Source organism: Callithrix jacchus, chromosome 4, assembly GCF_049354715.1.
Source record: "Callithrix jacchus isolate 240 chromosome 4, calJac240_pri, whole genome shotgun sequence".
Taxonomy (NCBI): domain Eukaryota; kingdom Metazoa; phylum Chordata; class Mammalia; order Primates; family Cebidae; genus Callithrix; species Callithrix jacchus.
The window spans coordinates 174,326,152-174,396,896 of NC_133505.1; the positions used below are offsets into that span (position 1 = coordinate 174,326,152).

The 70,745-nt window shown below is 51.8% G+C and overlaps 1 protein-coding gene and 1 long non-coding RNA gene across 4 annotated transcripts; one reads left to right on the top strand and one right to left on the bottom strand.

Moving 5' to 3' along the window:
* Window positions 1-9,168: 9,168 nt before the first annotated feature.
* Window positions 9,169-39,259, bottom strand: LOC118153048 (uncharacterized). 3 transcript variants are annotated; one of them, XR_013534973.1, is made up of 12 exons: window positions 35,319-39,259; window positions 31,956-32,177; window positions 29,629-29,845; window positions 28,285-29,250; window positions 18,126-26,029; window positions 17,898-18,051; window positions 16,325-16,436; window positions 16,086-16,197; window positions 12,374-15,169; window positions 12,011-12,151; window positions 11,308-11,379; window positions 9,169-10,864 (listed from the first exon to the last, which is right to left on the bottom strand). XR_013534973.1 is itself a non-coding variant. In XM_078370868.1 (11 exons), the coding sequence occupies exons 4-7, from the start codon at window positions 18,269-18,271 to the stop codon at window positions 16,181-16,183; spliced, it is 429 nt and encodes a 142-aa protein (XP_078226994.1). In that variant the 5' UTR covers window positions 18,272-26,029; window positions 28,285-29,250; window positions 29,629-29,845; window positions 31,956-39,259; the 3' UTR covers window positions 9,169-10,864; window positions 11,308-11,379; window positions 12,011-12,151; window positions 12,374-15,169; window positions 16,086-16,180. The 3 variants fall into 3 exon arrangements, 1 of the variants encoding a protein (XP_078226994.1); XR_013534972.1 differs by having other exon boundaries at window positions 18,126-19,273; window positions 19,494-26,029; window positions 31,956-39,259; XM_078370868.1 differs by having other exon boundaries at window positions 31,956-39,259.
* Window positions 35,532-50,750, top strand: LOC128931866 (uncharacterized). The gene is made up of 2 exons (XR_013534974.1): window positions 35,532-36,355; window positions 39,207-50,750. It is a non-coding gene; the product is annotated as an uncharacterized LOC128931866 (long non-coding RNA).
* Window positions 50,751-70,745: the final 19,995 nt, after the last annotated feature.

Consider the following 70,745-nt stretch of genomic DNA (forward strand, 5'->3'; position numbering starts at 1 on the left):
GGCCCTGAGGGCAGGGGTAGCCCAGCATGGGTGGTCCCCATCCCGTCTCCATTGATGTCAGTCAACCAGCGCGATGGCGGGGAGGGGAGAACCCTCTGTTGGCAGAGGTCTGACATCCACAGGGCCACACTTCCCCTGCCAGGCAGCGGTCCTCCCCACAACTCAGTACCCTGGGATGGCGTCCAGAACCTGTCCTCCCACCCCGCCTAGAGGCCTTGCCTCCAGCCCTCTCTCTGCAGCAACCAGGTTTAGGGTGCAGGCCATAGGCTATCCAAGCATTGGGTGGCCTGCAGGGCCATTCAACGTGGAGCCTGCTCTGCGGAACCAGCTCTTCCTGCAAGCAGCCCTGAGGCCTAGAGCGGGGAGACTGTTCACAGCCCCGGCCTGGCTGCTGTCTAGGCTCCAGATCAGAGCGACAGCAAGGTCCCACGCTGGAGGCTGTGCAGCGCTGGGTGAAAGGGTCACGCTGGGGTCTGTCCCGCACACTGGGGGCTCTGCCACACTTAGGCTGTGCAGCGCTGGGTGAAAGGCCCGCCCCGGGGTCTGTCCCGCACACTGGGGGCTCTGCCACACTTAGGCTGTGTGGGGCTGGGTGAAAGGCCCACCCTGGGGTCTGCCCCGCACACTGGGGGCTCTGCCACACTTAGGCTGTGCAGCGCTTGGCAGAAAGGCCCACCCCGGGGTCTGTCCCGCACACTGGGGGCTCTGCCACACTTAGGCTGTGTGGGGCTGGGTGAAAGGCCCACCCTGGGGTCTGTCCCGCACACTGGGGGCTCTGCCACACTTAGGCTGTGCAGCGCTGGGTGAAAGGCCCACCCTGGGGTCTGTCCCACATGCTGGGGGCTCTGCCACACTTAGGCTGTGCAGCGCTGGGTGAAAGGCCCACCCTGGGGTCTGTCCCACATGCTGGGGGCTCTGCCACACTTAGGCTGTGTGGCGCTGGGTGAAAGGCCCACCCTGGGGTCTGTCCCACATGCTGGGGGCTCTGCCACCCTTAGGCTGTGCAGCGCTTGGCAGAAAGGCCCACCCTGGGGTCTGTCCCACATGCTGGGGGCTCTGCCACCCTTAGGCTGTGCAGCGCTTGGCAGAAAGGCCCACCCTGGGGTCTGTCCCACATGCTGGGGGCTCTGCCACCCTTAGGCTGTGCGGTGCTGGGTGAAAGGCCCACCCTGGGGTCTGTCCCGCATGCTGGGGGCTCTGCCACACTTGCCCTGGTAGTAGCGTGGGGTCCCCAGTCTCCGGCTCATTTTCTCTCTGCTTTCCCAACTATAACACAGGCTAAGGGGATGTGAGAAGTCTGCCCCGGCTCCAGCCAAAGGGACCGCTTCTTCCCACTGACAGAACTAAGACTGCGCTGAAATTCCTACCCATCCCCGCACCCTCTTATCTTGTGGGGTTTCCTTCGCCAACGGCAAGAAGGCCAGCTGGATTAGCCTGACCACTGGTCCACAACCTGGCGTGCATCAGAAACAGCTGTGGGCCTGGCTCCACCGCACTGGCAGTGCTGGGACCCACCCGGGTCCTGCGGGGCTGGGGCCGTGGTTCCGACCTGCTATGCTCTGGCAGGATCACAGCCGCATGGTTCAGTGCCTGGCAGTGACTCCTCTGAGGAAGGCGCAGGGTCCTGGGTGAGGATGGGCTCACATCGGCCCAGTCAGGCTAGAGAGAAGGACTCGGGTTCCCATGGCTGGGGTGAGTCCCGTCTCTGGCACCACCCAAAGCTTCTTCCCTGGTCTGACCCCAGGAGCCAGCCTGGGGACAAAGCTGGGCCTGGGACAGCAAGGGCGGGACAGCAGCCCAGCCTGATGCCAAGCTAAGTCCTGGCTCACCCCTCCCACGGTGACACCCACCCTGTGCTTCCTGCTTCCTGCTCTGTGAGCTAAGACATTTCCTCTTTTCTTTTAAAACCGGCTTGAGTCAGAGTTTCTGTTTCTTGTAGCTGAAAGCACCACCTATTTCCTTTCACGGCTAAAATCCATTTACCCACAGTACTGGGAGGGTAAAATCCAGCACACGACCGCTGGAGGAAACGAGTCAGCCGCAGAGCACACGACCGCTGGAGGAAACGAGTCAGCCGCAGACCCGACTCCGTGACTCACGGTGGAGGGGACCCTGGATGGGGGCTGCCCCAGGGAACTTGCAGGAGCCTGTGTCATCGGGGACAGAAAGCCACTCAGGGTCCTCAGCCCTCATGCCTTTGTCTTAAGATGTCCTTCAGAACCATTAGCACCCAGAAATGTTATTTTCAAGGCCTAATAGGAGATTGGGGGGAAATACTGTATTTTATTTATTTATTTATTTTTTTAAATTTTTTATTGGATTATAGGTTTTGGGGTACATGAGCAGAGCATGCAAGACAGTTGCGTAGGTACACACATGGCAGTGTGCTTTGCTTTTCTTCTCCCCTTCACCCACATTTGGCATTTCTCCCCAGGCTATCCCTCCCCACCTCCCCCTCCCACTGGCCCTCCCCTTTTCCCCCCAATAGACCCCAGTGTTTAGTACTCCCCTCCCTGTGTCCATGTGTTCTCATTTTTCATCACCCACCTATGAGTGAGAATATGCGGTGTTTCATTTTCTGTTCTTGTGTCAGTTTGCTGAGGATGATGTTTTCCAGATTCATCCATGTCCCTACAAACGACACGAATTCATCATTTCTGATTGCTGCATAATATTCCATGGTGTATATGTGCCACATTTTTCCAATCCAGTCTATTATCAATGGGCATTTGGGTTGATTCCAGGTCTTTGCTATTGTAAACAGTGCTGCAATGAACATTCGTGTACATGTGTCCTTATAGTAGAACGATTTATAGTCTTTTGGATATATACCCAGTAATGGGATTGCTGGGTCAAATGGAATTTCTATTTCTAAGGCCTTGAGGAATCGCCACACTGTCTTCCACAATGGTTGAACTAATTTACACTCCCACCAACAGTGTAAAAGTGTTCCTTTTTCTCCACATCCTCTCCAGCATCTGTTGTCTCCAGATTTTTTAATGATCGCCATTCTAACTGGCGTGAGATGGTATCTCAATGTGGTTTTGATTTGCATCTCTCTGATGACCAGTGACGATGAGCATTTTTTCATATGATTGTTGGCCTCATATATGTCTTCTTTCGTAAAGTATCTGTTCATATCCTTTGCCCACTTTTGAATGGGCTTGTTTGTTTTTTTCCTGTAAATCTGCTTGAGTTGTTTGTAAATTCTGGATATCAGCCCTTTGTCAGATGGGTAGACTGCGAAAATTTTTTCCCATTCTGTTGGTTGCCGATCCACTCTAGTGACTGTTTCTTTTGCCGTGCAGAAGCTGTGGAGTTTCATTAGGTCCCATTTGTCTATTTTGGCTTTTGTTGCCAATGCTCTTGGTGTTTTGTTCATGAAGTCCTTGCCTACTCCTATGTCCTGGATAGTTTTGCCTAGATTTCCTTCTAGGGTTTTTATGGTGCCAGGTCTTATGTTTAAGTCTTTAATCCATCTGGAGTTAATTTTAGTGTAAGGTGTCAGGAAGGGGTCCAGTTTCTGCTTTCTGCACATGGCTAGCCAGTTTTCCCAACACCATTTGTTAAACATGGAATCCTTGCCCCATTGCTTGTTTTTGTCAGGTTTATCAAAGATTGTATAGTTGTATGTATGTTGTGTTGCCTCCGGTGCCTCTGTTTTGTTCCATTGGTCTATATCTCTGTTTTGGTACCAGTACCATGCTGTTTTGATTACTGTAGCCTTGTAGTATAGTTTGAAATCCGGTAGTGTGATGCCCCCTGCTGTGTTCTTTTTGCTTAGAATTGACTTGGCTATGCGGGCTCTCTTTTGGTTCCATATGAAGTTCATGGTGGTTAATACTGTATTTTAAAAGAAAGTACTGCAGACCCGTGATCTGGTAGTTATTTTCGCTGAAGAAAGAACGTTATACTGAGTTTTCAAGTTGAAAAGTGAGTCAACTTAAAAAAGTAGAAGATAAATAATGCTGTATATGTTAAGAAAATATGGCTGAAATTATGGTGATGGAAGAAGTGAGTGAAGTTGGAGAGCTACAGAGCATGAATCACACATCCTAGATGATCGTGTGTCCCCTGTGGGTGTGAAACTCGGAGCTCACCGTAGGGGCTGTGGATGGTACCCCACTGCACCTCGACGCGCCTGTACCTATCCCAGCATCGGCGTGAGGGAGCAACTCGGCACAGTCCTGTCGGCACTCGGGAGAAAAGCATTACGCACAAGACGTGCAAGTGAAGGCGGCCTCGGATTTCCACCGCGCAGCGCGGGGCACCGGAGCCTGAGGAACGGCACAGGCCAGGGAGGAGGGGAAGCGTGGCCCTCGGAGCCCAGGCCAATCCCGCTGCGTAGACAGGCTTGTTATGTTTCACGTCGCATTCCCGCCTGCTGTCAGTGAAGAGAACTGAACCAAAAGCAGTAGGAATTCTGTCGAAGGTGTGAGAGTGTACAGAGTGTCCACCTTCCTGGGAAAATGAACCACAAAAAGCAAAGATTAGCTCAAAAATGTAAAAGACCCACTACACAAATGCTGACCAAGTCCACCAAGGCTGGTTAAAATAAGTGGTATCAGAAACTTCTAAACATAAAGAATTAGCCGGGCGTGGTGGCAGGCACCTGTAATCCCAGCTACTCAGGAGGCTGAGGCAGGAGAATAGCTTGGGAGGCTGAGGTTGTAGTGAGCTGAGATCGTGCCACTGCACTCCAGCCTGGGCAACAGAGCAAGACTCCATCTCAAAAAAAAAAAAAAAAGAAAGAAAGAAAGAAAAGAAAAGAAACTTCTAAACCTGTTTATGAGACTCAGTTCCTATAAAATCTACAAAATAAAAATTTGACTAAAGAAACGATCAGGCAGAGGAACCCCAGGTTAGATGACGGGAGCGTGAGGAGAGGAGGCGTTCTTCCCCTGAAACCCACGCGCACACCACGTCTCACGGAGCGATACTTCACAAATATGGTAGCTCATTATTTTGAAAAGCTTATACATATACAGTCGTAAAACTTAAAATCAGATGCGTGACCTTGTAAAACGACAGAGGTAGCGACAGCAGGGAACACAGTCCTTCACAACTGCCAGGGTGAGATATGTCACCTGGTACCGCAAAGAAAAAAGACCAGAAAAAAGATGCACGACGTGAAAAATGAGCTCCGTGGTTAGAGAGCAGTTTGCTCGCGCTCGCCAGTTCTGAAACCTATAATTGTTCCTGTCACCGCACTTTTAACCGTGTTTTCTCCCACACACAGCATTATTTGTCTTATACATTTTTTTAAGTTGACTCATTTTTCAACTTGAAAACTCAGCAAAGCATTTTTCTTAAGTAAAAATAATTGCCAAAGCATGGGCCTGCAGCACTTTCTTTAAAAATATAGTACTTTTTCCCCTAATATCCATTAAAATCAAACTATTCGGTCTGCATGACCTGAAATGATTTCTCAAAACAGCAGTGATATGCCTTCCACACCTGGGAAACACTTGGCAGCTACTTAATTAATAATATTTGGTAAGTGTAACTTATTCGCTTTCTATTTATCATAGATTGAAAAGAACAAGGGCCTGGCATGGCGGCTCACACCTGTAATCCCAGCACTTTGGGAGGCCGACGCTGGTCGATCATTTGAGGTCAGGAGTTCAAGACTAGCGTGGCCAACGTGGTGAAACCCCATCTCCACTAAAAATACAAACATTAGCTGGGCGGTAGTGCCACACCCCTGTAATCCCAGCTACTCAGGAGGCTGAGGCAGGAGAATTGCTGGAGCCTGGGAGGCAGAGGGTTGCAGTGAGCCTAGATTGCGCCACTCCACTCCAGTCTGGGTGACAGAGTGAGACTCCGTCTGAAAAAAAAAAATTCGATGGTTTTAGCAATTATGTGGCTTTTGAAATGTAAAACTTTAAAATCAGAATGACAATCAACCATTAAGAAGTGTGACAAGCCAAAAGTGTACACAAAAGCACTTCCACTGCAACAGTCAGGTTTCACCTAATGAACCTAATGATGGGCACATCCTGAGGAATGCATCATTAGCAGTGTGCCGACACACACCTGGGTGAGCAGCCGGCTACACGCCCGGGCTGCACGGTGGAGCCTGCTGCCCTAGGGCTGCAAACCCGTGCCCTGTGTGACTGGCCGGAGTACTGCCAGCAACTGCAATGCAATGGTCAGTGTGTGCCTATCTAAACATAACAAAGGTGCAATAAAAAATACAGCTGCACCGGAGTGGGGCACCTACCATGACTGGAGCTTTCGGGCTGGATGCCGCCCTGGGCGAGTCCGTGAGTGAGCGGAGAGCGAACGTGAGGGCCGGCACGTGACCGTAGCTGCTGTGGACTCAACAGTGCACACTCACGACAGACCACATTCATGCAAAACAGTTTTCTCCCTTAAATGATAGGTTGACCTTGGGTTACTGTAACATTTTTAGGTTATAAACTTTCAACTTTTTTTTGACTTTTTGACTCTTTTATAACGCTTTGCTTAAAACACAAACACATTCCACACCTGTCCCAAATTACTTTCTTCATATTCTCATTCTATCAGCTTTTCTCTATTTTTAAATTTAACTTTTAAAATGTTTTTGTTAAAAACAAAGACATAAACGCACGTTATCACTGTCTTCCAGCTCCACATCTGGTCCCACTGCATGGTCTTCAGGGGCAAAGACACACACAGAGCAGTCGCCTCCTGTGATGGCAACGCCTTCCTCTGGACACCTCCCGCACGACCTGCCTGCGGCTGCTTCACAGCTGACTTTTTCTCTACTGCATGGGGGGAGCACACTCTCAAATAACAGTAAAATATCTAGTATAGTACATCATCATATCAAGCACAATGTGCTGTCCACACTGTGCGAGCCACACATTTACACAACCGGTAACGCGGTGGGATTGCTTCCACCAGCACCACTGCAGACGCATGAGGAATGTCGTTCGTGACACACCAGGCAACAGAAGGCTTCCAGCTCCTGATCATCCCAAAGGCCCAGCACTCGCGATGCCAGCCGTCACGGACAGAGGCTTTTAAGATGCTCACGGCTGCACAAGGAATGAGAGTCTCACTGCTTGCTCCTGTGGCCTGCTGGACCCCCCAGGGAGTGTGTAGTCACGGGCCCACTCCACAGTGTGTATAGAGACATCACTACACGGTGTGTGTGTTGTCACGGACCCGCCCTGAGGAATGCAGGTGTTCATGGACGCACTCCACAGTGTGTGGTCACAGACGCCCCGCAGTGTGTGTGGTCACGGAGACGCCCCGCAGTTGTGTGTGGTCACATATGCCCCGCAGTTGTGTGTGGTCACATATGCCCCGCAGTGTGTGTGGTCACGGAGACGCCCCGCAGTGTGTGTGGTCATGGAGATGCTCCACAGTGTGCATGTGGTCACAGATGCCCCACAGTGTGTGTGGTCACAGAAACACTCCACAGTGTGCGTGTGATCACAGACGCCCCGCAGTGTGTGTGGTCACATATGCCCCGCAGTTGTGTGTGGTCACGGAGACGCCCCGCGGTGTGTGTGGTCACGGAGACGCCCCGTGGTGTGTGCGTGATCACGGAGACGCCCCGCGGTGTGTGCGTGATCACAGAGACGCCCCGCGGTGTGTGCCTGGTCACAGAGGCACCCCGCAGTGTGTGTGATCACGGAGACACCCCGTGGTGTGTGTGTGTCACGGAGACGCCCCGCCGTGTGTGTGTGTCACAGAGACGCCCCGCAGTGTGTGTGGTCACGGAGACGCCCCGCGGTGTGTGCATGATCACGGAGACGCCCCGCGGTGTGTGCCTGGTCACGGAGACACCCCGCGGTGTGTGTGATCACAGAGACACCCCATGGTGTGTGTGTGTCACGGAGACGCCCCGCCGTGTGTGTGTGTCACAGAGACGCCCCGCGGTGTGTGTGGTCACGGAGACGCCCCGCGGTGTGTGCATGATCACGGAGACGCCCCGCGGTGTGTGCCTGGTCACGGAGACACCCCGCGGTGTGTGTGATCACGGAGACACCCCGTGGTGTGTGTGTGTCACGGAGACGCCCCGCGGTGTGTGTGGTCACGGAGATGCCCCGCGATGTGTGTGTGGTCATGGAGACGCTCCACAGGGCCTATATTTCCAATGAGGAAGGCAGGCACGTTCATGGCAGAGCTCAGCTCCAGAAGGCCTGGGCCTGGCTGTCAAGGAACCGGGCTCAGACACACTTGGCCTGTGGAGGGCTGACCCTCGGCTCCCGGCCTCACACTCCCTCGTGCCCCACTGTCAGCAGCCTTTTAAGACATTTCGGGCCCCAAACCTGCTGCTCTCCCAGGCCTGTCCCAGCCACACCAGCCTCCGTTTCCGAGCAAGCCAGGCCCTGAGTGTTCCACGCTGTCGGTAGCTGCCCCCGCCCCCACGATTCCTCCCTCCTAGGATGGTTTCAAGCAGGTGTCTCCATCTCCCACAGAGCCCAAATGCCCAGGGAAGGCAGAGCCTCTCTCAGTGGACGGAGCTCGCCTCTGGAAGGCAGCCCCAGTTCCTAGCCCCGACACTGACTCAACCCTGGGAGTGGAGGGGAAAGGAGGGGTTTCAGAGAGACACCTCCAGTTCTGGAGAGACTCCTCCTGGTTCCACAGAGACTCCCCTCAGCTTTGGAGAGACTCCTCCCAGTTCCAGAGAGACTCCTCCCAGCTCCAGGAATGCATCCGACTGTGGCTGGCTTGTTTTCCTCTGGCCACTTTTAGGCCCCTGGGTGAGGGTTCCCCCAGCAGTTGAAGCCACAGCACCGCAGCCCCAGCAGACCCCAGGGTCGGCCCAGAGCCCCTGCTGGGGTCAGCCTGAGGCCCGCCCACCCCTGGCAGCTGTCGCAGGTCCTGTTGCTTCAGACCACTGTACACCAAACTGCTGGTTTTACCGCCATATGCACAGCACCCAGACAGCTTGAAATACTCTCACTGGTCTTGACAAGAGGCTTCAGGAAGCTTCCAGAAGAGTGAATTCCTTCTGTCTCTTCACACGGTAGGTCCGACGTTTCCTCTTCAGAGGGGCCTTCTCTGAACCCCTTGCAGGGAAAGCCCAGTTTGTTTTGTGTCTCCACCACCCACACAGAGAAGGGAGGCCTCGAGGGGTGCTGGGTTGTCCTCTCCGACCACAGAATCCTCACAGCCCTGAACTAGCACGGCCCAGGAAGGACCACACCAGAAATCGACTTTCTCTTCTTGGTTATTTCTTTCTTTAATATGAATTGCAAACAAATTTGTAATTACAAGAGTACTAACAAATCTTTTTATTAAGAGGCACGTACACACTTTGCAGCTTCCAGGTGACTGAGTTTGTTGGTTCCATTTTTCAGAAGGCCGTCGCACGACACTGGAGAGCAGCCCGCAGCTGCCGAGCAGCAGGAGGAGGAGTGCCAGGCCACAGTATAGAGCATGGGATGCGCCAGCCACAGAGAACACACACGGGAGGAGTGCCAGGCCACAGCAGGGCGCATGAGGCACCAGCCACGGAGAACATACACAGGAGGAGTGCTGGGCCACAGCACCATGCACAGGACGCGCCAGCCATGGAGAACACACATGGGAGGAGTGCTGGGCCACAGCACAGCACGCATGAGGCACCAGCCACGGAGAAACACACGGGAGGAGTGACGGGCCACAGCACAGCACGCATGAGGCACCAGCCACGGAGAAACACACGGGAGGAGTGCCAGGCCACAGCAGGGCGCATCAGGCGCCAGCCACGGAGAACATACACGGGAGGAGTGCTGGGCCACAGCACCATGCACAGGACGCGCCAGCCATGGAGAACACACACAGGAGGAATGCCGGGCCACAGCACAGCACGCATGAGGCACCAGCCACGGAGAAACACACGGGAGGAGTGCCAGGCCACAGCAGGGCGCACGAGGTGCCAGCCACGGAGAACATACACGGGAGGAGTGCTGGGCCACAGCACCATGCACAGGATGCGCCAGCCATGGAGAACACACATGGGAGGAGTGCCGGGCCACAGCACAGCACGCATGAGGCACCAGCCATGGAGGAACACACAGGAGGAGTGTCAGGTCACAGCACGGCGCACGGGAGGACCAGCCACGGAGGACACACACGGGAGGAATGCCAGGCCACAGCACAGCATGCATGAGGCACCAGCCACGGAGAACACACACGGGTGGAGTGCCAGGCCACAGCATGGTGCAGGAGGCACCAGCCACGGAGAACACACACGGGAGGAGTGCCAGGCCACAGCACGGCATGTGGGAGGTCCCAGCCATGGAGAACACACACGGGAGGAGTGCCAGGCCACAGCATGGTGCACAGGAGGTGCCAGCCATGGAGAACACACAAGCACACGGCTGGTGGCGGGAGCAGCACGTGGTGCATTGCCTTCAAGAACAGAAGTGCAGACCCAGCAGGGCACGCTCAGGCTTGGTTATTCAGAGGCTCTGAACAGCTCAGGCAGCCAGGCCTCTGGGTGGAGAGAGACTGCGACGGTCCCTTGGCCACATTCAGATCTGACCTTGGCCAGTGGAAGAGGAAGGGATGGGTCCTCTTGGGCTGTTTTCTCAGGGACCAGCAAACCTCGCCTGGGCCCTGTCCACATATGTCCCCATGAATATCAACACCAGAATTGGGCCCCCCGAGCCCCCCAGGCTGGTGCCTGCAGCTGGAGGAGACAGACACCCACCACAGCACGTGAACTCCATGCAACCGGAGTCAAAATGAAAACCCGTTTCTTCCACAGCCACGGAGGAAGCATTTCACATGATGAAGCTTTGTGCCGCTGCTGATGAGTGAAGCAGAATTCTCCGTCCGTGGGACCAGCCCAGCTTCTAGAAGGCAGCTGGGTAGGTACAGGGCGGGGAAGCTGCCACCCGCTTTGACCCAGGGCCTCCAGCTCTAAGAACACATCCTGAGGAAAGAGGTAAAGTGCACATAAACAAAAATATTATGTATCGACATGTTTATCACACTAGTATTTTAAAAAGTCAAATATCAGAAATTGGAATGCTTATACAAATTTTCAGCTACACAAATAACCAGTATTCATACGTTATTACACTGACATTTAAGAAGTGTTTATTAAAATGAAAAGCATACCCTTAAATGAAAACACTTATGTACTGCGTAATGTCTATGCTTGAAAAAGGAGTATATAGAAAAATAAAGGCACAAAACATGCCTGCCAAGAGTTAACGACACTTTTCTCTGCAGGGCAGACTTCTGGGTGATTTTCTGCACTTCACACGTTTTAATGCGTTGGAATATTCCATGCTGAGGGTATCTGTAGTTGCTGCTGTTTCTATTATCGGTTATCTATTGCCACAGTGGTAACCCCACGACATGACCACAAACCTCTGAGCCTGTAACCGCAGCCGCTGGCTCTGCTCCCGTCTAGGTGGTGTTGGGACAGGGCTGCAGTCTGAGCTGGCGCGGAAGAGAATAAACGTGTCTGCTCGGCCGGGTTGGCTGGGTGACCCTGCGGAGCTTTGCTGAGCCCCCTCACACCCCAGCTGGGCCCCACGGAGACTCAGGGCCACAGGCAGGTGCCCGTGACAGTACAGGGCTTTGTGGGAACTGCGAGACTCACACAGCTGAGGCCTTGGCTGGGCAAAACCCCCCATCCTACTGGCCAAAGCAAGTCAGTCAGAGGCCGCCCGGCCTCCAGGGGCAGAGAAAGAGCCCCTGTTGGTGAGAAGAGCTGCTGTTTGCTGCAGGGATGGGGCGGCAGGATGAGGGGCCGCAGCCAGGTTTACATCAGTTCATGATTTGGACCTGGGTGCCACTCTCTACAACTGTTCCCACCATAGCCTGAAAACCCAGATATTTGCTGCCTCGGTTTCCCTGGCAGTAGGGTAGTCACGTGGCCATCTCTGGCCAAGGAGATCAAGGATGAGTCCAGATGGGTGAGAATCTGGGAATCACTCTTCCTCCACTTAAAAAAAAGGAAGACACGAGACACCCCCAGCCCCCACCACAGCCGCCTCCCTGTGCTCAGCCTTCTCACATGGCCCTGTGAGGGAGGCCATGAGGCCCCAACGCAGGTGGGGACGCGCACCTGGAGGAGCCAGGAGAACAGTCCGGAGAGTGTCCTCCAGAGCTTTAGGGGAGAAATCGACGCCCATGGCTGAAGCCGTGGTGAGGCCTCGGTGCCTCTCAAGACACAGCACAGCCTGCATGTCCGTCCAGGAAGGCATAACTAAAGACGAAAGCATTTCAATTCGAAACGGATAAGTCAAAAGTCTTATAAAAATGGGAAGCTCTAACTTATCACAACATAACGCAGAAGCTGCTTGACAGTTTAAAAGTTGCTCCCCAGACAGCAGCATACTCAGCTGAAGGGTACGCCGGCTGACACGCTGCCCTGACCGTTTCATGCTCTAAGTCTGCAGAAAGTGACTACATGGTGCAAACATCTTACACAGCTCCTCGCCCACGGAGATTCCCGTGAAGACACAGGCAGGCTGGCATCGGGGCAGACAGGGAAAGTCGGTGGCAGGGAAGGGGCTTCACGTTTTTCTCTCATAGGAAAAAAGGAGCAAAACTACTCTCTGAAACGGAAACGAACACGGTGCCTTAAGGTTGCTTTATTTTCAAGTAGAAAATGGTCTCAAGAATTGCAAAGGGAAAGAAAGGCAGGGTTTGCTGAGCGGGGTATCACATCAAGGACCCCAGTCATCCGGGGAAAGTTGGCCCTGCCCAATTCCCACGTAACCTGTCGCTGCAGAGATGGTGTGATGAGTGAACTCCGGTGTACCTGAGGCCTGGGAAGCTGGCTCAGAAGCAGCAGCTCAAATGCCACACATGTGCCAGCTGCAGCATTTTGCTAAATATGCTATCAAGATGCCCCATGGCAAAAAGAAAAGAGCTTAGCCTGTGATGGGGAGGGTGGAAGAGCCCCCACAATGCCCAGGGGGAGGCTGAGCCTCTGCAGACTTCTTGACAGGCAGGGCCAGGGTCTGCGTTTGTGTCCTGACAAAGCAGGAGGAGGGTGCCGAGGTTGGCCAGATGGGCAGGTTTCACCTGAAACAGAATCCACAGGGTGGAGTTGCTTGGCACTGGGCTCCTTCCTGAATACCCTCCAGGCGAGAGGTCTAGGGCCGCTGGGCACCCCTAGTGATCCCAGCAAGGCAGCAGGAGCACCAGCAGGACTCAGCACCGACTTCCCGGATTCAGAAACCACCAAGAATCATGAAACATCTACGTATTCACCGAGGACGCAAACGGGGTTGCATCCCCCTCCGGGAAGCTCCCGGAAATCTTCCTGCAGCCTAGAAAATGTTACCTGAACCGCCGCAGGAAGATCCCGGGGCCAAGGCAGGATTCCCGCTCCATGGAGCCCCCAGACCCCCAGGCTCCCACCCACACTGCCCTAGGCTGCCCTGGACCCATGGAGGGCCCGGGTACATTCCACAGCGCAGTGCTGCATCCAGGGAGGGCCATCCCAGGCCCAGCATCCTCGGGTGGCACCTGTTGAATTTCATTTTGATGATGCTTTCCTTCCAGGGCAGTAACTTCCATACGTTTTCCGTGGCGTGTTTCCGTGGCCCAGGTCCAGGAATAGACTAAGCAGGGGGGTGTCTGGCGTCCACCCAGCAGCCTGTGAACGACTTACACCTCCCCCGTCCCACAGGAACCTTGCACCTCTGCAGGATGCAGGCCCACGGGAGTGGGGGCAAGGAGAAGGGCAGGAGAGGCACAGAAGGGAAGGCCCACTACCCTCCAACCCACCCCAAGGCAATTTCCATTGTCAGTTTCAGGCTGGGAAGGGAGGGAGAGGGGACAAGGAAGGGGTCCCAAGAGGAACAGCCACAGGGGAGAAAGGAAAGGAGGCAACACTTCCAGCAGAATTGCTCAGTAGGGGAAAGACCCCTTTCCTCACCCGTCCTAGGTTCACGGCTGAGGCTTCTATCACGAGAGACAGATGGACAAGAGGAAACTGCACATTTTACTTCATTTAAATTTTATGCGATGCAGGAGCCTTCATACGGAAATGCCAACCCAAAGAAACAGGCGAGCCTGAGTGTGTTTCATAGGAGGTTTGGCGAAAACGGGGCGGTGGTGAGAAAACCCGAGTGTGTGTCACGGGAGGTTTGGTGAAAATGGGGTGAGAAAGAATGAATGACGCGGTGTGATCTGTTGGCAGCAAACCGGGAGGCCCTTCAGCTTTCGAGCTAAGGACACTCCGCTCCTCCAGACAGGGTGGCCACCTCTCACAGGCAGGGGGCTCCTAGACCAGCTTCCGGGGAGAGCCACAGTCCTGCCTGGCTCTTATGACCTAAATCATGAGAGGAGGCAGGAAGGTGAGTGTGGCTTCCCGCTTCTGCACTTTTCTCAAATTCCTTAGCTGAAAATATCAGGGTGGGGTGTCCTGTCCTGAACCTCATCACGCATCATACCGCACAGCCTATGAACCAGCTGGGCAGCTGCCATACAGCACAGCTCAGAGGCCAGGGCGGCCGCTCCCATCCATGTGGAGAGACAGCGCTCATGGGAACCAGTGGGCAGGGCTCCTGGGCCAGCCCCAGCTCCTGACAAGGCTCCAGCTGGGGGGCAGCTCTCAGGTCCAGGGTGCCGCTGGGTGCCTGGCACAGAGCTAAGCCCTAGATATTCGTCATCCTGACCCAAAGCTCTCCAACCTCCACATAACCTCCCAGATGCACTAGTGAAGGTCCTGCGGAGAGGGGAGGGGTTATTTTTAAAAAGAAAAGGAAAAACACAAGCAGGAACACTGAGGGCAATGTCACCATCAAATGTTTCCCTGGGGCTCCAGCCAGCTGTGTGGACTCCTGTACGGGGGTCACGTGGCAACTTCAGGTTCTTCCGTATTCCTGTCTCCTCTCACGGAAGCTTATCACAGAGACAGCGCGGGCGAGCAATGACCTCCTCCTAATTGCCATCACATCTTGGCACCTTCCATGCAGCTGGAGTCACATAAATGTGCACCAAAGATCTTCGCAATGCACACTTTTTATGAATAATGAATGGGAGTCATGGACACGAGTGCTTGCCAGGCACAGACACTAGAAGTTTCCATTCCCCACTCAGGCGTGATGGCAACCCCAGCTTCTTCGCTGGGTCTTTCCTGGTGCATTCTGCAGGCATGCAGCCTGCGCCGTAGGTGAGTGTGCACGCAGCTCCCACACCCGAGAGCCAGCTCCTTCTCCGTGTTTCAAGGAGACCCTGCCAAGGAAATGAAGTCCTCACCACCTGAAATCTGCATGAAAGGAAAGAAGAAAACTAAAATGCTAGAAAGTCGGTTGGAAATTTAAGTATAATGATGGGTTTCAGGGGAGTTAGATATCGTTCTGAACTTTTACAATTCTCAATATGACGACATGATTATACACTAGGGGAACAATCAATGTGACAAAACCAGAACTAATCAGAAATGTCAGGTGTTGATGTGCAAAATGAATAATGTGCACGAAGAAGTCATGTAATTAGAATTTCTCAATAAAAGGTAGAAAGCTAAGTCTAATAAATATTTTTAATAATGACTTTAAATTCTAGTAAGTGATGGCATGGCCCTCTGGGTCACCTAAGTATGGTCTATTAATAGAAATTCACAGAAAAGTGAGGAAGTAGAGAGTAACGGTATCGGAAGGAATGATCTGAATACTTCATTTCGGTGTTTTGCAGTTGGGGTTTGCTGCAGCGGAGGACAACAGGCATCTGAGGGAAAAAGGAATTTGGCTCCACACTGGCTTCTCCAACAAGCCGTGTAATTACCCTGAGCCTGTGTGCTCCTGTGCACGTGGAGATGACTCCGGGAGCAGAGCTGAATGAAATGCAGAAGGTGGCTCCTCTTTCCCTCCTTGAGGGTTGCCTGCAGCCGAGGTTACTGAACAAAGTCCTTTATTTTTGCTGTAACTCCTATTTGTAAAGCTTTTCACTTCTGGCTATTTTCCCAGCCCAAGTAGCTACCCAATTTATGCAACAGACATCACCCAGAAGTGTCTTTCCATTTCAGCTTGCCACGGCAGGCACACTGCCACCGTCTCCCAGGGTGGTGGCATTCCCGCGTCCAGGGTGAGAGACCCAGTCACAGAGCCTTTGTGCCAATGGTGGACTTAGGATGGGATCCCAAGCCTTCGGCTCTAAATCCACAGCTTGTTTCCACAATAACTCACTTGCTCAACTGGCACAGATGTGTCCGTTCAGTGAATGTGTGTTGTCCACTAGGCACTGGCCACGGCGGTTAATGAAGAGAATCAAAGCCCTTCCTTCATGGAATCTGCATTCCTGCAAGAGAACCAGATAAGGAGCAGGAAGTAAGCACACGACGTAGGGTGTGAAGGGTGACGATAAAGCCCGTGGAGGTGCCAGGGAGAGCTGCGATTTGAAATGAAGCGGCCAGGGCGGGCCTCACCGGAAGCCACAGCTGAGCAGTGGGGCTGAGGGGAGACAGGCTTCCAGGAGGACCCTTCCAGGGAGAAGGAGGTGAGCGTGGAGAGGTGGGGCCTGGGGAGCCGCCTGTTATCCTGAAAGAGAGTGAGTCATTGTGGGGATCTCCTTCCTGAGAATAAGCAGAGGTTAAGCAGGGAGACTGAGAAATACAAGCCCGTTGCATAACAGAGGGGGAATGAGGATGGCTGGGACCTGCGGGGAAGCTGGAAGCAGCAGCAGGCTCTGGGTCTGAACTGTGAACGGGGAGACAGGATTTCCTGACATGCTGGATGTGGGCGTGGAGAAGGAAAGGGGCCAGGGTGTCTGCTGGGTTGGAAGTTCCTCCCCTGGACAGGCTGGGATAGGGAAGCTGGGTGCAGGTCCTGGGTTGGTGCCAGCAGAGCCAACCCTCTCCCATGGCCCCCACTGCCTGCTGGCTTCCAACCACCGCCAGCACTCACGGCTCTCCGTGCCTCAGAGCTGGCTTGACTCTGCCAGGCCAGGTACACTGCCAGGGCTGGGAAGTAGATGGCAGGTGGCACTGGCTGGGGAGGCAGGGAACACCTGTGAGCCCTCCCACCAGGGGGTCTGAGATGGGGTTCAGAAGACAGGTCCAGAACAGAAGGGCCTCAAGGTCATTAATGCATTCAGGGGTTTAACCCGCAAGCCTGACAAGACCACAGAGAGGGGAAAAGAAAGGCCCCAAGGACTGAGGCCTGGACCACAGCCACCACAAGAAGTCGAAGAACCCAAAGGGGCAGCAGAGGAGGCAGAGGTGGCCAGGCATGTGGCAAACCAGCAGGAGCCCTGGAGGGCAGGGCACAGAAGCCACACGGGCAGGGGTGGACGGGCTTACCAATCTCTGGCCCGCACTTCAGCCCACTGCGTCTTGGGCTGCACTTTTACTACTGACCCAAGTCCAGGGATCCAGGACCCCGCCCACATGAGCTATGTGAAGCAGGTGACTACTTACAGGTAGGCATCGAGGAACCGCGGGAGCCCAGGGCTCATAGCCCGCCAGTCCCCCAGGCTCAGGGAGGTGGCCAGGGCAGAGAGGTCTCACCTGACTGTGCCCCACTTGCACTCTGGCTGAGAACCCCAGAAAGTAGCCCACCTTGGGTTTTATACCTGGGGGTTCCAGGACTCACTGGGATAAAGCGGGCAAGGCCATCCTGGGTTTGGACAGGCTGGGACAGGGTGAGGCCACTGCAGCCAGCCCCTCCCATCTCAGGACATGGATTCCCAGCACATTCTGCAGTGACTCAGGGGAACACAATGAGAGAGAGGGAGGGCTGGGTCTGTCCGAGGCCAGGCAGGGGTCTCCAGGGCCAGAGACCTGTGTGTCAGATGCTAGTGGAAGTCTCCTGGGAGGAAGGCTAGGAATTGAGCACCGTGAAAATGAGCCTTGTGGAAATGACTTTTACATTTTGAGTTATATTTAAAACACACTAAGGGTCCTTCTCCATATAAAGCCAGACCACAGAAGCGTCCCGTAAACCCTAATAGAACTGAACAATAAGCAGTCAGTGAAAACTGGTTTAGAAACACAGTAGTACCATCCAGGGAATAGAGACTAGCTTCGTGTCATCATCTTGTAATAGTGAAGTCCAGGAAGAAAAAGCGTGGGAAACCACAGCCTCCTGCCCTGAGAAACGGAATCCTGGGGACGAGGGTCCGTGGACATCACTCTGAGCTTCTTCCCAAATACACCTAAATTCCAAAAGAAACACCGGTCAGCAGCTGGAGGACAGTCTCTGCGGCTGAAGCCCTCACCTACCTCTTACCTCCAAGGAGCCCCAGAGATGAGCAGGAGGAGGAGCTGGAGAGGAAAACGAGATGACCGACTGGCCGCACTTATCCAGGGCGGAATATTCCACAGGAGCAGACACATGAGGAGGAGGAAAGAAATGGGAAAGAGAACAAGACCCATGCAGGACCGGGGATCCCGTGGGACATCCCGGGGCAGCTCCCACCCTGCCCCATCCCCCTCTTTCTCAGTTCCCACCAGGATGGGAGGAGCCCACCCAGGGGTCCTTGTCTCTGGCAGAAAACAAACTCCATTCTAAATAGGGGCAATAAACGGAAACCCCAGGGCATTGCCTGCAGAACTGGCTGTAACCTGAACTTGCAAGAGTTCCTCCAGGGTCCCAGAACTGGCAGGAGTTCCTCCACGGTCCCAGAACTGGCAGGAGTTCCTCCAGGGTCCCAGAACTGGTAGGAGTTCCTCCACGGTCCCAGAACTGGCAGGAGTTCCTCCACGGTCCCAGAACTGGCAGGAGTTCCTCCAGGGTCCCAGAACTGGCAGGAGTTCCTCCACGGTCCCAGAACTGGCAGGAGTTCCTCCACGGTCCCAGAACTGGTAGGAGTTCCTCCACGGTCCCAGAACTGGCAGGAGTTCCTCCACGGTCCCAGAACTTGTAGGAGTTCCTCCACGGTCCCAGAACTGGCAGGAGTTCCTCCACGGTCCCAGAACTTGTAGGAGTTCCTCCACGGTCCCAGAACTGGCAGGAGTTCCTCCACGGTCCCAGAACTTGTAGGAGTTCCTCCACGGTCCCAGAACTTGTAGGAGTTCCTCCAGGGTCCCAGAACTGGCAGGAGTTCCTCCACGGTCCCAGAACTTGTAGGAGTTCCTCCACGGTCCCAGAACTTGTAGGAGTTCCTCCACGGTCCCAGACTACTAACAAAATGGCACGAAGAGGAGAGCTTCCAGCTGTACCTTCAAGCCCCACCGGAGCAGGGAGGACACAGAACCCATCCCTCCAAGGGAAGCTGTGCAGTCTGTTTAGGTGGAGAGAAGACTCGCAGGGCTGCCCATGTTGAGGGAGCTCAAAAAGAAGGCAGGCAGGGAGGCAGGCAGGCAGGGAGGCAGGGAGGGTGGCTGGAAGGAAGCGAGGGAGGCAGGCAGGCACAGGAGGACCTGGGCAGAGGACAGCTGAGAGAAAAAACAGAGAAGTCGCATGACAAATACAAAGCTTAAACCTACAGTTGCTTCCGATAGAGAATGATGTGAAAGTTTGCTAAAAATAAAGAGTAAGAAGTCACTGAGAAAAGAATTCAAACATAAAATGAGACAACAGAGTAAAATGCAAAGCCAAGTTGCAGAGATACAGAAACGAATTGAGGCTGCTAATTCTTCATTAGAGAAGTAATACCTTTTATCAGAAGCCACAAGGAGCCGGGTAAACACAGCTAGCCCTGATCTGGTACATGCAGGGAGGACCTACTGACATCCACGGAGAATGCAACGGGAAACACCGGGCAAAGAGAGGAATGTTAACTGGAACCACAGGAATGAGCACCTCTCTCTGCATTTTTATGGGTTTCCAAAGGTGGTCAAAATGACAATTTCACAGGATTCAACCTGATTAAACATGAAGATGAGCCCAGTACAGGCACAACTGGCGTAACTGAAACAGAAATAAAAAGAACAGGAAGGATATATTTACAAAATTGGAACGATATTTCTGAACAAACCAAGTCTGTACCTGCAGATTAAAGGGACATTTTTTCCTGGAGTCACTGAGTCTCTGGGGTGATAAAATGTCATCGAAGTGTCCGGGCCAGGGAAAAGCCACCTCCGAGGCAGAGGCATCCCCCTGCCCAGCTACGCTTATGCCAGCCATTTCAGGTCAGGTGCCAGGTCCTCCTGAGGGAAAAGGCACCCGAGAGTGATGGTGGACCCTTGAACAGCTCGTTCAAGGGGGTGCTAGCAGTGTCGACCCCCCCATTCAATAAAAAATATAACTCTTCATAGCCCATTGACCAAAAGCCTTGCTGATAACACACACGGTCGATAAACAACTATTTGTATGTTATTTACTTTATATACTGTGTTCTTATAATCAAGTGAACTAGAGGAAAGAAAACGTTTTTAGGAGAAACAACGAGGAAGAGAAAAGAGATTCACTATTTAAGCAGAGATGGATGGGCATTAGGTCTTCATTCTCATCGTCTTCACACCGAGGAGGCTGTGGAGGAGGAGGCAGAGGAGGGCGGCAGGGGCGGAAGAAAATCTGTGGATCCGTGGATCCGTGCAGTTCAAACCCCTGCTGTTCAGGGGTCAACTGTACATGGAACCTGCTAAGGGGTATCCTCATCACCACAGCACCCAGGAGCCCTTCTTGATGAAGATACTTGATGAGAAAAATTTAGCTGTACAGCATTTGAACCATAAACGTGTTAGAATTCAGGCCTGAAGAAGCTGGAAGGAAAGAATGCTCAATGTATTGGAATCTGGAAGGGTCTCAGATGAAACACATGGTAATGGTGGCACAGAACAGAATGTAGATGACATAAAATGCAAGTCCGTAAAAATAGTCTAGCCAACAACAGTCGTGGTGGAGGAAGAAAAGTGGGTAGGAGACATGAACTGTGCAAATTCAAGGGGAAGAAACCAACAGAGCTTTTTAAGTTATAACGTTAGATTAAAAATTTAAAAAAAGAGAGAAGTTGACCCTAACCCCAACTTTGTAGCTTAACTTTTTGAATTTTAGATTTTTAGGAAAAACCATTAATATCACTTATGGGAAAAAAAAAGCATCTTCATTCAGCCATTTCCTTCACGTTCAGTTTCAGATTCATTCTCTTGAGTTAAATACAAGCAGTATGAAATCTAATACATGATGTATTTCATGTGTGTGAAATCACTTCCATCTACTCCTCTGGGAGAATATACCCATTGTGAAAGCTCTAAAGTTACGTTTATGAAACATTAGCAGTAGTGATTTCCAAGAAGGCTGGTGATTCCTCAAGACCTATAACCGAACTCCCATTCAGCCCAGCAATACCGTAACCGGATATAGACCCAAAGGAATAGAAATCATTGTGCCATAAAGACACGGACACACGTGCGTTCACAGCCGTGCCATTCTCAATAGCAAAGACATGGAATCCACCTAAACACCATCAGTGGCAGACTGGACTTCAACAGATGTGGTCCACACACACCATGGAGCACTCTGCAGCCGCAGTGGGGAACAAGATCTCGTCTTCTGCAGGAACATGGACAGAGCTGGAGGGCATTATCCTTAGCAGGAGCAGGAAACCAAATCCCACATGTTCTCACTGATAAGTGGAAGGTAAAGGATAAGAACTCATGGACACATAGAGGGGAACAACAGCCACTGGGGCCCATCAGAGAGTGGAGCGCGGGAGGAGGGAGAGAAGCAGAGAAAATAACTACTGGGTACTAGGCTTAGTACCTGGGTGATAAAATAATCTATATGACAAACCCCAAACAGGAGTGTACCTATACAACCAGCCAACACATGTACCCCTCAACCTAAAACAAGAGTCTAAAACAATGGTAGTGATTTCCAGATGATGAGATGGAATAAATGTTTGCCTTTTTTCTTTTTGAGACAGAGTTTCATTCTTATCGCCCAGGCTGGAGTGCAATGGTGCGATTTCGGCTCACCACAACCTCCACCCCCTGGGTTCGAGCAGTTCTCCTGTCTCAGCCTCCCAAGTAGCTGAGATGACATGCATGCACCACCAGCCCTGGCTAATTTTGTGATTTTAGTAGATACTGGGTTTCTCCATGTTGGTCAGGCTGGTCTTGAACTCCTGACCTCAGGTGATCTGCCAGCCTCAGCCTCCCAGAGTGCTGGGATTACAGGTGTGAGCCACCACGCCCAGCCCAATTTTTGCCTTTTTGTACTTTCTGTTTTCTTGATCCACCCCTGCCCCCTGACCCCCACCAACAAACAGATAACATTCTCCTAAGCAATAGGTATTTCCTAATGAGAAGAGAAGTCCCTGATGGCTGCTCCTCACGCCCACCTGGGTCATCTCCTCAGGTGTTTACCGGCTGGGCTCTCCTCCGTCTCCACCGTGTTTCTTTAACACAGACCTTGGCCTCTCCAGCCAGCTGACATAGTCTGGGAAGATGCTCCCTAGTCAAAACTGTCCTTTTGTTAAGCAGAAGACAATAATCACACCAACGGAATAATGATCAGTGAAGAGGGGGCTGGGCCAAATCAGTGTTTAGAATAAAACCCAATGACCAAAAGGACTTCAGTGAAGTAGTGATCGTTCACAGAGGTCTGACCTGGCCACTGGTTCACTTGTCCTCCTGCCTCCACCTCACCTGGGTGCTTGCGCCCGAGGCCACCTGCATAGAACAGGTAATGCACGCTGCGCTGAACCTTCATCCCCTGTGGTCCTGGTGAAACCTTGCTGCGTGCCCTGCACTCAGCTCTGGATACACCACGGCAAATGAAGCAGTCTAGCTAGACAAACAGACTGTCCAGGTAAAGGGGCTGCCGTGTGGAAGCATACAACACACACGGAACCGAGGCGTCCCGCAGGGGGCCGGTCTAAGATGAGTCTGGGATAGTGGAAAGAGGGTGGAGTGGAGAGAAAGAGGAGACAGGGCAGGTGGAACGAGGGAGAAGGTACTCACCCTCAGGGGCTCTCTACCGTGTACGCAATAGCTACTCTTCTCCTTCAGTCACAAAACACCTATACGTTAAAAACACTAAGGTGTCCTTCTTATGAAACTAAATTTCCTGGCTCCTTGGCAATAGAAAGCTGTTGGGTGGGGCTCCCAGGAAAGCCACTTGAAGGGGCAGATTCGGCTGGATGGAATGCAGACACGATGGATACAGCTGCAGCAGCCATTTTGCAACCATGAGGAAACGTGGGGGCCAGAAGCTACACATTGAAGACTGTGGAGCAGAAAGACAGAAAAAGTCTGGATCCCTGATAACCAGCGGTGGGAGTGAGGTGAAGAGCAGCAAGCCAACCCCAGACTGCCTACCTCCGGGTTTAGTCTACGTAAGAGAGATAGCAACCTTTATCCAGCTGAAGATGGTCTTCGATGGGATTTCTGCTACCTGCAGCTGAGCCTAATGCTGAGTGATCAGCTGAGAAGCCCGTAAAAAGTTAGCCATCTTTAGCATGGTCGCTATACTCTGACTCCTCGTCTATCTCCCTTTCCCCACGCTCCTGCAGAATTTATCTTTTGCACTAAATAATTTACTCTGGAATTATATGTATATTAAGTATTTATGAACTGACTGCATGATAGAGTATTCCCATCCTAAAATAGGATCATAAACTCCTTGTGTGGAAATAAACATAATTTATCCAAGCCTAGCTCAGGGCTGAGCGCCGGATAGGTGACATGGTTTGGGCTGTGTCCCCACCCAGGCTCTTCTGGAATTGTACTCTTGTGACTCCCTCCCATGTTGTGGGAGTGGCCTGGTGGGGACACTTGAATCATGGGGGGAGTTTCCCCCGCACTGTCTGGAGGGAGCAAATACGTCTCCTGAGATCTGATGGTTCTATCAGGGGCTTCCGCTATTGCATCTTTGTCATTCTGTCTTTGCCTGCTGCCGTGTAAGATGGGACTTCTCCTCCTTGCCCTCTGCCATGATTGTGAGGCCTCCCAAGTCAGGTGCAACTGTAAGTTCCATTAAACCTCTTTCTTTTGTAAACTGCCCCGTCTCAGTCTGTCCTGATCAGCAGAGTGAAAATGGGCTAATACAACAGGCTGCTCCCTAAGTGCTGGTGGGACTGATATGGCAATGCCCCTTCCTTCATCTGTCCTCTTGGGTACAGTGTGTGCTCACAGGCTGGGGAAAGCGTGTCTAGTGACCTGCTCACAGCCCTGTGATGAGGGTCTTATATCCGTGTATTACAGATGAGGAAGCTGAGGCTCAGAGATGTCTAGTCACAGACCCAGGGTCACTCGGCAGAGCTGAGATTCACAGCCCCGAGCGTCCTGGCCCATCCATGCCACTGCAGGGGCCTCATGGAATTAATGGTGTCCACGCCCCGGGGAACTAGTTTTACTCTGAGGAAGAGGTAGAGGAAGCACACCCCAGCATACCTTGAGGAAGAGGTAGATGAGGCACACCTCGACGTACCTTGAGGAACAGGTGGAGGAGGCACACCTCGGCATACCTTGAGGAAGAGGTGGAGGAGGCACACCTCGGCATACCTTGAGGAAGAGGTGGAGGAGGCACACCTCGGCATACCTTGAGGAAGAGGTGTGCTGGGTGCACATTTCATTAGAGGGTCGGGCCATGAAGACTGTTTTTATTTTTCTCCTTTATGCTCTATCTAAAGCAGATGGAAAGCCTAATTAATTCCCATGCCTTGCCTTGCCAGTCCCAGGCAGTGGTCGCCTCAGAGAAACAGGAGCCTGAGGCCACATGGAATACTATGCAGCCATAAAAAAAAAAAGATGAGATCATGTCCTTTGCAGGGACATAAATGAAGCTGAAAGCCATCATTCTCAGCAAGCTAACACAGGAACAGAAAAGCAAACACTGCATGTTCTCACTCATAAGTGGAAGTTGAACAGGGAGAACACATGGACACAAGGTGGGGAACATCACACACCAGGGCCTGCCGGGTTTTTGATGAAGGGGGAAGGGGAGGGAGCGCATTAGGACAAATACCTAATGAATACGGGGCGTAAAACCTAGATGACAGGTTGACGGGTGCAGCAAACCACCATGGCACATGTACACCTATGGAACAAACCTGCACATTCTGCCCATGTACCCCAGAACTTACAGTAAAATTAAAAAAACAAAAGAAAAGAACCTAAGGCCAGAGGCCGTGGTGTCCTGACAAGCCTCCTGTAGTGAGTATGAGGGCGCCTGAGTCCAGAGAGGACGTGAACCTCCGTCCCTCCTTCCCGCTGCCTGGCAGGCCCCATCTCGGAAGGCAGCAGTTGGATTTGTCCTGTTTAGCCACTGCCTTTCTCCTCCCTCCCAAGCATGAGCTGGAATGTTTGAGTGTCACTGGGGCCTGGCTGCCATCTGGTCGCCTTCCTGGGAACACACGCAACGGGAAGGAGCTGATTTTCTCTCACCCTTCCCTAGCCCAGCCCAGATAAGAGGTGCATGGAGAGGAGGGGTCAGAGGCTCTGCGACCACTCCTTGGCGGCTTCTGCTCTCCAGTCCCATGGGAGCTGCCCTGGGACCACTGTCCCCACCTTTGGCTCTCGCTGTGGTCCACCTCCTGCGGCCTTGTCTGTGCCCCACACAGTGCTGCTGGTGCTGGAGACAAGGCTCTATCTGCTGCCTCTGCACATCTCCCCTGTTCGCCTGCAGCAGTGGCTCAACGAAATATCTGTTGTTTTTCATTAAGTTTTGACACATCCCAAAGAACGCGCCACGACCCCATTACCTGTAGTTCCGGACTCCACACTTCCCGCATGGTCTGGCTCTGAGCCTAGAACACTTTTTTTTAATTAGTATCATTATCACTGGTCATATTATTTCCAGAATGGTCAATTTTCTGCCAAGCTTAAAATTTAATAAGAACCTTTGGAGCAGAGGTTCGAATTCTGTCTCTGCGTCCTCCGGGACCCCTGACACGGATGCCCCATGCCCGTGGAGTTCTGTCTCCCACTCTCTTCCCTCCTTAGGACCACAGCTGGGGCCTGTGGGCCGGTTTACAAAATGGGGGGAAGGAATGTTAGTGCTGGCCCAGAAGAATTCCTTTATAACACAAGGGAAAATAACTCAAACGGCAGAAACTCCTTCCGCAGTGAAAGGCGCAGCCCAGGGCCCCTGACCTGCAGCCCGGAGCCGCTTTGTGGGTTGCAGCTAGATGGGAGTTGGTCCTCTGGTTGTCAGGCGAGGGTGGCGCCGTGGCCCAGGAGTCCTCTCGGTCTTGTCCAGCCAGCGAGGTATCCCTTGCGCTGATTTCTGGCAGTGGACCCCTCTTCCTGCAAGGGGCACAGTGCGAGTCACTTGAGGGGGGCAACTCACCTCCCCCATCACAGCCTTCCACTGGGGACACACCTCCACTCCACAGCCCCCGTTGTGAGTTGAGGGGTGCACACAGGCCATGCCCCTGAAATTCCGCATACAACCCTGAGAAGAGAAGAGGCCTCCCTTTCTCCGGAAAGGAAGATAGCATGACAACAACTGCCGACATGAACAGAAGGAAACCCATCCGCAGAGAGAAGCCTCCGAGACGGGAGTGACAGGCGGCGCAGCGCTGACCTGGGCCCTCAGGTTCAGATTGCCAGATGAGATGCCGGACGCCTGCTTAAAGTGGAATTTTAGATCGAGAATGAAGAGGGGGCATATTTGAACTAGAAAAAAATCCTTTTTATGTGAAATTCAAATGTCACTGGGTGCCCCGCTTCTTTGTTTTGCTTTTTTGTGAAGTCTGGCCTCTCAAACTGGAACCATCCATGCCTGGAGCCAGACACGTCCTGAACTTGCCGGGAAGGAGCAGGGTTTCCTGCACTCCCAGCTGAAGGAGTGTTGCTCGTGGTGTCTGCACAGACAAGCAACGGACGGGAAACCGGCCCGAAGGCGCGCGAAGGCCGAGCATTGCTGCGTTGGCTTCTCATGCAGGAAGAAGCCGCCCCTCCAGAAGGCTTCTGCAGAAAGGTTCAAGTATTTTTTAAAACGGAAGAGGAGGCAGGAAGACAGGGTTTCAAGTGAAAATCATCCCGTGGTAAGAATAAAACCTAATTTTCCTGTCACATGCTACCTGCCAGCTTACATGCTACATGTTGACTCTATCTGCCAGCTTACATGCTACATGTTGACTCTATCTGCCAGCTTACATGCTACATGTTGACTCTACCTGCCAGCTTACATGCTACATGTTGACTCTGCCAGCTTACATGCTACATGTTGACTCTACATGCCAGCTTACATGCTACATGTTGACTCTACATGCCAGCTTACATGCTACATGTTGACTCTATCTGCCAGCTTACATGCTACATGTTGACTCTACATGCCAGCTTACATGCTACATGTTGACTCTACATGCCAGCTTACATGCTACATGTTGACTCTGCCAGCTTACATGCTACATGTTGACTCTATCTGCCAGCTTACATGCTACATGTTGACTCTGCCAGCTTACATGCTACATGTTGACTCTATCTGCCAGCTTACATGCTACATGTTGACTCTGCCAGCTTACATGCTACATGTTGACTCTATCTGCCAGCTTACATGCTACATGTTGACTCTGCCAGCTTACATGCTACATGTTGACTCTGCCAGCTTACATGCTACATGTTGACTCTACCTGCCAGCTTACATGCTACATGTTGACTCTGCCAGCTTACATGCTACATGTTGACTCTATCTGCCAGCTTACATGCTACATGTTGACTCTGTCTGCCAGCTTACATGCTACATGTTGACTCTATCTGCCAGCTTACATGCTACATGTTGACTCTGCCAGCTTACATGCTACATGTTGACTCTATCTGCCAGCTTACATGCTACATGTTGACTCTATCTGCCAGCTTACATGCTACATGTTGACTCTATCTGCCAGCTTACATGCTACATGTTGACTCTGCCAGCTTACATGCTACATGTTGACTCTATCTGCCAGCTTACATGCTACATGTTGACTCTATCTGCCAGCTTACATGCTACATGTTGACTCTACCTGCCAGCTTACATGCTACATGTTGACTCTATCTGCCAGCTTACATGCTACATGTTGACTCTATCTGCCAGCTTACATGCTACATGTTGACTCTATCTGCCAGCTTACATGCTACATGTTGACTCTATCTGCCAGCTTACATGCTACATGTTGACTCTATCTGCCAGCTTACATGCTACATTTTGACTCCCCCTGATCCCCAGAAGGGAACGGATTCTTGTAAAATCAATTTTTAAACACTGTATCTGCAAATCACTTTCTTCTCCCAAGTGTGTTGTCACCTCTGTGGCCCCTGAGCAAACACATGGGCAGCACCCGTGGTGATCGCGAACGTGCACTCTGAGGGCCGGGCATTTAAATCAAATATTGATTCTGCCGTGTACGAACATGAATGCCACTTCGAGGACCTCGCTGCCCTCTCCCAGCCTCAGTTTCCTCATCTGTACAATGGGGACAATATTACCACTGTCATTTCGTGTAGCTCTGAGATTTTGTGCCTGGCCTGTGACAACTCCGTACATAGTAGTATTGTTAAATGGCAGCAGCTCACACCTGTCCTCACTTGGGAAGTTGTTGTCATGCTCAATATGACCTGAAGAGCAGGGCAGAGACCGGAGGCTGGGAGAGGACCGGGTCCAGTTGCTTCCTGAGGAGCTGACGCCTCCACTGACCGAGCACACCAGCCGGAGAGCCACCTCTCTTGGCCTCACAACATTGCAGGACGTCTGCATCGCCAGCAGATCTGTTTGTGTTTGTGGCATGATTTTTATTAGTTGGAAATTTCAAACGTTGTCATGCTTTCATATTCATTGTCAGTATTCTATCTGAAGCCAAAGCACTGACCCACCCATTTCAAAGAGAATACGGACAGAGAGTGAGTGAGTGCCCGAGTGCACAGACACTTGCTGGGGCATAAACAGGCCAGGCCCGGCTCTTCCACACACATCCAGGCATTGGAGAGAAAGACTCAGCCTCCCGCTTGCCTACATTCAGAGAGGAATGTGTAGCCCCACATGCTGGGGGACCCCACCAGGACTGCAGGTGACCAGCTCCACAGAGGCTGCCAGGGTCCCACCTCTGCACCTTCCTCTGCCCTGTGCAACTACAGGTCAATTTATCTTTAAAACATAGATACAAAAAAAAAAACCTGAGTGTAGCAACATAGAAAAAGGAAATACATGGCAACCAAATTAGATGTATACCAGGAAGGCAAGGCTGGTTTAACATTTGAAAATCAATGAATATAATTCAACCCATTACTAAAAATAAAGGAAAAAGCCACAGCATCATCTCAAATGTGCAATCAAAAGAAGGTAATAAAATTTAGCAAAAATGTATCATTTAAACATTATTGCCAAATTAGAAATAAAAGGGAATTTCCATAATCTGAAAAAAGGAAAAGAGTAGTCTTCACCCAAATATCACAGTAACTGAAAACCTTCCTTCTGAGACTGTGAGTTGAGAGGATGCCTCTTTGGCCACTTCTGTTCAACACTGTCCTGGAGGTCCTTGCCAGTTCTATAAAATAAAAATTAAATAAAAATTAAAAAATTAATCAACCATAAGAATTAGAAAGTGAGAAAAAAGCCCTCTGGTTTTGACAGATGACATAATTGTATATTCAAGAAATATAAAAGGAATAAATCAAACAAAATGTGCAAGAACTCCACATAGAGAACTTCAGCGTGTTATTGAGATAAAGAGACCTAAGTAAACTCCGTGGTCTCAGTGGACTGGAGGAATGGAAGAGGAGATCCCTGAACAAGCCCCTCCTTGTGATGCGTGGTTTAGATAGAAGTGATTCTGCACAGCCCTGAAGAAAGAAGTGTTTCTGTTATCTGTTGCTGCATAACAAAGCATCCTAAAGCTTAGCGGCTTAAAACAATAAGGTTTTACCTTTATTTTCTGAGAGTTGGCTCCACTGCACTAGGCTGCAATCCTAGGGACTGAGCAGGCTGAAACATTCAAGATGGCTCACTCACGTACAGGAAGCTGGATGCTGGCTGGGAGCTCAGTGCCTCAGTTATCCTCACGAGACTTGGGTTTCTCACAGTTTGCTTTTAAGAGGGAGGATTCCAAGCCTTTTTAGCAGAAACTGCAGATTTCTCAAGCCCTAGACAAGAAATCACCTAGCATCACTTACGCACCATTCTGCTAGTCACAGAAAGACACGTTTTTGTTCTTTTCTGCTTGTATATGATATTCCAATAAAAGTTATTTTTAAAATTTTAAACATCAAAAATTTTAGGAGGTCAAATTTATCAGTCTTTCATTTATTTGTCTTTTTTTTAATCTTAAGAAGACCTACTCCTACCTCGGAAAACTGAAACATATTTTCACGTGTACGTTTTAGAGTTTTTGAAGTAACGATCGGTTATTTGCAGATTACTTTTGTCAATACCATGAACTGGGCAAACACATAAATGACTGTCCTTATCAGGACATTTATTAAATAACCCATAATTTCCCTTACTAATTTGAATGAATCTGGACTGTTGACTTTAAACAATGAAAATGATTTTTTTGCACCTGTATCACACTTATTCCAATCACTTCTGGTTATGTTCTGATACCTGATAGGGCCAATTTTCCCCCTTGGTTCTTTTTCTTGGCTATTCTGGCAACTTAAGGGTGCCTTCTTATAGCTTTTGGTTTTACTGATCTTCAGCAACAGCACAATAGAAAAATATTTCATTGCACAGTTTCATCCTCACTGCACATGCACTTTACATAGAGTGGGGCTCCTGCAAAGTGTTTTCAGGTTCATGATCCTGCCCGATTTTCCGCAAACAGGGCATCATCGCAGTCCTCAGGTTCACAGGTGGGAAAACAGAGGGAGAAGCTGCATGAATTGCCTGTGGTCCTACAAAGGAGAACTCAGGACTCTGGACCATTTGGCGGGTTCATGCTCGTGGCAGAGCTGCCCTTCCCCTGCCCTGTCACATGCTGGTCAATGTAGCCCAGCTCTGCTTCAGATAGAAATGCTCACCCCCGTCACATTTTCTCTGTCTTGGTAAATTGTACTTGCTCTGTGTTCAGCTGGTCTCCAGTTAGGAGTGCCCTAACAGAGAACTAGGGCCCTACGACCACATTCTCACTCCATGCCACTCCATGGGAACTGTGCCATTCTGCGAGATAACATGGAAATCCAGCCCCTGGGTCGCAATGCCGAGAGCCTTCTGATGTGACGTGCCGTTTGACATTGCTCTTCCCACCCATTAGAAAGGACCTGGCCCGTGCTGACACTGCAGGTTCCTGAGCCTGCGCGGGAGGTTGCTCAACCATTTAAAATCTGTCTCAATAGGAAATGCGAAGAGAAAATCGAGGGTGGCTGGCCGAGCAAATCGGATCTTCACTTGCCAGTTCTCTTCTCATTTGCAAATATATTAGCGAAAAGCCCAAAGCACCCCTGGGCCGGCTTCACGAATCCAGCACTCCTGCCTGATAATCAGAGGCACTCATCTTACAATCCCCACTAATGAGTCCAGACTTCTCAGGCATTCGCTTAGCGAGAATTCACCTTGAGCTCAGGAGAAGAAAATAAATCCTGCTTGGGAGATGATAATCTCAGAGGACGACGCCTTTCCAATTGCAACAAGACAGCATTATTGGCCCAGTTTTTGATATTATTATTATCAAATATTATTTAAGGCTGACACAAGAGTTCAGCTGAGGACAGGTCCTTGGGAGGGTGGCTAAGTCTCTGTGTTTAGACAATATTTTAAAGTAATTTCTAGAACATATTCTTTAAATAGGATCTACTATAAATGAACACTGAAATGTTGAAATCGAGCTGGGATGTGATGCTAAGACCTGGACATTCTGAAATCTCTGTATCATTCCCAGCTGTGGCACCAGCAAGCCAGACCCCCCGGGCCACCGGAATACTGGGGAAGGGACAGCGGCAGGAGGCCAACGAGGCTGTCAGAGGGAGATAAGGAATAGGTCCTCTTTCTTCCCTCTTTTCTCTTTCTTGCTGTCATTTTTAAAGAAGAAGAGAAACAGAAAACATTCACAAAGTGTTTCTCATTCACTTATCCATAGCTCTGAGGCTTCGGAGACACAGCAGGAGCTAACAGACCTGATGTCTCTCAGGACAGAATGAAACCAGATGCAGAAGGCCAACAAAGAAGCGTGGTCCCCCACTCCCGAGCTGTCCCTGCCGTGAGGGGTCCCCAACTTAGTCATCCTTCCTCCGACACGCACCCCCACCGCACTGGTACCTGAAGATAAAGCTCTTCAAAGACGGTCTGGAAAAGCAGGCCTCTTGGTGTTTTCCACCTCATACTCCAGGGCGGCTCTGGGGCCTCTCTCCAGTTCGGTTCTTCATCTGAAACTGGAGCACCATGACCACAGCCTCTGGACTGCACGGTGCATGGAAACCTCATGGAGATGGTGCCTTAACCAGCTCTGAACATGAACTCGATGTAATACTTTTTATTCAGCTATAAAAAAATAACTGAGATAGATGAGAACTTTCCCCAACTTGATAAAGAATATCTACAAATCTACCTACAGCTAACATCACCATTCCTAATGGTGAGAAACTCAAAACTTTCCCCACTAAGACCAGGAACGAGGCACGGGCATCACCTCTCAACGCTCCTTTGCAACGTCACACTAAAAGTCCTAGCTAATGCAATAAACAAGAAAATGACATATAAGGTACACAGAGGAGAAGAAAGAAATGAAGTTGTCTTTGTTTGCAGATGACACAACTGACTATGAGAAAATCTGAGAGAACTGACCAAGGGAAAAACTCCTGAAACTAATGACTGCTTATGCTAATAGCAAGGAGGCAGCCTACAAGATTGATATGCAAAGCCAATCACTTTCCTACCCAACAGCAATGAACAAGTGCGACTTGAAATTAAAAACATAACGCCATTGATAGTAGAGCGCTTGAAAAAACAAAGGAATACCTTAAGAATAAATCTCACAAAATATGCAAAACATCTGTATGAGGAAAACTGTGAAACTTTGATAAGAGGAATAAAAAAAAACTAAGTAAGTAGGAAAACAGTTCATGTCCCTGGATAGGAAGACTCCATATTGTCAAGCTATCAAGATTCTTCCCAACTTAATCTGGAGATTTAACGCAATCCCAATCAAAATCCCAGCAAGTTATTTTGGGAATCTTGATGGACTGATTCTAAAGGTTATAAAAAGGGGCAAACGACCCAGACTAGCCAACAGAATACTGAAGGAGAACAAACTTGGAGGATGGACACTACCTGACTTCAAGACTTATTCTAAAGCTACAGCTTACTCTAAAAACAGTGTGGTATTGGCAAAAAAGCAGATCAATGGAACAGAATAGAGGTCCAAAAACATATCCACATAAATATAGTGAACTGGTCTTTGACAAAAGAACAAAGGCAATAAAATGAAACAAAGCTAGTCTTTTCAGTAAACAGTGCTGGAACAACTGACATCCTATAAAAGAATGAATCTAGACACAGATCTTACACCATCCACAAACATTAATTCAAAGTGGATCATAGACATAAGTACAAAATGCAAAAAGCTATAAAACTCCTAGAAGATAACACAGAAGAGAACCTAGATGACCTTGGGTTTGGCAATGACTTTTAGATACATCAAATTCATTATTTATGAAAGAACTAATTGACAAGCTGGAAGTGATTTTAAAACTTCTGGTCTGCAAAAGACACAGTGAAGAAAATGAAAAGATAGGCCACAAGCTGAGAAAAAAATATATCTGCAAGAGGCATACATTAAAGGACTGTATCCAAAATATACAAAAACTTTAAAAACTCAACAATAAGAATACAAACAACTCATTTTAAAAAATGGGGCAAGGACCTTAACAAATACCTCGCTAGAGGAGATACACAGATGGCTAATAAGCATATGAAAAGATGTTCAGCATCACGTCATCAGGGAAATGCAAATCAGAACAACAGCGACACAGTTTACACACGTACTAAAACAGCCAAAACCCAAAACGCCGACAACATGAGGATGTAGGGCGAAAGAACCCATCCACCGCAGTCTAGCGAGTTTCTTACAAAACGAAACATACTCTTCCCATCCAATTCAGCAGTTCCACTCCTTCGTATTTACCCAAAGAAATTCAAAATTTATGTCCACACAAAAGCCTACATAGGGATGTTTAAATCGGCTTTGTACGTAATTGCCAAAAATTGGAAGCAACCAAGATGTCCTTCAATTGGTGAACAGACAAACTGTAATACATCCAGACCTTAAAACAGTTTTCAGCACTGAAAAGAAATGAGCTATCAGTTCACGAAAAGACACGAGGGAAATTTCAATGCATATTCCTAAGGGAAATAAGCCAATCCCCAAAGACTACAAACTACATGATCCAACTGCATGACATTCTGGAAAAGGCAAACCTATGATGACAGTAAAAAGTGGGTGCCAGGGCTTTCGAGGGAAGGAATGAATCAGCAGAGCACACACAATTTTTCTGGAGGTGAAAATACCCTGTGTAATACTAAAAAGATGGATTCCCGCCATTATCTACTTATCCAAACCCACAGAATGTACAGCACCGTTACCACACTGCCCCTCTAAAAATGACAAGAATGAGCCCTAATGTAGACTAGGGGCTTTGGGAGAGAATGAAGTGTTGCTGGAGGCTCACTGACTGTAACAAATGTACCCCTCTGGTAGGGGATGCAGATAGCTGGCCAGACTGTGTCTGTGTGAGGGCAGGAAGTAGATGGGAATTCTTCCTACCTTCTGCTCAATTTTGCTGCGAATCTAAAACTATTCCTAAAAAAAAAATAGTCTTGGCTGGGAGCAGTGGTTCACGACTATAATCCCAGCACTTTGGGAGGCCGAGGCAGACGGATCACGTGGGCTCAGGAGTTGGAGACCAGCCTGGCCAACATGATGAAACCTCATTTCTACTAAAAATACAAAAAAATTAGCTAAGTGTGGTGGTACGTGCCTGTAATCCCAGCTACCCAGGAGGCTGAGGCAGGAAAATCACTTGAACCCGGGAACCCGAGATTGTGCCACTGCACTCCAGAGTGGGTGACAGAGCAAGACACCATCTCAAAAAAAAAAAAAAAAAAAAATAGTCTTTAAAAAAAAAATCTGTTATTTGTTGAAGGCCCATTTTGTGCAGGCCAAGGGGCAAGAACTGTGTGTACAGTTTCTCCGTTAATACTCATGTACTGTGATAATATTAGATTCCTTGTGTGTTTTGCAGACTGGGTAACTGAGGTTGAGGGACATTAGATGTGGTGTCTAAAGAGTGCATGTTCGTCCTTCCTTTTGGGGAGCCCCTTCAATGCCATCCAGAGCCGTCACCACATAGGTTTGTGGCTCCACTTTCTCCACTGTGGATATGACAAGCGAGATCCAAGGAAGACTCTTTTGGAGAGAGCTTTCTTTCTGGTGTGTGGAGCTTGGGGTCCTACAAGGCTGTGCCCTGGGTGGTGGTCTCTCCCCAACGTGGAGCAAGGCTGCAGAGAGCAAAGCCATTGCAGCGGCAAGAAGAGGGCGAGAGGCAGACCCTGTGATCTCCTTGTCCGAGCCCACGTGGTACAGGCAGTCAGACATAAGCGGGACAGGAAAGGGCTCTCCCCCACCTGCCAGGAATGTCAGGCAACCACAGTCATGTTGGTTCACAGTTACCACACTGCCCCTCTAAAAATGACAAAGAGCAGCCGTAGCGAGGGAGAGACAATCTCCTGATGATCCACAGCCGTCACACTAATGCAGGCACCAGGAAGAAGCAACTTCCCAAAGAGATAAAAAGGGCTTCCAACAAAATCGCAGGTATTGGGCAAGTGAGGCTGGGCATGCGCATTTAGAGACAAAATGGCGCAGCATGACCTTCCCGGGACACCACCGGAAAAGGGAAGGAAGCCTCCGAAGGGCATGTGCACCACTTCCTGGCCCGCCGCGCGTGCTCACTTCCCGGGCGTCAGGCGGGCTCTGCGCATGCGGGCAGCCCACCCCGAGGGGAGCGTCGTGGGGGAGGAAGCACCCCACGCCGGAGCCGGAACCGGAACCGCGTATACAGCCCTAGGATGGAGGAGACACACTGCACGTGGCCTTCCGGTACCCGCCTGGGCCTCTTGCAAACGTGCTTTCCTTTCGTTCCTGCTCTAAGGCGTTCTAATAAACTTCCACTCCTGCCCTGAAACTTGGCTCGATCTCTTTCTGCCCTGGACCCCTCAGTCGAATTCTTTCTTCTGAGGAGGCGAGAAGCGGGGCTGCTGCCCCCCGGGCGGATTCGGACACCGTCCGCCCTCGCTCGCGGATGCGGTGCGCCTGCAGCCAGTCCGCGTGCGTCCGGGCGCACCACGGCTCAGGCCTTCCCTTCTTGCGGCCGTGGGAGCTCACGGCTGTGCCTTGTGCTGGAGCCCCGTGGGCAGCACCAGAGCAGGGCTGGCACCTGCACCAAGCCCGGCCCTCTGCGCCGGAGACCGCCACCTCTCCCAGGGGCACCTGGTGATTCGACCACGTCCTCACCCCGCGGCCTGCGTTACCCAAGGAACGATATTTAATCCACGGATAACTTGCGCTCACAGCTTTTCTTCCTCAGACTTTCTGATGCAGCGAGTCCTCCGGAGGCACAGGCTCGGGTCACTGGACACACCAGCGGACTCGCTGCAGCCAGGTGAAGCCGGCGCTGGCGGCCTGGGTGTCGCGGCTCTGCGGGCGGCCCTGGGGCTGCGTGTCGGCATGGGGACGCCCCCACCTCCTGCTCTGTGGCCCGCCGTCCCCCTGACCTCACTGGCCCACTGGCCCCACTGCATCCCAGCCTCCTCCAGGAGCGCCTGCCTCTTCCCGTGCCTCACTCTGGGAGTTGGTCCAGGGCTGACTTCGGTCCATATCTCCTGCCCCTCCCTGCTTGGTCTCCTCTCGCCCCTCTTGAACTTCCTTCTAAATGCCACTGAGTCTCAGGCCAGTAACACTCGGCCCCATCCCTGCAAGGAGCTTCAGCCTCACACGCACATTTCCTACCCAACCCTCCTCTCAAACAGCCCATGACGCTGCAAATTCCACCTGTTGGAAACTGAACCCATCATCCTCCATGACCCCTAGTAGCTCCCACCTGTGCCAGGTTTGTTGCCCTGAACCGTTCTGTTGCTGGAAGCAGAGGACACCCCTAACTCACCTTCTCCTTCACTATCCAGCCCGATCAGTGGTCAAGTTTTATCATTTCTACACCTTAACAATTTACATGCATTAACTTGTCTTCATTCCCTTAGCCACTGTAGGGAACCTACACCTGAGTTCCTGTCCCTCCATCATCTCTCACCTGAATTACTGTCTCTCCACCATCTCTCACCTGAGTTCCTGTCCCTCCTCATCTCTAACCTGAATTACTGTCTCTCCACCATCTCTCACCTGAGTTCCTGTCCCTCCATCATCTCTCACCTGAATTACTGTCTCTCCACCATCTTACACCTGAGTTCCTGACTCCATCTCTCACCTGAGTTCCTGTCTCTCCATCTCTCACCTGAGTTCCTGTCTCTCCATCTCTCACCGGAGTTCCTGTTTCTCCATCTCTCACCTGAGTTCCTGTCTCTCTATCTCTCACCTGAGTTCCTGTCCCTCCATCTCTCACCTGAGTTTCTGTCTCCACCATCTCTCACCTGAGTTCCTGCCTCTCCATCTCTCATCTGAGTTCCTGTCTCTCCATCTCTCACCTGAGTTCCTGTCTCTCCATCTCTCACCTGAGTTCCTGTCTCCACCATCTCTCACCTGAGTTCCTGCCGCTCCATCTCTCACCTGACTTCCTGTCTCTCCATCTCTCACTTGACTTCCTGCCTCTCCATCTCTCACCTGAGTTCCTGCCTCTCCCCTACAGTCTGCTGAGTTTCCTCTGTCTCCTGTTGTAGCAGCCTTCTCTTTAGAGGTCAGCTGGTTAGGGAGCACCAGTGTGAAAGTCAACCATAGGCATTTGTAGTTCATGGGACATTTTCCTTGGCAGAATCTTCAGCTTTACTTAGAACTGAGTTAGAAACGTACGTGTAAGCACAGGAGACCTCCCAGAGCCTTTGACCCAAATCCAAGGCCAGTGTTAGATTCTCTTGCTGTAAAATAGGACATTTTTTCAAAAGGAGTGTGAAGTATTGATTCACAAAGTGCCCTGAAGTCCTCGGACACTCCTGTCCCTGGATTCCCTCAGTGGCTTCCCCACCCCATCTCTGTGTTTGGACAAGCGTGGGTTTTCTGACCAAACATTTAATTCTAAACAATGGCCTAAATTCATCCCCGAGAGGCTGACATTCAACCCTCTGTTTTCAGTCTTTTTGAACTCGGCTGTGAACTTGGACTGAGATTTTATATTGTGCAACTTCCTGACAGTAACGTGCCATTACCCTGGGGGGAAAGGGGCTATTTAGGTCCAGACTGAGCCATTCCCATCAGCCACAACAGAGCCAGACCTCCCCGTACCCGGGGAGGGTGCCCTGAACTCAAAATGCCCCTTGGCGATTCGGTTTAATGACAGCATTTTGAAAGGCACTCCCCAGCCCGCAGCAAAATATGAAGGCTGTCTCCTCTCCTGCCTCTGCTCTGCGGCACAGCTGTGGCTCCGGGTCCCACATGATTGTGCACAGAGTTGATGCCAAGGGTGTGACCAGGGTGCCCGAGACCTCGCTGTGGTCTGGGTGAAACCCCAGCACTCAGCGTGCAGCTGCGCAAAGATTGCAGGCGCCTCTCCTGAGGCCTGAGCTTGTAAGTGTCCGTTAGATGTTGGGAGGGGATGCCTGACTTCTTGGCAACCATGAGGGGCCACTGCAGGAATCAAACTCAGAAACTCCCCCTGCTCAGACTTAGCAGCAGCCAAGCCCCTCAGTGTGATGTTGGGGGTGCTGGTCTGCAAATCCTCCCCAGTCCCGTGCCACCTCTGCCACCCCTGGACCCCTGCAACCCCAGACCCCTGGACCCCTGCCACCCTTGGATCCCTGGACCCCTGCCACCCTTGGACCCCTGGACCCCTGCCAGCCCAGACCCCTGGACTCTTGCCACCCTTGGACCCCTGCCACCCCTGACCTCTGCCACCCCAGACCCCTGGACCTCTGCCACCCTTGGACCGCTGGACTCCTGCCACCCTTGGAACCCTCGACCCCTGCCATCCCTGGAGCCCTGCCACCCCTATTCCCTGGACCCCTGGATCCCCGGACCCCTGCCACCCCTGGACCCTGGAGAATAGGCAAGACAAGGTCCTCCCAGTTTGGGTCTGAGGAAGTGACATCCTGGTCCCAGGACATCTCTAAGGTCCTCTGTCAGATACATACCCTCACCAAGCTGGCAAATAGCATGTGTTCCCGTTTCACAGATGAGGCGAGTGGAGCCCAGAGAGCTTCCATGACTTTCCCAGGGCTACAGCAGAGTGAGGAGAGGTAGAAAGAGCCCCAGCCTGTCTTTACCCGCCACTTTCTTCCTCTGTCTCCATCAAAGCACTTTGAAAACCCCAGGGCCACCCCTGCTGACCTCGACTCGCTCTGTTTGTCCAGCTCCAGCTGCTCACGAGACCTTGCGTCCCTGACACCACCCCGTCTCGGCCAAGCCCCACGGACAAAGCAAGCTCCTTCTGCCACCGGAGGCCTGCGCCGCCGCCTGGCTTCTAGTTGTTCTTGTCTGCTTTTGTCTCCTCCGTCTTTCTCGTGGATGTTACTCACATTCCTTAACTCCGTTTCTAGTCTCTAAACACCATGTAAACACGTTATCCTTGCCGAGAAGATTCCACGCATAATGAAGTGCCTTGCACTGAATCTGCAGTTAGGATCAAGCGGGAACAGGCATTGCCCGGCCCTGCCCTGCTGGCCGGAGCCCTGGAATAGTGCAGCGCCCCGAATGGGCCTTTGCTGGCTCCAAAGGACCGAAGCCAGCGGCCGTGGGGTTCCTGCATGCTGGGAGCGCTAACATTTGCGAACCCGCATCTCAGCAGTGGAAGATTTGTGCCTGAAAGTGAATGAACGGTCTTCCTTTCGGCCTTCTACTCGTTACCCTCTTCAGTAAGGTCTGCGATTTGAAGAGCCATCTCATCTTCCACACGGCGGCTTGGCGGGTTTTGTAGAATGACCTGAATCTTCACCTTTCCCAGCCAAAGAACAGACATTTCTAGAAGAGGTTATTGATCACAAAAAGAAAAAAAACCCTCACCAGGATAGTCCCCGAGGAAAATGACCCTTTAAAGCATTTTCAGTGCCTAAAAAATACAAATCTGTGGATACCACTTACAATTGCAACAAAAGATGACAGCGGCAGGGACTCATGAACTGGGCACCCTGGCTTCCAGGTGAAGCCACTTTCTAGTCAGCGAAAGAAGAAATGGAAGGTGATAGCTCTCGGCACCCAGGGGGCCCCAGACACCGCCCGGGACAGGTGCGCGCTCCCCGCACCTGCATCCTGAGAGATGCGAGCACAGTTCTGCGGCTCTTGTGAGCAGACACCACTGAGAATCTGAGAAACCAGATGGCTGCCAGGCCGAACCCAGCTCCCCCTCCATGAGATCATGGCGGAACCCAGACTGACTCCCAGCCCACACCCTCCTCCCTTCTCAGGGCATCCTCTAGAATTCTCTGGAATCTGTCTATGAATCTGAGCTGGAAACCTCCCTCCAGTGGAAGTGGAGCTAGTCCCAGGTGTGCGGGCATGAAGCAAGGTGGTGGAGATAAGAATTAGGTCACCGTCTCCTAGGCAGCAGGTGGGGAGGCTGCTCTGTCCTGACTGCCAAGTGCACCCCGACTCCCAGGACTGGACAGCACCAACCGTGTTCCGAGGCTGCCCGGCTCCTGGTCTGGTGCCAGCGCCTGCCTGGGCCTTGCCCTCTGCCTGCTAGGCTGGGATCTGACACTGCAGCCCAGCCCAGTGCCTTCAGTTCAGCTGCCCCCATGGCCAGAGGCACCAGAGGCCCTTGTGTGACCCTGCTGCTTCATGACCCCCATTCAGAGAGGCTCACAGAGTGCCAGGGACACAGCCCTCCATGAAGTCACAGGGCCAGGGCACCGCCTGGCCTGGGCTGAGTGACCATGAGCAGCTGGGCGGTGGGGGCTGCAGCAGAGACTCTGGCTCTGAGCATGGCCACTGCACCCTCTCCCAGCCCGGCCACTGGAGGGGCGGCAGTGGATACTCTTCCATCCTGCAGCACTCCCAACACTGCACCTGCTGCCACCCATGCTCGCTGCAGGCTAGGCGATGGCGACAGAGCTTCCTTCCCAAGCTTCAGCCTGGGACTGCTAACAGAGTCAGGCTTCATCTTCAGCCTCGTGCGGAGCGTCCACCGGTTCTGCTATGAGTTGGCCCCAAAACAAACCCTGTTGTGGGAGGAGCTGAAAGCCACCAGGCTCCGTCTCACCTCTTCCTCTCTCACCCTCCAGTCCATGCTTCTGGAGCTCTGGGCCCCCCGACCCTCCCTGCCGCCCCCTTCACTTGCCCTGCTGGCTTGTTTTCATTCTTCACGTGTCCATGTGTCTGTCATTTTCTCCGGGGTCTGCATGAACTGCCCCTCTTCTGGGCACAAGAACATTCCTCATCAGTGTACGTTTGTGTGCTTGTCTTCCCTGTGGGACTAGAAATTCCTCTAGAATAAGGACCAAGCAGTATTCATCTGTCTATCCGGAACCCAGACCTATGCTGAGAAGGAGCTAGGCATCCAATAAATACGTGCTGGGGAGTGAATGAGAACGCCGCCTCTGGTGGGCTAGCGGGCATACCTTGTCTTCTTCCAATGGGTGTGCATAATGACCAGGAGAGGTTTCCCAGGAACAGGTCCCGGCAAAGCTTCTCGTCATCAGCCCCTTCCTCCCGGTCATGACAGCCCTTTTGGTCCTGTGGGCTGTCCTCTTCCCTTACCTCACCAGGATGGAAGGTTTGTTGAGATTTATGCACTCTAGTTTGTATTATTAAAACAAGACTTGTTTATGTTTCTAGATAGAAAAGTATAATTGAAGGCCAGGTGCCCGTAATCCCAGCATTTTGGGAGGCTGAGGCAGGCAGATCACAAGGTCAGCAGTTTGAGACCAGCCTGACCAACATGATGAAACCCCATGTCTACTAAAAATACAAAAACTAGCCAGGCATGGTGGTGCACACCTGTGATCCCAGCTACTCTGGAGGCTGAGGCAGGAGAATCGCTTGAATCTAGGAGATGGAGGTTGCAGTGAGCTGAGATCACACCACTGCACTCCAGCCTGGGTGACAGAGTAAGACTCCATTTCCAAAAAAAAAAAAAAAAGTATAATTGTTGGATAGATTTTTCAAGATGCATTTTCCTGCCCAAGGGAACCACCGGCCCGGAGGGTGTATCACTGCCTGACAAGGTCTGTGTGCCCGCAGTGCTGGGCTATGTCTTGCGTTCACCAGCCGGGTCCTGCTGGTGCCTCCGCCCAGGGCTCTCCCACCCAATGGCAGTGCTGTGAAGGCTCTTGGAGCCCACCTGCCCCTTCCTCCCAGGGCACCCTAAAAGCACCCCTGCCCAGCATATGCTCGCACCATGAGGGGCACACACAAGGAAGAAATCAGTGTCTCGTTCCTCAAGAGGTGCTTTAAAGTGTGTGAAAAGCATGCACTTGTGAGAGGAATGGAAGGCAGCAGCACGGGAGGCCTCCGCCTCCTCCTGCCAGAGCAACGGTGCCTGCACACACGAGCAGTTTTACAGATGCTGGAAACATTTCAAACAGTGCAGGTTTCGCTTGGTAAATTACAGCACCTTCCTACGACAGAACACCATGCATTCAATAGTGTGGGGAAGTGTTTTCGCTACGCGTGGAGTGGAAAAGCACGGACGTAGTATACACACGGCAGCCACGATTTGGATGGAGTGAAGCAGCGGGGACCGGCGGTGACAGTGGAGCTGCCTCCGGGATCATACGCTCCTGTAGTTTTCTTCTCGGGCTTTGGCGCATTTAAAAATTTTTTCTACAATGAATTTGCATCATATGAAAATTAGGACAGTGACCACATGACGTGAGAGCCAGAGCGAGCCCACTTACCCGCCGAGCCCAGCGCCACAAGGCTCCTGCAGGGGATCTGCAGGGCTCAGCCCAATACATATTTCTGAATAAATACATGTCCTCAAAGGTCGTCCTCTAAATATACCAACAAAATATGCAAAGCAAGTCTCATCCCAATTAACATTTGAAGAAACTTTGATTCGAAAACACCACCCCAGGGTTAGAGGGAGCAAAACAGAGTTTACGAGGGCCTGGCACAGAAAGGCCTTCCCTTGACTGTAAGTTTGTGGCTTCCAGGCCATAGAAGGAAGAGTCATCTGGAGTTGAACCCAAAGATGACAAAAAGAGCAAAGCATTCATGCCTTTCCTTTTTCTTTTTTTAATCAATACATAATTGACGGGACATAAAACACGGAGATCTTGTATGTTCAGGTCAGTGTGTTCTCATGCTTGCACAGGCCCATGCCACACACACGGCTTGAGGAATAAAACACACTTGCCACCATGCCAGAAAGTTCCCCTGGGCCTTTCTGATCAAATGCCCCTAATTTCTGTCCTTATGGCTTCACCTGCCTGTTCTTGGTCTTCCCACTGATGGGGTCGCACAGCACCATGGGTGGCACGCAAAAGGAAGAAACCGGTGCTGTCTCTGCATCAGACCTCTCCTCTGCCGTGATGTTTTGAGGAGCGTCATCCATTGCCTGGACCGGCATCTGTGCCCTTGCTCCTGGGTGGCCTGCCGAGTGTGGCTGCCCGGGGTGTGGCCTGCCGAGTGTGGCTGCCCAGGGTGTGGCCTGCCGCGTGTGGATGCCCAGGGTGTGGCCTGCCGCGTGTGGCTGCCCGGGGTGTGGCCTGCCGAGTGTGGATGCCCGGGGTGTGGCCTGCCGAGTGTGGATGCCCGGGGTGTGGCCTGCCGAGTGTGGATGCCCGGGGTGTGGCCTGCCGAGTGTGGCTGCTGCACAGTGCGTTGTCCATTTCCCGTGATTTGACGTGTGGACCACTCCCACACTAGACTGCTTTGCACGTTCCTGAACGAGCTTTTCCAGGGACATATATATTTTCATTCCTCCCGAGGAAGTGTGAACCTAGAAGGGAATTGCCAGGCCACAGGAAAGATGTGTGTTAAGTAGAAACTGCAGAGTTCCCCAAAGCGGCTGTCCCACTTTGCGCTCCCCACAATGCATCAGTCCTAGTAACAGGCGTGAAATGACATTTCCTTATAGCTGTGATTCACATGTCTACGGTGTCTCAGTGCCCACTCACAAGGCTCAGGTCGTCTGCTGATTTCCCGCTGGCTGTTCATCTTCTGTTGAGCTGCAGGGAGCGTCATGCTGGACACAAAGCCTTCGTCCGCTGCGTCTGCTGCAGGTACTTCCTCCCAGTCTGTGGTCCACTTGCTCCTTTTCTTAATGCTGTCTTTTCGTGAACAGAAAATTTTAATTTTCGTGAAGTGCAATGTATCATGTTTTCCTTTAATGTTTAGTATGTTTATGTCTTATGTAAGAAATCTTGCTTATCTCAGTCATACGGATTGGTCTTCTGTATTTTCTTCTCAAAGCATTAGGGTTCTAAACTTTACGTTTACGTCCATGCTCCATGTCAGTTAATTTATGTGTAGACGGAAAGGGTTAAAAATTCGTTTCTGTTTCTTTACAGATATCTAGTTTCCCCAACAACATTTGTTTTAAGAGATTTTGCTGTTATTATTCGATTGAATTGGCACCTTAGCTTGAAAATAAATTGACTTTATATGCATGGGTCTATTTCTGGACCATTTGTCCCAGTGATATATATGTCCATCCTTTTGCCAGTACCCAGCCGTGTTAATAATTGTGGCTTTATAGTAAGTTGTAAATTCAGGTAGGGTAATTCTCCAACTTTGCTCTTTTTCAAAAATGTTTTGACTATTTTAGGTCCTTTGAATCTCCAAATAATTTTTAGAATCATATTGTCAATCTCTACAGAGAAAAACCTCCCAGAACTTTGAATAAGATTACATTGAGTCTTTATCAATTTAGAGAAATTGACATCTTAATAACATTGAGTCTTCTGAGCCTTAACATAGTCTACATGTCCACTTATTTAGGTCTTCTTCCGTTTCCATCAGCAATGCTTTCTATCTTCCAATGTCGAAATATTACGTATATTTCACTAGATTTATTCTCAGGCATGTAATATTTTTGATGCTATTTTAAATGGCAGAGCGGTTTTTAAATTTTATTTTGTAATGGTTTATTCTTAATGTCTGGAAATGCAATTAATGTTGATTATTTCTTTTGTACACCATGACATTATTAAATTCATTTATTCTAGGGAAGCTTTTTTTGTATATTCAATAGGGATTTTTACATGTGCCGTAATGTGATTTGTGAATAATGACAGTTCTACTTTGCCCTTTTCACCTAACTGTCTGGGCCCTCTAACGCAATGTTAAATAGAAGCGAAGAGAACAGCCTTTTCCCAATCTCAGGAGAAAACATTTTTATTTCACAATGACGTAGAATGTTTATTGTAGATTTTAAAATGTTATTATTGTTATTATCATTACTATTTTTATTATTAGAGAAGGGGTCTTGCTATGTTGCCCAAGCTGGTCTCGAACTCCGGGGCTCAAGCAACCCTCCAGCCTCAGCCTCCCAAGTAGCTGTGATTACAGGCGAGCATCAGTGGGCCTGGCTCATCGTAGATCTTGCAGATTCTCTTTATCACCCTGAGGAAGTTTTCTTCTAGGTTTGCAGAACGTTTTTATCAGGAAGTGTGCCAAATGCTTCTTCTTCATCTGTGATAAGATCATACGGTTTCTCTCTTCTGTTCTGTTAGTTTCTTTCCTTTGCTCCAAGTAAAAATGTATTGTTCTGGTTCTCAAGGAGCCAAGATAAGTTTTGGGAAACACGTATATCAGATGTACAGTTCCTGTCAGAATGTTCTTTAGGGAGAGGCTAACATACAGCTTCAAAGGATGTTATCACCCCGTGCTGGCGTTTGCTCTTTCTTGCTGACTGCCTTTCTTTCCGGTAAAAGAGGAGGTGAGAATGGAGTTCTCGCCTTTCCCTGTAGATCAGGGGGTCGGAAACCTGGGGCTCCTCGGCCCGCCACGTTCTCTAAAATGGACTCAGTTATGAGCTCCACGAGGGCAGAGTTATTTCTGTGCCCTGCTCAGGGGGACGTCGTGGCGTTTTGTTTAATAAATATTTTTTAAATAAATGAATGTGTAAGCGATTGTGTGAGTGAAGATTGTGATTAAGTGGGTAAAATGCAAGCCATCCAGTGGGGCACGAGCATGTAGCTGAATAAATCCAAGCACCCTGTGCAGTGTGGTTGGGAGACCCAGGGAGCCACCTCGCAGTTAGATGCGGGGAAGAGCAGGCCCCCAAAGGGCTCCTGTTGCCTTTTTGTGTTTGAGGAGGCCCACAGATTCATTATTTTTGCTTAACCCTAACTCTTTCTGCCTTACGGGGGGAAAAAAGGTCAAATGTGTTTATCTTCAGCCACAGCAAGAGAAAGGGGGGTGGGGGGACTTTCCTACTTCACACCAAGAGAGTGAAGGAGGAGTGACTCCACTCACTATCACCCCTAGTGACTCACAAGCAAAATGTTTGCTTCTCAGCTCTGACCTTCGGCTCTGCCAGACCAGAAGTTGTCATTCCGGAGGGAGGAGGGCTCCCAGCCCGAGACACAATGACTCCATTGAACTGAAAGTTAAGGCCGCCCGGCTACTCTCAGCAACTCCTGCCTCTCAGTCAACAAGCTAAGAAGGGGCTCTACTGGCTGGGCGACAGTCCTGACTGCCAGGGGAAATTGAGTGGCCACTCCACGCTGGAGGTGAAGAAGAGCGTCTGAAATACAGAAAATCCCTTAGAGTATCTCATGTGCTACCATGTCTGGAGCTTAAGTTAATGGAAAAACCACGGGAACCCAGTTCAGGTAGGGCTACTTGATGGCCCGGAGCCTTTGGGAACGAAGCAGGTGAAGATTCTTGTCCAACTGAGGGTCCACGGAACACAGCCTGGGTGAAGGACCAGGGCTGTTATGGATGCCAGCTACGAGCATGGACCACTGACAGCTAAAAGATAATGGCAGATACAGTAACCAAATACGGAGTGTTTCTTTCTTATTTCGTTATGAACATGTTTGCATGTATTAACCCAATACCTTTGTTTTCTTCCTTTTCTTCTTTTTTTAAATAACGTAACATAAGGTGAATTAACAACAATTAGCTTTGCCTGACGGTATTTCAGTTACGAGATGTCAAGAGTGAACATGAACCAAGAACTCGGCACCTTTGCTGGGGAAGGAGCCAGCGTGTTGTCGGTTGTATGAAATTGTGCCATTGGGCGGAGAGGTGTGACTTCTTGTTGTCTCTCTTTGGAAATTAAGGATGGTTAAGGAGCTGTGTGTGAGTGCCAGGCTGGTGAGGGGAGGACTGTGATGATTACTTTTCTGTGTCAACCTGGCGAGGCTCCCATTCCCCACTGATTTACTCCATCAAACAGCAGGCGTTGCTGGGAAGGGAGCCAGGGCGACTGAAGTCCGTAATCAGCTGACTTTAAGTAAAAAAAATTATGACAGATAACCTGGGAGGGCCTGGTTCTGTCAAAGGGCATTCCAGGGACAGCAGCGGCCTCGCAGAGGAGGAAAGGCCCCGGTGGACAGCCGCTGCAGCCTGATCAGCCTGATGAGGCTGGTGCCTGCCGAGGATGCCCGCCTCACCTCGCCCGCTGCCCAGGCCGGCTCTCTGTGCTAAGTCAGTACGTGCTTCCTGCTGGCCCTGTTTCTCCTGTTGAACTCTGACTGACACAGATTTTGGCAACACAAGTGTAGAGAAAAGCAAATGACTGAGAGCTGAGAACCCATGACAAAAAGCAGGGGCACTGAGCTCCATTTCACTTCAGAGATAGACCTGGGGACCCCCGAGCAGCAAGGACGGGAGATTTTAGCGTCATGTGGCAGCACGATTCTGGAGCAATGTTTAAACATCCCTGTTACTGAAGCCGTGGTGGTCAACAGTGCTGCACACAGACCTGAACGTGGACCTGGGCTCAACTTGGACAGAGGCACTGTCCCCAGCAGGAAGCCCTCGGTCACTGACGGCTGCTGTCAGTGCTTGCTGTCCCCCAGGGATACCATCTACGCTTGTTCTGCTGACAGGGCTTCTCAGACCAGGATCTGTGACTCTCTAAAGAGCCATGGATGGTGGCAGAAAAACCTCCCTGGGCTCCGTAAACCACCCTCAGCTAAGCCCACATCTTCGGAAGAGTCAGCTGAGCGGGAGCTCTTTCGAGTCAGCCCCAGCCATGTTCCCCAGGAAGCCTCCGCGTAGCCAGCCGTTCCCAAGGCTGCTTTTACTTGAAGAGAAACTTCCAAAGCCACAAGTATTCAGGAATGGGTTTCCTAAAATCCGTGGAACTTGCAGGCTTGAATGCAGAGCATCTGCCTCTTTCTGGGGCACGTTCCATATCTTTCATCCAATTCTCAGTTGGAACTGTGAAGTTTCCCAAGCCCCAGAAATGAAAAAAAGAAATGGAAGAACTATTGTTGTTGATTCTTAGAGGGAACACTGCTGTGCTTATCCTTAGAGGAAACACGATCCGCCCAGTTCCCCTCCCACAAACTCCACACCCTTCAGACTTCTGCGGTTCCCACTGTACAACCCCAAGGTTTCCAGGCAGGTTTAGCACGTCCCGGTGGCTGTGCGTTTGCAAATCCTGTGCGTCCTGACTGCCACATTAGGTCTCAGGCTGTTAGTCTGCAATTAGTTTTTCTTTGGGGCAAGCGCTGTGTTAGGTGGAGACTCACTGGTGCAGGGTGGGGAGCTTACCTTTGGAAGGCTCACGTTCTCTCAACAAATCTGAACAGACTTATCTGACCGATAAGAAAGTCAAAGCACAGAGGAGTTAAATAATCTGCCCCAGGTAGCACGAGGCCTGGGTTTCAAACCAGGTCTCCAGGATTCCAGGGATTATAGGCTTTGGAGCTGAGCGAGAACAATCCAGCCTTCTCATTTTAGAAATGCCAAAGGCTATGGACCCAAACCCGCCTGCACAGGACATCACACAGTGTGACAGAGACGAGGCTAGGACCTGAGCCCCCACCCTCCAGAGCTCTCCCCTCCCGGCCGCTCCCCATGTGGGTAGCTCCGAGGTGGCTCCAGGCTTCGGGAGAGGAGGCACCCGCTGACTCTCTCCTTAGATGTGGACATGCTAAAGTGAATTCCAGGCATTTTTTCAAGATCTCCGCTGACCGGCTGAATCAGAGGGTGGGGTAGTTAGCTCTGCTTCAAGTGTCAGTGGTAGAAGGTCCTCCCTTGATCTTCAAAGAGTCCCGGGCTTCTGGTGGCTGGCCTCCGAGAGGGGTGGGGACTAAAGCCACTGGGATACTCATTTTCTTCAGGGGGCGACCAGCAGTAGGAGACATCATCCAGTCCAAGAGGTGGCAAGGTCGTTGAGGACAATGACCCAACTCGCCACTGAGTTTGTAAGTTAGCGCCCTGCCCCCACCAGGACACAACCGTGTCTGAGCACGGCTGTCAAATGGCACTGTGGGAAGATTTGGGGACCCGTCACCTAGAGCTCAGAGTTCAGGTCCCAGCTTCACCATGAAGTGCCTGTGGCAGCCAGGACAAGCCGTTCTGCCAGCTGGGAATTCCACCCCAGGGGTCTACTGGCTTGCCTGTATTTTTAAATTATGAAATTTCATTTAAAATCCAAAGTGCTGGTTTCTGCTTTAAAACAAGAAGCAGGAGCAGCTCCAGCAGCCCAGGCCTAACCCTCCTGCCTCTCTCCCGCAGCCCAGCCCCTCCCAGGCTCCACACTCATGCCTGCTGGGCACTGGCAGGCAGAACCCGACGGACTCTCGCCCACACATCCTCAGCCCTCCCGGCCAGAGCCGGCCTTTCACGACAGACAGGCTGGCATCGGTCCCACACAATGTCCATCCCCTGCTGAAGAAAATGTTCCCTTGGCTTTGGGGAAGCAGAGTTGCTCAGAGCAGCAAAAAAGAGCAACGCTACTTTCAGGAAAATATGTGCCTCGTCTTTTCCACGTGCAACCATAAAAATGCCTGGTGTTCTGAAAGTCTGCAGCTACCCATGGAGACAGAACCAGGCATCTCCTGAATGACACATGCCAGGACCATCCTTGATGGCTTCGCATTTCTCTACGCTTTTCCAAAGCCAAGTCACACGGCATCTCCTTGTGGAACGGTGATGGAGGCAAGAATCTCAAAACGGGACCCAGACCTGCAGCCTCTGCTGGACAAGCAGCCCACCCTGGCGTTTCTGTCCCTACCTGGGACCCTGCCACTGTGGAGTGGCAAAGCGTGTGCTGTGCCAGGCCTCCATTCTCAAAACTGGCACAGTGGGGAGCCTGGAAAGATGACAGAGCCATTTTAACTTGACTCTCAGAGACTCCAGGTTGTGTAGATCGTTTTAATAATGGGATTTTATAAGACCTGTGCTCTGGGGCTTTTTTAGTGAAGATCAATAATTTTTAAATGAACCTAGAAAACTTCTAGGATAGGTGAAAAGAGACAGCTCTCCAAGCACACTTCCCTCCTCCGCCCTTCCTTACAACCGAATTCTGCTGCTGTTCTTCCTCCGCAAGTTGTTCTGAGAGCACATGGTGAGATACTTACCCACAAAGGATCTTCATCCTTTTTGAGACTGCCTTGCCAGCTTCCAGTCTTCAAAAGCTGAGTGTTATATGTTGATTATCTGCTGCAAACCGGGCCTACACGTACATGGAATCTTTGCGGAGTGGTTGCTGCCTCAGTTGGGGGGTGGATGGGCACAGGGACTGCTGTGTTGGGCCATTTTTTTTTTTTTTTGAACGGACTGTAGGAAAGTACTGATCACAGAGCAGAGGGCTGGGAGAAGGGAGACACTAGCCAGGTGCTGGTAACTGCAGACAGTTAACGTCTTCCTGCTGTGTCCATTACTGATGGCTGGCAATGCATTTTTAAATAAAACAAATAACGTACTTAAGACAGTGTCGGTTTGTGCCTGATTACCCACTGGATAGGCGAATTGTTATACTAAAACAATTTGAAAATACTTTTTTGAATTAACACAATGTTTCTGTAAGGAGACAAGTTCTTACTTTTAAACACTTCTTATTGTGTTGTGTGTTATTGTATTGTGTGTTGTTGTGTTGACTTACGCCCATGCTGTGGAAGGAAGGGAGGGAGGGAGGGAGAAGGGAAGGAATGGAGGCAGGAAGGGAGAGATGGAGGGAGGGATGGAGGGAGAGGAGGGAGGGGAGGATGCAAGCAGTCACACTTAATTTCTGCACTCAGATTTGGTGGCGCGTGTGTGCTTGTGTGTGTACTGTATGCACCTGTGTGGTGTGTGTGTGCATGTGGTATATTGTGTGCACACATGTAAGTTCTGGGAAGAAAGGGGACTGCATGAAAGCAGCAGTGCACAGCTCCCTCTCCCCAGCAAAGCTCCGCATCTCGCAGGGTGGTGGACAGCCCCACACCATGCCTGCAGGTGCCTGTCTCGACCCCAGTGCCTGGCGCTGGGCGGACCTCAAACTCTTTCTCTGCTCAGCTTCTCATCTGTACCGCAAGCCTTGCCTGTGAACCAGACTGAACTCACCACACACACGAAGCACGCACTCAGTGCTGACCTCCAGTCCTGGCTAGTGCGATGCAGTGTTATTCACTTCACTGAACACGAAGACGTAGCAACGGCGTGCCAGGCCTGGGTGCACAGAAGGAAGCGACCCAGGGCCAATTCCGTGTTCCCAGGGTGGAGACCATCAGCTCCAGGCACTGGGGAGACAGCGACCTTGTGCCAGGACTGCAGGGGACCTCCCCAACCCACAGAGACACTGAGGCCCCTCATCTGAAGTCCCCAGTCTGAGCCTGGAGCCGGGGCTCCAGTGGGAAGGGATGCCCCCGGGGTTTTCCTACGCAGACCCCCGGACCTACGGGCCTCTCCCAGGAGGCAAGGAGCCCTCTGGAATGGGAATGCTGGGTCCCCTGCAGGCAGTGGACTCTGAAGGGCTGTGACACCACGTGAGTTGCTGCACAGGCCGTGCGTTGCGTCCTTCTGCAGCCAGTGCTCTTAGCCGTGGAGCAGAGGCCATGGGGTCGGGACCCACTTAGAGCACTCGCCCTCTAGATGAGCAGAGCGGGGTCAGCGTTCCACAGCCCCAGGCCCCAGGGAGCAGAGCTGGCCTCCCAGGGTCATGCTGTAACCGGCTGAGGCCCTTTGCTCCCAAACACCATCAATCACCCTGAAGAGAACCTTTCCTCCACTTGGAGAGATGAGTCATCTTCAGGGCAGTGGAAAAGAACACTCCCCCAGTTTATTTGGTTACTTGAAAACACGAGGCGCGGCTTGGCTGATGAGAAAATGCTCAGTGAATAGTAATCTATGAGTGAACCAGCGTCCACGGGTGCAGCCAGGTACACCCACGCCGAAGGCTATTCCAGAGGAGGCTGGGGCCGCGCTCTCAGCTTGGGTGAGCGTGGGGCTCGGACAGCTGCAGGGCACCCGGAAATCTCCTGCAAGTTGACGCGCAATGATGTCGTGATGTCCGTGCACATCTTTCCAGAGAGACGGCCGGTAGCTTTTCAGATTTTCTAAGACTTTTCTTACCCCAAAACGTTAAGAACCCGTTGTCAAACATTTCCTTATGTTTTATGCAACAGGGAACATCTTAAACGTGTAGAAGACATATCCTTCATTCTAAAAACATTTCACGGTGCCCTTCTAAACGCTCTCCTGTAAGGAGCAAAGGTGAAGCCGCCAGGGAGCACCTGTGTCTGCAGAGGTTCATGTAAAAATGACTCTCACATTCTGGGAACTTTGAAGGAAGAGAAGCTCACAATTCAGGTTAAAACCAAACTACTCCGTGAACAGCCATATGATTTCATTTTATGCTCACTTTAAGATCCCAAGTTTATATTGAAAGTTTCCTTTTTTTCTTTTATTTTCTATTGAAAATCCCTGTCCCCATTTATCCAACCACATGCAGCACTCCGGCTTTCAGACTCACTCATGCTGTTACAATAGAACCTGTGTATTTCACCGCATTTACATGAAATGTCATATGAATAACCTGTGAAGTCAGTCTTTGTGTGTGTGTGTGTGTGTGTGTGTGTATATATATATATATTTTAAGACCATGTCTTGCTCTCTCTCCCAGGCTAGAGTGCAGTGGTGTGATCTCAGCTCACCACAACCTCCATCTCCCAGGTTCAGGCAATTCTCCTGCTTCAGCTTCTTGGGTAGCTGCAATTACAGGTGCCTGCCATCGTGCTTGGCTCATTTTCGTATTTTTAGTAGAGTCAGGAGTTCAAGGCTGACCTTGAACTCCTGACTCAGGTGACCTGCCCACCTCGGCCTCCAAAAGTGCTGGGATCGCAGGCATGAACCACCATGCCCAGCCCAGTCTTAATACATTTTTTATTAACAATGCAAAACAGTTGGCAATGTGTAATCCACTCAACCTCAGAAAAATGACTTGGCCTCGCTGAACGCTGCCTTTCCTGGAAAATGAGGGCACTCCTGCCGGCCTCCTGGGAATGGTTCTGAGGCCAAATCGGTGTGACCCGTGCCAGCCTTTCTGACACTGCGCACGGCAGATAAACAGAAAATGTTTGCTTGCGTTCTTCAGGAATTTGGTAATTTTACACCTTTTCTCTGGGAATGTTAGACTCCAAACTGCTGCAACAACCTAACTTTTCCATCTTCTGTAAAGTTTAAATGCATAAACAAAAAAACATGTTACGGCCGTCCACGCAATCACCTAATGAACGTGACCGAGCACACTCCAGAGTTAGCCTGAAAAACTGGTTCAGGCCGTGAAGAGAGGAGAGGGTGGACAGGCCGCATTATTCCCAACTCCCCTTTGGAATTCAGGAGAAGCTGACCAGCACCAGCATCAGCACAGACCCGAAGCTTGGGAGGTCTCACCTGCATGATAAAATCTTAAGTCGTCCCACCTTTCTGGACTGAACCAATGTATTTCCTAAATGTATGTGAAGGAGTCTCATGTCTCCCAAAACGTGCAGAACCAAGCTGTGCTCCAGCCACCTCGGGCACACGCCACAGTCCATGATCACTCATATTTGGCTCAGAATAAATCTCTTCAAATATTTTACAGAGTCTGACTCTTTTCACAGACAGATGGGAAAGCACTGTGTTTGTGTGAGTAGCCTCTTGTTGAGAGTGAGCTCCCTGCAGGCTCCGCCCTCAGGTCCTTGGTGGCAGGAGACACTCCCCAGGGCAAGCAGCCAGCCTGGTGCTGGCCAGGGCCTGCCACTCCGAAAGGCCACAGAAGGGACGGAGCTGCCCGGCCTGCCGAGCCGGGACAGCTGCTCAGGCTGTTTACCTCTGGCCTTTCGGGAAGTGCTTTGGAAACAACCTCACACCTCTCAGTTCCTACTGACTCTCGGTCCTACTGGGCAGGCAGCTTAACCTGTTTGTCTGCTTGCTGGGCTGTGCAGGCTGTGAGGCTGGCTTGTTGCCTCACAGGTGAGTTACATAAGAGACTCTACATTACATTCCAGCTCCACAGTGCACCAGACCAACCCATATGGATTTTTTAGGGGGCTCTTAGCTCTTGACGTAGCATCATTTGTTTGAATTGGTGAGTCGTTCTGTCTAAAATCAGGATGCAGAGAGCTGATGCAAGGCATGGCACAGACAGATTGTAGGAGCAGCGCTCTCTGTTCACCCCAGACTTCCGGATGTTCTGTTCAAGCCCCTCCAACGAAAGTGTTGACAACTTTGTTCTCTCCTTACTCCTTTGCTCTCCTCTTCCTCCTTCTGACTGCGGGATGCTGGGCAAGGCTGGCAGGCCAGGGAGAGCGGGGTGCCAGCCTGGGTCCAGGAAGTGGGCAGCTGCCACGGAGGGTCCTCCAAGACTGGCTGCTGCCTACTGCACCATTCTGCAATCCTGAGTCTTCTCGAGGTTGGAAGGCGCCCAGATCCAGGGAGATGGTGCTGGCTCTTTGGTGGCTGAAGAGTGTCCACACAAATGAGATGCAGTCCCTGGGATTGTCCGCCTCTCCTGTCAGGCTGCGGCAGCCCTGCCTGGACTCCTCTCCTGCTGCATTGACCAAGCCTCCATGTTGCCTTCTTTGACAAACCACCTGCTGCTGTGTTGCCGGCACAGCAGCTCAAAGGCAACCGCCCCTCCATCTCAGCCTGACCCAGCCTTTGTGTGGGCTCCATCTCAGGCAATCTAAGGCAAGCACCTGGTTGTAGTCCTCCTGCCCCACCAACTTCATTGCTACATAAACAAAATAAACAATGAGGCTACCCCTTTAAATAGTAAGAAAAATACAAACAAGATCTAAACCCATCACAAGAATTAATCAGCCAAGCCAGGCACAGCAGCGTGCACTGTAGTCCCAGCCATTCAGGAGGCTGAGGCTGAAGGACCACTTACACCCAGGAATCAGCCTGGGCAACGTAGCTGTATTAGTCCGTTTTTATGCTGCTGATAAAGACATACCTGAGACTGGGAAGAAAAGAGGTTTAACTGGACTCACAGCTCCGCATGGCTGGGGAGGCCTCAGAATCATGGCAGAGGACAAAAGGCACTTCTCTCTTGGTGGCAGCAAGAGAGAATTAGGAAGAAGCAAAAGCGGAAATACCTAATAAACCCATCAGATATCATGAGACTTATTCGTATCAAGAGAATAGCATGGAAAAGACCAGCCCCATGATTCGATTACCTCCCCCTGGGTCCCTCCCACAACACATGGGAATTCTGGGAGATACAATTCAAGTTGAGATTTGTGTGGGGACACAGCCAAACCATATCATTCCACCCCTGGCCCCTCCAAATCTCATGTCCTCACATTTCAAAACCAATCATGCCTTCTCAACAGTCCCCCAAAGTCTTAACTCATCTCAGCATTAACCCAAAAGTCCACAGTCCAAAGTCTCATCTGAGACAAGGCAAGTCCCTTTCACCTACAAGTCTGTAAAATCAAAAGCAAGCTAGTTCCTTCCTAGATACAATGGGGTACAGGTATTAGGTAAACACAGCTGTTCCAAACGGGAGGAACTGGCCGAAACAAAGTGGTTACAGGGCCCATGCAAGTCCAAAATCCAGCGGGGCAGTCAGATCTTAAAGCTCCCAAACGATGTCCATTGACTCCAGGTCTCACATCCAGGTCACATGGATGCAAGAGGTGGGTGCCCATGGTCTTGGGCAGCTCTGCCCCGTGGCTTTGCAGGGCACAGCCTCCTCCCCACTGTGTTCATGGGCTGGCGTTGAGTGTCTGTGGTTTTCCAGGTGCTCAGTGCCAGCTGTCAGTGGGTCTACCATTCTGCAGTCGGGAGGACAGTAACCCTCTTCTCACAGCTCCACTGGGCGGTGCCCCAGTAGGGACTCTGTGTGGGGCTCTGACCCCACATTTCCCTTCCGTACTGCCATAGCAGAGGTGTTCCATAAGGGCCCCACCCCTGCAGCAAACTTCTGCCTGGGCATCCAGGCACTTCCATATATCTTCTGAAATCCACAAGAATTGAGGTCCCCAAACCTCAATTCTTGACTTCTGTGTACTCACAGGTTCAACACCACATGGAAGCAGACAAGGCTTGGGGCTTCCACCCTCTGAACCCACAGCCTGAGGTGTATGTTGGCCCCTTTTAGTCCATGGCTGGAGCAGCTAGGATGCAGGGCACCAAGTCCTCAGGCTACACATGGCACAGGGACCCTGGGCCTGGCCCACTTTTTCTCTTGGGCCTCTGTGCTTGTGATGGGAGGGGCTGCTTCGGAGGTCTCTGACATGGCCTGGAGACACTCCCCATGGTCTCAGGGATTAACATAAGGCTCCTTGCTATTTATGCAAATTTATGCAGCTGGCTTGACTTTCTCCCAGAAAATGGGTTTTTCTTTCTACTGCATCATCAGGCTGCAAATTTTCTGAACTTTTATGCTCTGCTTGCCTTTTAAAACGTAATGCTTTTAACAGCACCCAAGTCACAAATGCTATGCTGCTTAGAAATTTCTTCCAGATACCCTATAGCATCCTCTCAAGTTCAAAGTTCCACAGATTTCTAGGGCAGGGGCAAAATACCACCAGTCTCTTTGCTAAAACATAACAAGAGTCACCTTTGCTCCAGTTCCCAGGTATGAGCTGTGTGCGCCAGGCCAGGGGACTCTGTGAGGTGTGCGCCATGTGTGAGCTGTGTGTGCCAGGCCAGGGACTCGCTGTGAGGTGTGCGCCATGCGTGAGCTGTGTGTGCCAGGCCAGGGGACTCTGTGAGGTGTGCGCCATGCATGAGCTGTGTGTGCCAGGCCAGGAGACTCTGTGAGGTGTGCGCCATGCGTGAGCTGTGTGTGCCAGGCCAGGGACTCGCTGTGAGGTGTGCGCCATGCGAGAGCTGTGTGTGCCAGGCCAGGGGACTCTGTGAGGTGTGAGCCATGCGTGAGCTGTGTGTGCCAGGCCAGGGGACTCTGTGAGGTGTGCGCCATGCGTGAGCTGTGTGTGCCAGGCCAGGGGACTCTGTGAGGTGTGTGCCATGCGTGAGCTGTGTGCACCAGGCCAGGGACTCACTGTGAGGTATGTGCCAGGCCAGGGGACTCTGTGAGGTGTGCACCATGCGTGAGCTGTGTGCGCCAGGCCAGGGACTCGCTGTGAGGTGTGTGCCATGCATGAGCTATGTGCTCCAGGCCAGGGACTCGCTGTGAGGTGTGTGCCAGGCCAGGGACTTGCTGTGAGGTGTGTGCCATGCATGAGCTGTGTGCGCCAGGCCAGGGGACTCTGTGAGGTGTGTGCCATGCTGAGCTGTGTGCACCAGGGCAGGGACTCACTGTGAGGTGTGTGCCATGCATGAGCTGTGTGCACCAGGCCAGGGGACTCTGTGAGGTGTGTGCCATGCTGAGCTGTGTGCACCAGGCCAGGGACTCCCTGTGAGGTGTGCTCCAGGCCAGGGGACTCTGTGAGGTGTGTGCCACGCGTGAGCTGTGTTTGCCAGGCGGGACTCACTGGTTTGTGCTTCCATGTTGTTGTAAAATGTGGATTGTACTGGAGCCTACCCCAGAGGGCTTCTGAGAAAATTAAATTAGTTACTGCATGTAACACTTGGAAAATACAAACATAAAGGTCATTTAATACAGAACCCCCTCATCAAACACTCATTGATAATATAATTGGCGTTGCTATCTTCTCACTCCACCTCCCTCACTGGGGATGGGAGCAGGGTGCCTGCAAGGGTGTTGGAATCCATCGATGCGATGGCAGGAGCACGCAGGCAGAAGCGTCTGGGGCTCGTCCTGGTAGTGGGGGCAAGTTCAAGTAACACAGAAGACAAGGAGAAGTGGATTTGGGTTGACTGGTAAGTTTTAAATAGAAAATGATAGCCAGTGATAGCCAGAAAGAGGCACCTCGAGGACACGGTGAGCCTTCGTCTGCACCCCAGAGCCACAGGGGCCACTGCAACCTGAGGACAGGCTCCCTGCGGTGACCTGGAAAAGCCCTTCCTGTCTCACATCAGTTCAATGATCTGATTCTCATGAATCACTGAGTAAAAGGGGATGCTTCCAAAGCTGCCTTTGATTTTAACCAGCAGAGGTCCTGATGTCACGGGGCCGCACCCCTGGTACCTTAAGGCCAAGGAGACAGAAAAATAACATGGGGACCCCAGTGCCTGCCCGCTCTTGACTTCCCACTTTGAGGCCTCAGGATGGGAAGTCCTATTGGGACGCTAAGGGGTGTCATTAGAGGGTCATCAGTCTTAGCACCGGCTGCCTTCAGATAAGCCCTCACAGTCCCCCACTGCTCAGCAGACAGGGGCTATGTCAGCCTGAGTGATGGCACCCGCATGCCGTGGCTGCACACAGTAGTCCCCCCAGTGAGAGCTTCTGAGTGCAAAAGAGATGCACCAAGTTGATCAAACATGGATCGAAGCAAATGTCTCATTAATCATTCTTATTAATTTTCACTAGCTGAACAGTATATGTTTTAGTTGATGAAATTTGTCTATTTAGTATTGTGGAAAAGTGCAATGCAGAAATGCCATTGGCTCTGTACTGGACAACAGAATTTTCACTGCCCTGAGACAGAGATGGGACTTAACTAGTAAAGTGAGGCTCCCCGTCCCCGCCGCCCACAGCTGCCCCAGGACCAGCAGAGCGTGGGTCTGGAGGAGGCCTGAGGATGTCCATGGCCAGTCCAGAGACTGTCATTTGCCCCTAGAGATCCTCGGGCACCCCAGTTCATCCTAGAGAGAGCCCTACTCCCTAGTAAAGTTCCAGAACCACCTAATGAAGATGTGAACCTTCTTGGGAGTCCCTAAATGACTCATTCATTCAACAAATACCTGTGGAGTCACTCACTCCAAGCAAAGTGCTGTAATGAGCAGTGTGAGAACCTTCCCTCCGTGAAACGCATAATTTAGGGGAGACAGGCAGGTTAATTACTAACTATCATGCCAGGCTGAATGCCATGGATGCTATAATAAGTGTACCAACTGCGCTGTGGGGACGCTGGCCCAGGGACTCAATCTGATGTGAAGCTTCAAAGGATGCGGCAGGCAGAGGAGAGAGCGAGGTAGAACCTTCATCATGAACTGGTTGTAGCTCTAACTTTCTGCACAACCAGATAATACTTTCCATGGCTCAAATACTAAAAAGACATTTAAAGATGGATTCAGTACGTCTCCCTCCCACTGCACCCCCACCCACACGGTCTCCTCGCCACACCTCCTGCTGTACCATGTGCACGTGGGTCTGGCTCACCTGGAGAGCCAGGTGTGCAGGCAGAGGAGAGAGAGGTTCCTCAACAAATCCTCGGGCTCCCCAACCCCACATGCACCAGGTCTGCTTCTGCGGCCCCCCCTGGGCACTCTCTTGACACTGCTTCTCCCTCTGCCTCCATCTGAGCCCAATGAGGAGGGCAGACCAGATCTGGGAGGGCACAGTTCTGCTCTGTACCAGGGCCCGCTGCCCTGACAGCCCAGGATACTGGAGGTCACCAGAACCCTCACCTGTGATTTAGGAAAATGTCTAAATGAGATGCAAGCAGCGCTCATTTGCGTTGTGACTCCCCTCCGTGTGCACAGTGCACACACTACCTTCTGTGCGGAACATGATATTCGGATGGTCTTTTCCTGTCCACAGGCAGAGCTCTTTCTCATTCTTTCCATAGTGCTGCATAGAATTCAAGCAGCCTGGATGGATTTATGTCTGCTCCTCTCCCAGCCTTGTGCTATTATAAACACACCACCGTGAACGGGCCACGGATGTGATTTTGCACATGGGCTGATGTGGACAATGCTAGGTCCCTTCCCAAGCTGGAACGCCCTTTTTTGTATCTCCTGATGACATGAGATTGCTCGCTTTCCACAGTGCCGCCAACAGAAGGTGTCCTCGTCCCTTTCAGCTGTTCGCTTATCTCATCCCTGAGAAATTAGTTTCAGTTGCATTTCTCTTACTGGGAATGACAAACAGCCGCTTACACGTGTATTCTTAAGAGAATGATCATTAGGTGCTGCATCCAACATCCACCTAAACACTCCACGTGGATTTTAGGCAACCAGTACTGAGACCAGGTGCCGGGCTGCACAGGGCCCATATCTAACTGCGGGTCATCCTCCTTCCGGTAAAACTGAGCCTGTAAGTATGGGGAGACCCGCTGAGTGCACAGAGATTTGCCTGCTACATGGTGGAGCCAGGAAGGCTCCTGCAGTCAGGTTGTCTGGAAAAGAGCATCTTTAGGGAGACACAGGACGAGCCCCCAGAGGCAGCGGCGACATGTGAGCAGGCGGCCCCCACTCCTCCCTGCCCGTCCTGGGTGGTGCCTCTCTCTCCTCCGTGCTTCTCTCTCTGGGGGCTTTTGTGGATGTTGAGGCCCCCAGGCAGTCCCCGTGCCCTGTGGAAGAGGCTCCAGGAGGCTCCTTTCCTCACCGTCTGTGGAGCCTAAAGCTGGTTTCACCATGGCTTTGGGTGAGCCATGGGTCTCTGGCTCACTGACTCCATCCACACCGTCCTGCAGGTGCTGGGAAGGGGAACCGAGGCGGGGAGTAACGGCGACCGCGGCAGAGAGAAGGAAGAAAGTAAAAGTGTGTAGTGCGTCTGAAATAGTGCAAATGCACTCAGCAGTGAGGGCTGGGCCGCGGCACCGCAGGGCCAGGGGCCAGACTGTCACCATTCACTGTGGTCAGAGGTGACCCCGTGGAGAGGAGAGCATAGCTGACGTCGCGAGCTCATCTCTGGGCAGCCGCGGGCTCTGCTGGGCTCCATGTCCAGAGCCTGTCCCTGTGCACGGAGCCCCCCGAGTGCAGGCCCGGATTGTTACCTCCAGGAAGACCTCAGCGGGCAGAGCCAATAGCAGGGCCCACGCAGGCCTTGGAAATCCCTTTGTCACACATGAACTGAGCCAGGAGAGGGTCTGCAAGCACAGCACCTCTTCTCAGGGCTTCACTGGGATGGCCCCTCCTAGCCTGGGACACATGCTCAGAATCCCTTCAGGAGAACCACGCTGGACTGAAGGGCTGGTGCCTGAACAGCTGGTCGCTCCCCTCACAACCACACACCCTTGAAGGGGACAGCCAGGCACACAGGCAGAGGAAAGAGAGGTTCCGCGTCAAGTCCTCGGGCTCCCCAACCCCACATGCACCAGGTCTGATGCTGCGGCCCCAGCTTGGGCACTCTGTCTTGACACTGCTCCTCCCTCTGCCCCCATCTGAGCCCGATGAAGAAGGCATACCAGCGCTGGAAGGGCACAGTTCTGCTCTGTACCAGGGCCCAGTGCCCTGACAGCCCAGGGTACTGGAGGTCACCAGAACCCTCACCTGTGATTTAGGAAAATGTCTAAAGAGCTTTGTGAGGACTTGGCACTAAAGGTCGGCAAGTGACTCTGTCCTGGATATGCTTGGAAGTTACTGCCAACCTAATCTGCTGCTGGGGTGGATGTGGTGGTCAAGTGAGAGTTCGCCAGGGTGGCACCAGGAACGTGGAGTTTCCAGGATGGGAGCAGTGTGCCAGGAGCAGGTTTTGCGGGAAGTGATATCCACCTGGGACATGGAAATGCTGGGATGTCCATTGGGCAGCCAAGTGGAGGCTCCCAGGAGGCCCTTCTGAGGCGAAGTGCAGGAGAAGGGACGGAGAGCCATCAGCTCAGAGATGCAGCTTGAGGCCCAGAGCCTGGAGGTTGAGTGGGGAGAACAGGATCCAGGATGGAGTTCTGGACATGCAGGTCTCGGGAAGCCAGGGAAGGACACAGGAAAGGGGGCTGTGAAGGCGCAGCCTGAGGGGGCGGGAGACGGCCAAGGGAGGGGTGTCCGTGAGGCCGGAGGAAGGAGGGCTCCAGGGAGGGCATGGAGGCTGGGCTGGACTCCAGAGTTCAGGAGAGAATGGAGAATTCAGAGCAGCTGTGGAGGAGGAAAGCAGGCTTCAGGGACAGCACCGCACAGGACGATTCCTGGACATCAGAGTTAGGCCACTTGTCAAGAAGTCCGCTGCAAGAGGATGTGGGGAAATGGAGGGGATCCTGGACGGGACAAATGGGCCAAAAGGAATGTTTTGGTTTTGTTTTCCCAAGATAGGAGCAACGGCAGCACGTGTGTGCGATGGTGAGAAAGACCCGGCCTGGAGGGCAGTGCGGTGACGTGGGCCAGAGAAGGAGGCACTGCAGGGCTGCCCCACGCAGGTGCACTGGGAGGGGTCTGGCCTTTGACAGGAATGAGGCCGTCTCGTCCCTTCCCAGATGTGAGTGGTGGTGATTCCCAAATGAAGGTGGAGGTAGCGCTCTTGCAGGGTGGGCTGGGTGACATGCTGAAAGCATGCAGGCAGGCACGTGCGTTTTCTGAAGCCGCCCAAGAGATGTTTCAGGCCATCCCACCTCCCAGCCCTGCCCCGCCTTGGGCTTCGGGGACGCTGACACACAGGCGTGCTGGGCTTCTGAGAGACAGCGGGGCCTGTGCGGTGTGGGGGACAGCAGTGGCCTGGGACACGGGTGCCCTTTCAGGAATGGGGAGCAAAGGTAGAGAATGGTGCGTGGCAGGGAGCTGACAGAGAAGACGGTTGTGACCATTCACTCCAGGAAGGATTTCTTGACCTAGCTCTGCTCTCACTCACTGATGGCAATACTATAGTCTATTTTCCATTTCAACGTGCAGTTTAACTTTCTTTATTTCCAGGTCTGCAGAAATACTTCCCCACGGAGCCCATGGTCATATAAGAAGCTTCTCTTCTTCGGGGCCCCTCCCACCCTCCACGTAGCTCTTCCACTTGGGAACAGAAATCACATTTAGGCCCAGCCCAACAAAGACCCTGAAGTCAGGAAAGCCTTCCGTGCGGAGGCCGCCTGTCTCCCCGCTTCAGATCAGCTTGCCCCAGGTCCAGACAGGGTCATTCTGATACTAAGGGACACGGAATGACCCAGACAGTCCCACTTCATTCCCAGCACCCACTCACCACACCCACGTACAAATGAAGTTTAGGACAACTGCACACCCTCACTTCAGCCATTCTGCTCACTCGAGGGCTCAGTGGGATGTTCAGATTTCCCTTCTAATGTCCCATATCACTCCCAGTGCCCTCCTCAGGAAAGTTCATTTAGATCTGGAGTTAAGGAACCCCAGGTTAAGGGTGAGAAAATGAGGTTAGGTGTGAGGAAGAGAAAAGGTGGGGGAGAGAATCAAGAGCCATGTTGTAATATCACTCATTGTTACCTCCCACGCTGTTCTGGAAGGTTCCAGGCTCATGCTTGCCAAGCCCAACCCTGGTTCCCTGGCAAGCGTCAAGACCACACAGTGAAGAACAGAAAGATAAACATTTCATAGAAAAAGACCTGACTCAGAATGAAAGTGGAGGTGGCAGAGCCCAAACCACACACGTGCATACAGTAGGTGCTTAACTATTACTTGCAGAACGGATGGATGCACAGAGGGGGTCACGTGAGAAGACCCTGGCCCTGCAGGCCTTGAGCCCTAGGGAGTGTGCTGAGCCACGGTCGCCCCAGGGGAGCACAGCTGGAACACGTCTTAAAGACTCCATTCACTCCATGCCAAGAGCTCGGGTCACAGGGCTTCCTTGGAGTGCCGAGGTCAAAGATGAGGAAGTATTTTGAAACTGAAAACTTTGAGCTGACTCTGCTTCCCAGCCCTCGGTCCAGAGCCCATGTGATGTGTGCTCTGAACAGGAGTCTGCGAGATTGCTCTCTAGCCCAGCTCAGGCAAAGACGCTCAAGCAGCCAGGAGCCCAGCCACGGAGTTAGAGTGACTGGGGAGATTGTCACAGGTGCACAGCGGACGCTGAGCCAGCAGCACCTCTGTACTAACTCACTCAGTCCTCTCAGTAGCCCGTGACTACTGACATTTGACAGCTGGAAAGACTGAGCAGGGGCCGCGTGAGGAGGATGCTGGGCACAGGGGTTTAAGCCCAGGCTGTGCAGCCCCGCAGGGCTTGCTCTTAGTCACCGCGCCATCCTGCCTCCCTCAACCCAGAGCGCTGGGTTAAGGCTCTCCACTCCACATGCATCCATGTCCATGCGGCCTCCCTTCTTCCCTCCCTCCATCCCTCCACCCAGCCATCTCTCTATTACTAACAAGCCCACTGGGGTCCCGGTTAGGCAGGAGACCAAGCTGGATGGTAGCAAAGAGAAGAAGAGGTGACATATGGCCTGGCGTCGTGCACCTGCTCCCACATGCATTTGGCCGTGTGCACAGAGGGGACTGATGCAGAAGGCTGACGCCGGGTGGGCATCCTCCTGTTGACCCAGAGGAAACGTCCCTAGACGCCTCCCCGCTCAGCCCTCTTCTGGGCCCCATCCTTGTACTCATTCTACCTTTCATCTCCACTCCTTGCTAACCTTACACGCCCCCCAGGAAAGCTTTCCTTCCTGTTGTTTACCCTTCCTAGACTTCACCGTAGTTCTGAACAATGCTGCGTTTTATAATAGTGAAGCATAAACTTCACTTAGGAAACAAAAGTCATTGGAATGTCTGTGGTAAATTACCCGGACCAGAATGCCGTAGGGGTGGATTGCATTGATTAGTGAAATTGTCACCAGACACGTTCAGCCTTCCACAAGCCCAGCAACAGGCTCTACGGCAGGTGAAGCTCAGTCCTGGGACGGGCTCTGCGAATGTAATGACAAACCGTGAGCTATTTCTCAATCCCGTTATCGGCCGTGTGAAACCCAGTGTCAGCAGCGCCACACAACAGAGTCTCTGTGCTTCCATCTGGCAAAAGAAAGAAAAACGGCTCTGGTCAATAACAATCCGCGCGCCGGCTGTGCTTTTTCTACGCAGCCGGTAAACACAATCTTAAAATTGGCTTCTGCAACGCTGCATTCACCCTGCATTGCTTTTCACTGAACCTGATCTACCTGGAGCTTCTGCAGAGTTGCCACCCACAAGGACATGGCTGAAGGCCAAGAGACCGAGTGAAATAAATCAAAAACCATCTCAACTTTCCCACAGATTTTAAAACAAAGACCCTGTGTATAGCATCCATGTTACATGACACACCCGACGATGCTCCGTCCCCTTCTCAGTAAATGCTTGCTTGGCAATATGTATTCCTGGATGGTCACAGCCAATAGTCAGCTCAAAGTCACGAAGTGCGGTGTTAGTAAGCGGTGCTGCTCACCAGTACCCAGCCTCTCCTCTCCAGAGCGTGGAGGACTGGCCTTCCAGCAGCCCTGCGGTGGGCATGGCCACGTGGTGTGGCCTTGACGGTAGGTGTGTGTGCAACACCTGCTCAGAACATGGGACTGCTAAGATAAGACCCTCCAGCCTTCTCCTTCCCTCTCCTCTGGTCGCTGACTGATATGGTTTAGCTGTGTCCCCACCCAAATCTCATCTTGAACTGTAGTTCCCATAATCCCTGTGTGTCATGGGAGGGACCTGATGGGAGATAACTGAATTACATGGTAGTTACCTCCATGCTCTTCTCAAGATAATGAGTGAGTTTTCACAATCTGGTGGTTTTATGAGGGCTCCCCCCTCTTCACCTGCACTTCTCCTTGCTGCTGCCATGTGAAGAAGGACATGTTTGTTTCCCCTTCCAACACGATTGTAAGTTTCCTGAGGCCTCCCCAGCCATGTGGAGCTGTGAGTCAATTAAACCTCTTTCCTTCATAAATCAGCCAGTCTTGGGGATGTCTTTATTAGCAGTGTGAGAATAGACTCATACACTGGCTTTGCAAGGCCTGGTCCCAGATGAGGACAATGCAGCCACAGAGGACTCACAGGTGGCCCCTAAGGGAACATGGAACAAGAAGTAACGAAGACACCAGGGTGCTGGATTCTGCAGCATCCAACAGGATAGTGAGGCCTGCCCTATAAACTGGTCAGCGCAGCCTCTCCTGTGGTCTGTCCTGCAAATGTGCACAGTGCACGCCGGACGTTGTTCTGAAACCTGCAGCTGTGGTCCCTGCTGCTGTCCTCAGAACACCCTTCTGAGGCTGACCCCACTTCCTCCCATTCGACAAATGCAGATGCTGAGGCACACAGTGAAAAGTAACACGAAATGAAACTGAAGTTTGGCTGGGCGCCGTGGCTCAAGCCTGTAATCCCAGCACTCTGGGAGGCCGAGGCGGGTGGATCACGAGGTCAAGAGATCGAGACCATCCTGGTCAACATGGTGAAACCCCGTCTCTACTAAAAATACAAAAAATTAGCTGGGCCTGGTGGCGCGTGCCTGTAATCCCAGCTACTCGGGAGGCTGAGGCAGGAGAATTGCCTGAACCCAGGAGGCGGAGGTTGCAGTGAGCCCAGATCGTGCCGTTGCACTCCAGCCTGGGTAACAAGAGCGAAACTCCGTCTCAAAAAAAAAAAAAAAAAGAAACTGAAGTTTACGGTACTTTCATTAAGTCATCTTTTTAAAGACAGATTCCATTTTTATGGCCTTAAATATTCTATTTCAGATACACAATGGTGGCTGACAATAGCAAGATGGTTTTCCCTACTTCTTGCTAGAGGAGGGACGTGAAGATTGGAAAAAGACAGCAGAGCACACCCCATAACCATGAAGAGGGACTACGTTCACGATGCTTGTACCAGAACCATCACACGACGGTGTTGGGGTCCCGGGGAGTTACTGTGTCATGGGCATCTGGTCGCAAGGACCTTGCTGGGCCAGTTGCGCCGTCAGTGGCAGAGCATGGAGACAGAGCACATCCCTGCTGCCCTGGTGCGCTGAGGTGCGTGCAGCTCCGATTGTTTCTGGAAATCCAAAGAGGAAAAGCGAGGGCGCCTCAGAGGCCTGACCCACTCACCAGGCCCTGAGTCCTAGACAGACAGACTGGATTTCCATTTTCAATCTTATTTGAAGAAACAGTTCCCCGACTAATAAATATCGAAACCGGTTGGCACTGTCAACCAAACTCGAGCTGGGGAACCAGAGTGGGCTTGGATTCCAGCCTCCCTCTTCCAGGTCACTCAGCCTTGGGCGGGTCGTTTACCTCCCTGTGACTTCCATGTCCTCATTCTGGAAATGAAAGATATTAGGGTGATAATGCCTACTTGATACTGTTGGGAACAACTCCAGCCCTCTGTGAACTGGGAGGTGTGGGAGACGTGTCACAGGCCTCCTTAAGACAGGACTGGGGACAGCAGCCGTCCTGGAAGAGGTGACATCTGGACTGAGGGAGCAAATGGAAGGTGATGTCTGACCCCCACGCACAAGGTGAAAAGACCCTGCATGCTCAAAAGCCTGTGTTTCTCTTCCTGAGCCCCAGAGGGTAGAGAGGAGTGCATCTCTGGAAAAACAGACTCTAATCAGATGTGCCTTGAATTCCGGCAGAAGCCCTGGTGGGGTTTTGCTCAGTCCCAGTGGACGTCGACTCCTATGTCAGTTACGGCAAACGTCATCTTTGAAGACATTCACTGGCCCAGGATTCTTAAATTAATCATAAAACCAGTCTCTTAGAGAAAATCTCATGTTCTGGTCTGTCCCCTCCAGATTCTAAAGCACTGCAACAGCCCTCAGGACCGAAAAGCAAGGTTTTAAAATATACCTTGGCCTCGATTAAGAAGAAGAATTTGCACATGAAAACAGAGCCAAGCTGAATCCGAATTTTCTGTCAGTCTTTTCACTGGGGCGCAGGCTTTGCCATTAGGAGTGTGGGCTCTTTGGGGATGGAATCTAAATTCTGAGTTGAGTCCAGAGGGTCCTTATTTCTGGGCTTTGACCCTGCTTTTCTCCCCTCTGAGGCGGGCGGACTGACGTGGGTTCATTTCCAGCTCCGTGCTTCGCAGGTGCGCCACTAGTGAGGAATAAGTCACCAGACACTTGAGGATTGCCAGGCTTCGGCTGCCGTTCTGCATTTTCTTCCCAACAGAGACAGAGTTGCAGGGGCTACGGGACTGTGCATCTGTGGCCTGTGACTTAGTGTCTGGGCTCAAAGATGGAGTCGGGCAGACATGGACAGGACACTTGGCATAGAGGAGGGGTCCCCGGTGGCAAGGTCTGAAAATCCCTCCCAGATCTGACTTTTAACCAGTAATAAATATTGAGGAATTTTTACAGGACTCCTTTATGGCAGGGATTCCTGCCATAAAGGAATCCAGGAAGCCGGGTGATTTATAAAGAAAAAAGGTTTGTTTGGCTCACAGCTCTGCAAGCTGTACCAGAAGCATGGAACCAGCATCTGCATCTGGAGGGGCCTCAGGAAGCTTCCACTCATGGCAGGAGGGGAAGGAGAGCCAACATCTCGTGGTGTGAGGTAGAGAGGAGAGGAGGCGCCGCTCTGCAGTTAAAATCCAGGTCTCGTGTGAGCTGATAGAGTGAGAAGTCACTCGTTACTCATTAGAGGACAACACCCAGCCATGCATGAGAGATTCACCCCATGACCCAAACCCCCCACCAGGCCCCGCCGCCTACATCGGGGGCCAAGTCTCAGCATGAGACCTGGAGGAGACAAGCGTCTGAACCACCTCATGCGCTGAGTGAATAACTCGTCCTCCGATTTTTCTCCCCAAGGGCCCTCGGGGGCTCACTCAGCGATGTGTGAGTGTGTCTGGCCTGGGGTCCACCAATCTGAGTCTACATGTTACGGATTTAACTTAATCATTTTGGTAATTTGATCCATTTTCCCAATACAGGATCAAGCTCGCAGTGCCACAAACTATGATCTGTAGCTCTTTTTAAGTAAGCCTTTTGCCCTTACCCTGCTGCGGTCTGGCTTTTGGTCAGCAGCTATGAAATGCATCTTTGGACCCACGCTGCTGGCAGAGGTGCCTCCCACAGAGGCCGACAGTGTTCCTCCGGCGTGCACCGCCCCTGCTCTAACCAGAAATGGGTAGAAACAACATCTTTCCGTTTGTTTGTTTGAAGTCAGACAAACAGACTCGTACAAGATGCTTAAAGTCCCAGGACCTCAAGTCTTCACCTACAAACTGGAAACAGGAAGGCCTTCCCCATGGCGCTGCTGTGAGGTTTGGAGGTAAAGGGGCGCGCCACACCCCACGGGCATTGGATGCGTGATGGCGGCAGTCCGCAGAGTCTCCGGCCGGCATTCTTGTCCACTCGCGTTTTTTTATATCCTTGTACTAGTGGACTCTTAAGATACGGATATGACATTCCTAGATTTCTGGATTCTTTAAAAGAAAACACTGTTTTCATTCCTTTAATGAACCAGAAGAGCAAGGGCAATCACCCTCACTGGTAAAGGTGAGATTCAGCACAGGAGAGATGTGAAGCCTTTTCTTGCTAGTTACAAAATACCACTCGGAGTAAGGCGGCCACCTTCAGTAGCTAAGGAAACGTCTTTCACGTGAGATGGCCACAGTTCCTAGAACTGGCTCAGAAAGGCCACTGGCCGTCCGGGGTGAGGGGGTGTTCCCCTAAGGGGGCGCTAGAAAGGCCCAGGCTTCTGTTTCTTCAGGTGTAGCCTTGACCAGGGTCCTGTCCAATGGAGGCAGCGACGGATGCTGGTAATGGCCCGGCTGCAAAGCAGCAGCAGGATTCTTTGGCATGAGTCCATGCAGGCGAGCCTGGCTCTGGTCTCAGTCACTGCGGTGACAGGAAACCCCACCCAGCCGCACCGAGGTTCTGCTCCAGCCGCTCCCGTCCCAAGTTCCCAGTTTCCGTGTGCAGAGAGCCAGAGAATCTTTGTAGCCATCCGTGAGGAGGTGTGTCTCTTCCAGGTGTCTCCTGAAATGCCGGTGTCTGCCGCTGACAGCTGCACACGCTCTACCCACGCCGTGCCATCCTGCTCCGTGACACACTTCATAGAGGGATCGCCGCAGTACAGGTGGTGGCGGTGGGGTGGCATGCATCACACTGCAAGAAGCTGTCCACCGGGGTCCTTCTGCTCCTCCTGACCCTCATAGTGTCCTCCAGAAGCACGGGAGCTCTTTGTGGGTGCTCCCACCATAAATCGGCCACTTCAGGACGCAGGTGGAAGTGTTCCACATCACCTCCGCCTGCAGGGCCTGGGTCACATGCCGTGTGCCTCACCCAGGGGCAAGGATGCCTCGTATTTCTTCTTGAGGGCAACCACTTCAGGCAGGTCAGCAACAGACTCCTCAAGCCACATCTTCCTCCACAAGGATTGGGCCTCTCCCACGGCCTTTGCATCTGAGACTGACCGTGAACAATGGCCTCTGTCAACAGCTCCCCAGGCCCTGCACGCCGTCATGTCTGACAGTTCCAATGGCCACTCCCAGCAGTGTCGTCCTAGAACTGGCAACACATGGTCCCCTCAGTCCCACACTCAGAATCAGGCACCGCTGCCCACAGGAGCAGAAGCACTCACTGAATTTGCCGCAGACCTCATGCCATGTGCCACAGAACCCAGGACTGCACGGCGAGCTTCTCCAGTTCTTGGCACTTCCCAGGCTCCAAAGTTCTGCCAGGGGCTGCACACTCACCCCAGCTCCACGCTCCTCGAGAACTTTGCCGGCTGCTGTTGACAGGATCCGGTGAACCGTGAAGTCCGAGACAGCTGCAGCCCGCACGTCCATCGCACCGTTCACGCTGTTCTGGGGGCCTGGAGGACCAGCCCGCACGTCCATCGCACCGTTCACGCTGCTCTGGGGGCCTGGAGGACCAGCCCGCACGTCCATCGCACCGTTCACGCTGCTCTGGGGGCCTGGAGGACCAGCCCGCACGTCCATCGCACCGTTCACGCTGTTCTGGGGGCCTGGAGGACCAGCCCACATGTCCATCACACCAT

What these genes read in the sequence shown, in the direction of transcription:
- LOC118153048 (XM_078370868.1), bottom strand. Translation starts at nt 18,271, where the DNA reads ATGGGTCTTGTTCTCTTTCCCATTTCTTTCCTCCTCCTCATGTGTCTG. An exon ending in ATCTCTGGGGCTCCTTGGAG is followed by an intron (nt 18,052 to 18,125) that starts GTAAGAGGTAGG and finishes TTTGGAATTTAG; the next exon opens with GTGTATTTGGGAAGAAGCTC. An exon ending in TAGTCTCTATTCCCTGGATG is followed by an intron (nt 16,437 to 17,897) that starts GTACTACTGTGT and finishes ACTCTCTTTCAG; the next exon opens with GATAACAGGCGGCTCCCCAG.